The sequence below is a fragment of the Pyrus communis genome, chromosome 1, assembly GCF_963583255.1.
Source record: "Pyrus communis chromosome 1, drPyrComm1.1, whole genome shotgun sequence".
Classification (NCBI taxonomy): Eukaryota; Viridiplantae; Streptophyta; class Magnoliopsida; order Rosales; family Rosaceae; genus Pyrus; species Pyrus communis.
In genome coordinates, this window is record NC_084803.1 from 17,191,206 (window position 1) to 17,252,153 (window position 60,948).

General features: G+C 36.8%; 5 protein-coding genes across 9 annotated transcripts; all 5 read right to left on the reverse strand.

Annotated features, from left to right (window-relative positions):
• Positions 1 to 2,359: 2,359 nt before the first annotated feature.
• LOC137734180 (cholesterol 22-monohydroxylase CYP90B51-like) lies at positions 2,360 to 7,257 on the reverse strand. Of its 2 annotated transcripts, none has more exons than XM_068473497.1 (8): positions 6,802 to 7,257; positions 6,305 to 6,629; positions 5,915 to 6,067; positions 5,584 to 5,826; positions 5,404 to 5,496; positions 5,233 to 5,311; positions 4,522 to 4,628; positions 2,360 to 3,135 (listed from the first exon to the last, which is right to left on the reverse strand). In XM_068473497.1, exons 1-8 carry the CDS (start codon positions 7,011 to 7,013, stop codon positions 2,869 to 2,871), a joined length of 1,479 nt encoding a protein of 492 aa, XP_068329598.1. In that variant the 5' UTR covers positions 7,014 to 7,257; the 3' UTR covers positions 2,360 to 2,868. The 2 variants fall into 2 exon arrangements, with proteins under 2 accessions (XP_068329598.1, XP_068329593.1); XM_068473492.1 differs by having other exon boundaries at positions 2,360 to 3,138; positions 6,802 to 7,255.
• A 23,906-nt stretch (positions 7,258 to 31,163) lies between these two features.
• Positions 31,164 to 37,136, reverse strand: LOC137714431 (ATP-dependent DNA helicase DDM1-like). The gene is made up of 16 exons (XM_068453654.1): positions 37,011 to 37,136; positions 36,729 to 36,793; positions 36,035 to 36,247; positions 35,857 to 35,955; positions 35,141 to 35,487; positions 34,849 to 35,038; positions 34,576 to 34,751; positions 33,994 to 34,063; positions 33,717 to 33,906; positions 33,265 to 33,360; positions 33,089 to 33,183; positions 32,895 to 33,014; positions 32,356 to 32,475; positions 32,155 to 32,253; positions 31,956 to 32,063; positions 31,164 to 31,658 (listed from the first exon to the last, which is right to left on the reverse strand). Exons 2-16 carry the CDS (start codon positions 36,783 to 36,785, stop codon positions 31,416 to 31,418), a joined length of 2,223 nt encoding a protein of 740 aa, XP_068309755.1. The 5' UTR covers positions 36,786 to 36,793; positions 37,011 to 37,136; the 3' UTR covers positions 31,164 to 31,415.
• Positions 37,137 to 38,479: 1,343 nt separating this feature from the next.
• On the reverse strand, positions 38,480 to 41,883 carry LOC137714937 (sulfite exporter TauE/SafE family protein 3-like). 3 transcript variants are annotated; one of them, XM_068454118.1, is made up of 13 exons: positions 41,488 to 41,883; positions 41,191 to 41,350; positions 41,070 to 41,098; positions 40,898 to 40,991; positions 40,667 to 40,731; positions 40,376 to 40,415; positions 40,178 to 40,245; positions 39,974 to 40,060; positions 39,761 to 39,811; positions 39,406 to 39,627; positions 39,073 to 39,166; positions 38,818 to 38,958; positions 38,480 to 38,716 (listed from the first exon to the last, which is right to left on the reverse strand). In XM_068454118.1, exons 1-13 carry the CDS (start codon positions 41,734 to 41,736, stop codon positions 38,634 to 38,636), a joined length of 1,383 nt encoding a protein of 460 aa, XP_068310219.1. In that variant the 5' UTR covers positions 41,737 to 41,883; the 3' UTR covers positions 38,480 to 38,633. The 3 variants fall into 3 exon arrangements, with proteins under 3 accessions (XP_068310219.1, XP_068310212.1, XP_068310204.1); XM_068454111.1 differs by having other exon boundaries at positions 40,178 to 40,239; positions 40,898 to 41,098; XM_068454103.1 differs by having other exon boundaries at positions 40,898 to 41,098.
• Positions 41,884 to 43,399: 1,516 nt separating this feature from the next.
• LOC137737107 (U1 small nuclear ribonucleoprotein 70 kDa-like) lies at positions 43,400 to 49,647 on the reverse strand. Of its 2 annotated transcripts, none has more exons than XM_068476495.1 (10): positions 49,360 to 49,647; positions 48,197 to 48,311; positions 48,001 to 48,080; positions 47,829 to 47,904; positions 47,677 to 47,741; positions 47,520 to 47,582; positions 45,439 to 45,520; positions 45,197 to 45,359; positions 44,838 to 44,909; positions 43,400 to 44,494 (listed from the first exon to the last, which is right to left on the reverse strand). In XM_068476495.1, exons 1-10 carry the CDS (start codon positions 49,459 to 49,461, stop codon positions 43,759 to 43,761), a joined length of 1,554 nt encoding a protein of 517 aa, XP_068332596.1. In that variant the 5' UTR covers positions 49,462 to 49,647; the 3' UTR covers positions 43,400 to 43,758. The 2 variants fall into 2 exon arrangements, with proteins under 2 accessions (XP_068332596.1, XP_068332588.1); XM_068476487.1 differs by lacking the exon at positions 49,360 to 49,647 and adding an exon at positions 48,573 to 48,920.
• A 6,823-nt stretch (positions 49,648 to 56,470) lies between these two features.
• On the reverse strand, positions 56,471 to 60,227 carry LOC137717794 (proline-rich receptor-like protein kinase PERK4). The gene is made up of 8 exons (XM_068457284.1): positions 59,443 to 60,227; positions 58,475 to 59,014; positions 58,113 to 58,199; positions 57,927 to 57,997; positions 57,756 to 57,832; positions 57,316 to 57,460; positions 57,035 to 57,196; positions 56,471 to 56,900 (listed from the first exon to the last, which is right to left on the reverse strand). The coding sequence occupies exons 1-8, from the start codon at positions 60,116 to 60,118 to the stop codon at positions 56,667 to 56,669; spliced, it is 1,992 nt and encodes a 663-aa protein (XP_068313385.1). The 5' UTR covers positions 60,119 to 60,227; the 3' UTR covers positions 56,471 to 56,666.
• Between the last annotated feature and the right edge of the window lie 721 nt (positions 60,228 to 60,948).

A 60,948-nucleotide genomic window follows, 5' to 3' on the forward strand; every position in this document is an offset into this window, starting at 1 on the left:
ATTGTCCGGACTCCGGAATTAATTTGGGCCGGATACAAAGCTGTACTAGGTTGGGTCAAAGCCCAAATCTCAATTTTGCAATTGCCTTCATCTTTCCCCAACAACTATGAAAGCTTAACTATGTCCTTCACACATTGCCCCTACAACGATATATTTAATGGGGGTCACTGATTTAAAAGGATGTGAGATGTGGATCAAGTTATGGAATATATTGAACATCAAGTTCAAGGGCACAAATCTTACATTTAGAATTAAGTTTTACATAACTGGGCTCTAGTATTTGATTCGGACCTATGACCTGCTATTTTTAAGAGAATGAAAACATACATCAAGATTTACGTTATGCATGAAGTGGGCGTTTTGGGCCAAATTTCATTAATTACAGTGTTTAGGGTTTTAAGTTTTAAGGACGTTTTAGACGTTTTGTTATTCTATTCCTATTTGGCCTCTGGAGCCTTAAAAAGACATTATAAATAGAATGATTAGGCTTTAGGAAATTAATCAATAAATTTTGATTTGTTCTTATACCTTTACGGTGGATTTCAATTTTCTGATTCTTTCACGTTAGCATTGAATAATTGATTTTTTTGTACTATGTCAGTGTTTGGACATGTATGTGTTATATTTGTTAAAGAGTAGGATTCCACAATGGTCATATGACAAAATAATATCACCGAAGTTTTTTGTGATAAAACTTAACACCTATGAATATGTAACTTTTTTTTTTTTTTTTTGAACAAACGATATTATGTACACTAAGGGAAGGGTGTGAGCTTAGCCTTACAATAGGGCTATAAATAATGTGGTTCAAATTCGTCTTTGATAAGAATTGAACCTAATAGAGAAACACCATTAGACCGTAGTACTAAGTGGCCTATCGATATGTAATTAAGTTGGGAAGATAGTGTAGTGACAATTTGTAGTGGACTTGCAAAGCTTATCAATATTGGACCATATTCGAAAACTTAGGAATCAATTTGTACCTCAAGCTGAAAACCATACAGAGAAGAAGACGCTGGAAAATCATATAGTTGAAAATTTTGTGTGGCCAATTATATATGATGCCCTTTAAAACAAAAAGAGACTTATTGATCGACAATGATTTCCGTTAGTTTTCACTGTCGATCCCTAATCATTATACCCTTCCTAATTAAGGTCCACATTTCATTTCTTAGAACCATAACGTGCCAGCTTCCTAGACCTCAGGTCCGGAGTGAGGGAGATCAATCATCGACAATTCGACATTCGACAAGAACAAAAACCCATCAATCATTTCAGAAGCTACGGAAATAACAAGAACAAAACAATTTCACATTGGAAAGCGAAATAAAACCTAACAAGGACGATTACTGTTGCACTACAGGGGTAAAAAACCCATTCATATTTTGGGAGTTCCTCTCCAGCACGCTCAGACTTCTCCTCTCACCTCTCCCTTTCGGTGATCATTTTCTCTCTTTTTTTTGTCAAATTCTTCTTCTTTGGGCATGAAAATCAGTTGCTGAAGAGCTCAGATCTCCATGCCGTAATTTATCGATCTTTTGTTGGATCTCATTGGCCCGTCATTATAATTTATCGCAACGTCGTTATCTCTCATCGCCCTGCCATCTCATCGCACTACCGAAGAGGCCGAGTCGAGAGATTGAGGGCGAAGCATAAATACAATATGTAAAGTTTAACGGATTCATTATTTTCTCTGTTCACTCGTTAAATCTAGCGAGCACAATTCACCCAACTAAAATAGCGAGTCTTTTAGCGAGTCTATTGGGTTATATTTTTATGCGTTTTTCCGTTAATATAGCAAAACAACCTCATTTAGCTAGGCTATTGGAGATGCTCTTATAGCAATAAAGATTTAATAAAGGTAGTGATTTAGTTTCTACTCTATAATTTTATCATATTGATGCCGAAGAAGCGATGTAACAAGATGTACTAATTGTGATAATAAGGGTCTATCATTTAATTATAGGCTTGAATAAGCGACAACCTAACAACTATATAAAGATTATCTTTACTCTCACAATACAGGCCCTATTCCAATGCTAAACCCTATTCACTAGCAAGACCATTTAGATTGTAGAGAGTAGAATACAATTCTGAGATCAAATTCCAACCATGTCTTGGAATTCAAGAGATAAACCTGTTTCTTTTATGTCCATTTGGTTTATTCAATATGCCATCCTAATGTCTTATTATTGTACTTTTCAGAATATACCTTACAAGGTAACACTGGTGAGAAATACATAGAAAACAAAAGGTTACTGAACTGCGGACTTATTGCTGTTCAAATGTTAAGTTATTAGAACAGTTCAAATTACCAATTCGATAGGTGAGCATCAAACAGTAAATAGCAAAAACGATGGAAATGTAAATGATTAATATTTTACGGTAAAAAAAAGAAAAATAAATATTATTACATATAAATAAATAATTTACCCTCGAGTCTCTCCCAACATGCATGAAGGACTCAAGACAAAATCAAATTTACAATGAGACAGAAAACGAAGACGAGATATTTTGTTTATCCTCTAGGGTTTTGCATATATGCAGCTTGGTGAGAATGGTCCTAGCTGGTACGTATATATCATCTGAGTAGCTGTAGCAGTGCATTTGGCCTTTTTCTTCCTTTTTTGCATCTGAGTACGTCTAGTAGTACAAAGAAAGACTCATCTACTTATCTACACTTCCTACGCCACCATGACAACTGCGTTCTTACAAGACGTTGTATCATTAGTCCGGGATGTCACGGTTGCATACCGAAGTGTAGGAAAGTCTCTCATATCCCTGGTGCAGTAGAAACAATGGAGTTTGATTTGATTTGATTCCAATCCAATTTCATGGAGTTTAAAATTGTTGGGATTATATGTGAGATTAGTTTGGTACGTAGCGGTGGGCTGTGATTGGTAGGCCATTTTGGAAATCGACAAAAGGGAAAGCAAAAGGTTTGTCGAAAGGATCGGCTAACTCCCAGTGGAAGTTGAGGACAAGGTGGTGGATAAACACGGCCATTTCAAGTTTGGCCAATTCTGAACCAGCGCAAAGTCGTGGTCCTCCCCCAAATGGCATAAAGTTGTTACTTGTCATGCTCGTGTAGCATGATGATGATGACGAAGATCCACAGTGGTGGTGGTTGTTATTCTGCTGCATAATCATTAACAACACAAATAATTAATCACCATGTTAGACATCTAATCAAACCAAATGTTTATTTATTTTTTTTGTAAGCTCATTGGGACCTATACAGGACAGGGAGAAAGTCTAGAACGAGGCTGTTTGACATAACAATAACAACAACAAACTCGCATTGAGTAGGACTACTTGCATTTAAGCCCATCCGGTCCCACTTCTCGCGTGCGTCGTTGCATGAGGCAACCTCATCCAAAACTCTCCTTTTGTATGAGTTACTATTTGTATAGTCTAAGTGACGGATTCACTAAGGAGCAAAATGGGTCAATTTACCCTGCAGGCTCGGTTTCCTCCCATTAGATTCTTGAGAGTTACCTCCAACATATTTGACAAAATGCCTCAAAGAGCCAACTTTACTGTTCGGGAAAAATTCGAGGGCTTCATTTGTGCAGTACATGATATACATCTAGAACTATGTTAGTTTCTAGGTTAGCTTGCATTATCATGGTGAGTGTGACTATTGCACCATAATCATTGCAAATTTCACATAAGTTCCGTGGTGTACTCTCTTAAACCTTTTGTGACGGATGGACATTGTAAGTAAGTATTTCTATTCCCTTGTTTGTTTGGGATATTCTGGATCAGCTTTTTGGGCTTTTTTCTCCTTTTGTCAATAAAGAAGAAGAAATTGGTCAGGACCAGTTTGGCATTTGACCCACTAGAAAAGCAAAAGCACTTTTGTGCACGTGCATGGCACCATGATGATACCCCGCGTCCACATGGGAGCTCCAAAATTCTAATCATCTCCCAACCCTAAAGTCTCTCCCCACACGAACACTAGGGCAACAAAGAAAAGCAAAGGAAAGTTGGGACAATGTAATGTCCGTACACAGTATGCAGCTTCCAATCCTTTCAATTGGATGATCTAGACACTTCATCTGAATGGGAAATCTACGAGATCGCTCATCATATGCCTTTGCAACTATATCTTGTTATGCCTTATCTAATGGGATTCGAGAGGCGTCAACAACGAATCAAAGTACCGACTAGGTCAATCATAACCCAAAAGTACATTTTTTATTCGTAGTATGTCAAATGTGATATTTTATGTATCTGATAAAAGAGAGACGTATAACTGTATTGCTAATACTGGATAATAAATATCAGAATTAGAAAGGAGTTAAATTTTTTTGGATCTCTTTGTTAAAGAGTGGATCCATAACTAAACAACCAATTGCTGCTCTGTAGGAGCCACAAGAACAACCAAAAGGATGGTGTGCCAGGTACTCTTTTTACTTTTATTTTTAGCTTTGACACAAAGAATTATTTAAAGGAAAATAATAACGAAAAATAATAATTATGAGGCATGCTGTCCAAAGGCCAAAGGTATTGACTGACCTGCCATCTCCATGGATTGAAGTGTTGCGGGTGGTCAAAAAGTAAAGGATCCAAATGCACGGCTGCAATCACCGGAAGCACTTTCCACCCACATGGAATGTCATATCCTTTCCAAGTTTCAAACACCAAACCAAATAAAAATAAGAATTCATTCCAAGTTTTTTTGTCGAGAAAAATTTCAGTAGGACAACCTAATTAACTTAATAATAAACATTTACAAAAGATCAAGTTCTGTCATATTTGGTACCATCTGATCTCATACAGGTAAATGTTCCAATGAAACGACTCCATCCTTTGTAAGAGACTTGATCATTAAACTGATTATGCCAGGTTGCCCTACTAAATGTTTTCTTGCGATTCGTCATTTCTACTTGCCTATAAATTAGGGAGTTTTAACGAAAAACCCATGATACTGTTTATTTTAACGAAAAACCACATTTTTACACTAAAATGTCAATCATAGTACTATTCACTTTACCTTTTATTTTATCTTTATCATTAAAACTCAAAGTTTTCAAGCTCTTTTCATTAGTTTTCCTTATAAATTATAGTTTGACATGTAGGTGTAGAACAATATATTTGTTTTTGTACTTCTGTTGTATTATTCGTCTATGCTAAACTGAGATTTGTAGTAAAAAGAGAGTGGCATAAGCGGCCTCATCTTCCAGATGACTTTTTGGCTACAAACACTAAATTATCCTTGACACTCACCTTTGTACCGAACATCCTTCAGAGCCTTTCTGTGTAAAAATCTCACCACATTCCCAAGCCGAAGTGTCTCACAGATAACCTTCACAAAAAGACATCAAAACTTTCAAATCTTGAAATAATATTTTTTTACTGCATAAAGTTAAACCTTGAACCCATGATTAAAAGACTTACCCATTGGGTGAACTCCATTTTCTTGTAGTCCTCCCAATTCAACTCTGTCTCCCCTGCCAGTTTCTTGGCTTTGGCAATTTCACTGTGTTCTTCCTGCAGAACAAATCAAATCCATAAAAAAATTTAAAATATAATCAAAGCCAAAAAGTAGAAGGATTAAAATTAATATTTTTGACTTACCCTTAACTGCAGAATTGCATTAGGGCAGCTTGGTAAAAAGTAAATTGCTAAAGCTATAGACACTGATGAAGTTTCATGGCCAGCAAAGAGCAAGCTCAATATTAAGTCAAGAATTTGTTCTTTTGAAAGATTTGAATTCTTCAAAACCCATCCAAGCAGATCATCTTCCCCAATGTTTTCGGTTCCCTCCATCAATCTTTCTTTCATTTTGCACTCTATAAACTTCAGAATCGTTGATCTTGACTGTAAAAAATTCAATAGAAATGTTATGAAAACAGTAAAAAGTTCAACTCTGAATAACTCCCATGTTGAAAAATGTTGATTAATTTACCTGTAAGGCTCTTCTGTAAGCAGTTCCTGGTAAATTCAGAGGAGCAGAAACCACACCTTTCATGAAAGTAACATATAATTTCTTCAGCTGCTCAGTCTCTGGTTTTCCAGGATCCAAGCTCATGATATGTTTGGCCATCAAGTTGAACGTGAACTGCAATCACTTTTTCAAAAAGCCCAGTTAAGCTTCTTTCTTTTATTAATTCGCAAGCATTCATTTCACAAAATGTTAATATGCAATGATTTTCGCACTCTTGTTTTCTCCTTCTGCACTCCTCTTATTTCTATCTCGTGATTCTCTTTTGGTTTATTCAATTATTGGACGAGAAACAAAGAGAGGAGTGCAGAGAGACAAAAGCAGACTGCGAAAATGGCTTTCCGATTTAATTACCTTCTTAGCTTCATCCTGAGCTGAAAAAACAGAGTTTTCCCTCCAACTCCCCAAAACAAGAAGAGTGTGCTTTTCAACTTCTCTCATCAGATGGGTTCTGAGTCTGGCATGGCTCAAGAAGTTGAGAGATATCATCCTCATGTCTCTGTGCATGTCACCGACCAAAACCAGCATGGACCATTTCCCAAGAATCCCTCCTATGCTTCTTGGGTAGCTACATTCAAACAATCTCCCTTCATTCTGCAATATGAATCTGTTGAGCCCTGCATCTGCTGACACAATTGTTGGCTCCCCAAACAAATTCGACTTGTAAATTTTCCCATACCTGCAGAATTTTCAAGCGAAAGTTTAAGTTTTACATAAAAACGTAGCCAAGTTAGCCAGAGCAGCGTACTCGGCCCTCTGCACCAAGTTCGAACATCGCCCGAATCAAAAAAATAAAACATGGGTTTTGAAATTCAAGGATTTTGGATTTCTGGGTACTTGTGACTCTTTACCTTGAGATATGCTCCTCCATGAATTTGCCAATGGTGATTGCAGAGTAGGGCTTCAAGTAGCCAATGGTTTCACCAAGAAAAGGCCAACCCATGTTTCCTGGCGGGAGATTGAGTCTGGTTTTCTGGTTCTGCTTCCTTCTGAGCAGAATGAGGAAGAGGAAGAGAGCTACAATTGATGGAAGAAGACAGAGAATAATCTCTGAGTCAGACATGGAGGCTGCTGCCGCCTTCTAACTTTTGTTTTTCTCGCTGTTTTCTGTGGGAGTTTTTAATTTTAGCTGAAGCTGTTACAGTACAAAAACGAAATAAGATATCTGCTTCTTTGAAAGCTCGAGCTGTGGAAAAGCAGCTTCTGAGCTTATTCTGAAACAAAAGTAGGTTTTGTGAAACCAAAAACTAAATGAAAAGCTTCTGCTGCCAATGGGTCGCCTTTTATAAGCTTCTTCATTTTTGTCTTTTGAGCAAATACAGCGGATAACAGTAACTTGAGTTGTTTTTTTTTCCCTGCATTAATTTATATGCTACATGTATAAATAAATAATTGCACACAAGTATTCTTGTCAACATTGCCATCTCTTTCAAGGTTTTGTGGACAAAGAGACGGTGAAGTTGACAAGAATACTTTCTATTAAGTACGAAATTTAAATAAATAGAACGAAAAAGATGGTGATAACAATAAGAAAATTTTTAAACAAAAAAGATGACAATGTTGTTAATGGCGTCGCAAAATATGGACGGAGGAGGTACCGGAGAAATGGAGGTGCTCTCCATTTTCGTGAAGAAAATCGGTTCTTTTTCATCTTCTTCTATTCCGTTTAATCTCTTGGTACAACTCAAAGGTATTGAACAATATCTTATTTATTCTCTTAGAAGAATTCTTGTAATTGAAAATAGAATGAACAATTTGTTTGTGCAGTTGAAGCCAAGAAAACGCATTCAGAAATAATGGAGGGATTCTATCAAATTTTCATTTTTTTCTTAATGGTTAATTTAAATTTTCTTATTTATTTATAAGATGATTTTATTTTGTTAAGTAATTAATTATAAGGGTAAATTTTGTCTTTTAGAGACAGATATTAGACCAAATGGGTATTTGTGAAAATGAATTAAAACCTTAAGAGGTGTTTGTGTAATGTTTAAAACCCGATAGGGTTTTGTGAAAACTCAAAAAACTTCAAGGGATGTTAGTGTAATTAATCCTAATCACTTCAAGAAATTAACGTAAATGATATGGTGTAAGAACTCTCTTGACGTCATATGGTTCACGTACCAGCAATATTCACACTAAAATTAGGAAAGGGATCCTCTCCGGATTCCTTCCTCCTAGTTCACCAAATCAGGGAATATGTGCCATTGAAATTTGATCAAACGGCTACAAATAGCTTTAAAAGTTATAATAACTTTAGCCGTTTGATCAAATTTTAATAGTACGGATCCACTAATTTGATGGATTAGGAGGAAAGAATCCAGAGAGAATCTCTTTTCTTAAAATTAGAGTACAGGGTAAGATAGAATTTGTGTTGTTTTTCCACTATTTTGTTTCGGATAAACTAATAAGAGAGTTAATTAGTTACATCGATTAGCAGCCCTTATTGCAGAACTTTTGAGTTGTTGTGTTGGGTTAATCAAATGATCTGGTGAAGATTGAGCAGGTATGAATGTTGAATAAAAAAACCTCCGGTAGGACGGTGGTCAGAATTATCATAATAACATGTATAATTAGCCATTAACAATTCATAATGGGTGGCTCAGTAGTTGAGATAAATTTCAGGCTCGTATTCTATATGGTATATCTTGAATTTGATTACTGACGCCAGTAAATCGCACGATAGTGGTTAGGAAAGACTAAAATACTTTTGTGAGTTTTCTCGACTCTGAAATGATGAACTATCGTGACAAAACTACCAGTTGTTTCCCGTTTGAAAAAAAAAAGCCCATTAAGAATGGTATGTTTCAGAAAAAAAAAAAAACATACAGCTTTTCTCTCTTTTTGTTTTTGATTTTTAATACATTTTTTTTTATTTTTAATACACTGGTGAGTAAAATAATTAAATCTTCAGTATTAGTCCCCCAACATGTCACCATGTGTGATCATTTGTTTTGTTATTGTGAAAGAATGAAAGTTTGAACTTTAAGCATCTCAAATACTAGATTATATTTTTAGACCTGTATTCTTATATTTAAATTTTAAAAAGTAGTCGATTTGATGGTTTTTATTTTCTCTTCAGGTGCAAGGACTTATGTTATTAGACTCGTATTCTTATATAATGCTACCTCTAGTTTAAAAAGACAAAAGTTAAAGTTTATAAAACCATATTTGACTCTAAATGTGATACTACAAGTTATAAAATCTTAAATGCATACAAATTCAAATTTTAATTTTAATTTTAACTCGTATACCTTAGAAGGAATAAGTAAAATTTAAAGTTAAATATAACTTTTTGCATCTTCTAAAGGTTGGGCTCTCACTTTTTACTGTGGAGTTATATCTAAAGTGAAATATGACTTAATGTGTGGCACCAAAGTCATATTGATCCCAACTTTTTGGACATTGGAGATAAGTGGTGTCAAATATAACTTGTGACTCAAAAATTTTAGATGCATCACATCCCGGTCCGGGCCCCATCACATTTCGGGCTTGACTCTTCCATAGCATGATATTGTCCGTTTTGGTTCCCGACCACGCCCTCACGGTTTTGTTTTTGGGAACTCACACGAGAACTTCCCAGTGGGTCACCCATCTTGGGAATATTCTCGCCTGAACTCGCTTAACTTCGAAGTTCTAATGGAACTCGAAGCCAGTGAGCACCCAAAATGCCTCGTGCTAGGTAGAGATGAGAATATACATATAAGGCTTACATGATCCTCATCCCTGGATGATGTGGGATCTTACAAGATGTATTTGAGATAGTCTAAGATTTAAGTATTACTATCAGAGGAGAAAACACTGTCAAAACTCATAAATACAAAATTCAAGCATGTGATGTTGGAGGCAAACTCAAATCTTGTTTTTCTTGGTTGAATTTTCCTCATTTTGCATGGCCTCTACCTTGGACTCATATCTCGTCAACCCAAATTTAACTCACTTCGCCTTTGTCCGGAAATTGAATAATGTTATGCTTCCGATACGATGTTTTGCCTTATTTTTAGTGTGAAATCTCGTTCTGAAATTTATTATTTATTTATTTTACAGTTTTTGAAAGAAAAAAATAATTTCAGTCATCTTAAATTTACTTTGGCTTTGAGGTGGATTTATAATGGATGGATAGAGCTCGAACCCACAAGCATTGGAAGTGAGTGACATTTTTCTTGATTCAAGGCATCAGTAAAACAAAACATTGCCGTCTCTTTCAAAGTACTCCTTAGTATAACCGTTGAATATTATGAATTGGACCAGACATGATTTATTATATTATTTAATAAGAAATGGAGTCTCATTCAGTATTCAAAGGATCTTTCATCGATGTTGCAGAAAAAGGAGGATGCTCTAACTGAGAATTCAAAGAAGACTTGTTCTAACTAAGGAATCTTGTGGTTCTGGAGGATCTAGTTATAAGTGAACTGAGACTAGGCAATTGAGAAGGCCATAGCATAGAAAAGCCTCTCTCATCCACTTTGAGCTCAATAAATAGCAGCTGGGCTAGACGTTTAGGCTTTACAAATAGAATATATAGGGTTTTTCTCGTTTGTTTAGAAGATTTGGGTTCGACTTCCATAGCCCCGATGACGCGAAAAAGATTGATTCAAAGAGATACTCATGTGACATTACCTTATCTCACAAATTTTTTTTATTATCTTTACTATTATCTAGAGATCATCTGTAAAAAAATCTTTTAATTTGGAGACAAGTAATATCTTCCTAATTAATTGTCTACTTGTTTGGCTCATATACATGATTAACCGGTATCCAAATCAAACGAAAATTTAATAAAAATGATCATTAGTTGTAATAAAGAAGATGAACGGTTTAAACTATATATAAGTGAAAGGATGTCATGTCTCAAATAATGTCCAAGAATGAAATATCCAAAACTCTAACTTTTAACGTACTTACAAATGAACCTTTGATGTCATAGAAAACGTCTCTTAGTTAGAGGATGCTTTAATTTCGACTCACACGAATACGAAGATAATTATTTTTGTTATGTCGGATACTTAATGAATTTGCAGATGACATATTCAGAGAACTTTGTTTTGGATGAATTATCTCAATGTAAATTTAGTCTTGTAAGTATCCCATTGTTTGTCAATTAAAAGACCACTCTAAACATCTTTTTCTGATTAAGATTTTGTCTTTTGTTCGGACGATGGTTTACCTGCATTGTACGCAACCTGAGATGCTGTGGTTTCAGCATCAAAGATTACGTACGTACTTACGCATGGAGACATAGAAATGTTACACAAGTCTGTGTATTAATATTCCAGCTACCTAATTAATTAATTGATTGGTGATTAATAACTAATAGCAACTAATCATATACACATCTGAGCTGTTCAAGTCATCCACAAATCCAAGGACAGGATTGATGCATGGCCCCGCTTCCAAGAACTAAGAAGATTAATTAAAATTCTAATGAGCTATTTATAAACACACATTAAAAAATTAAACCACAGTTTCCATACTTCATTTCCGAAAACGTCTACTCCTTCCCCACGCCGCCCCCCGCCCCCCCCCCCCCCCCCCCCCAATATGAACAATAATACCAAAAAATGAGAACATGGATGGTTGGTACTAATTTAATTAGATGTTTTAGAGGCATATATCGTTTGAGGAAAATTCTCCGAACCAATAGTGCTAGAGTCTAATAACAATATTCTTCTTCAATTGTAATTGTAAGTAGAAGGTTTTAGCTTCGACTTTCTTGGATGATGAGTTTGAACCAACTTATTGATTGACCAAATTACGTGATTAGCTTAAATCTTGAAACCCTTAAATTCACGCAATTGTTGTATACACAAATTAATTAAAGGGGTTGTTTTATTGACACCTCATATTATATTTACACCTCACATACCAAAAACACCACATATCTACTTTTTAAATTAAAAATTATCTTAACACACCTATATACTTTCCCACACTATCCTACCCTCACGTTCCGCATCTTCAAATACACCCCACATCAAACTCCTTAATTCGTCTTCACAAACTTCTTGTCTTCACCACATGTAGAAGACCTATACGTAACAAAAGTGTCCTCCAGTTCTCTTTTCAATTTTTATATCAGTTGCAAAGTGACACAGAACAGACTCGTGGCAAAAACAGAACACGCAAAACACAGACCAAGCTACAATAAAAACTAAACCAACTAAAGCACCAGAACTGAAAACAAAGACCTACAAAAGAACTACCTGGAAGGCCAAGGCAGCCAGCTTCCATGCCAAAAGACGTGACAAAAAGAAGTCTGTTGTTTGTTATTCAATTTGGGGGTTTTAGGTCTTGTATTTTTATATATGTGTATATATATATTGAAGTGATGGAGTTTGAAATTGAGCTTTCAAACTTTCACAGAAAACCTTTTCATTCTTTTCTGGAAAAAAAATTATAAATACACCTTATGTGAAAAGCTGATTTCATGCAAATTTTTAGAGCCTAGAAGTGAATTTTAGGCATATGAGTCAGGAAAAAAAAATCTTAGTTCTTGTATTCAGAATTTTTTTTTAAAATTTTTACCTTTTAGAGTGTATATAGTCATTTCATAGAGCATATGAATCATTTAATAATTAATTTTTTAAATGAGCTGCAATCAACAAAATATGGGATCTCAATAAAAAAATTGTAGTTATAAATAGTTTCTGGCAAGCACCATGAATGCCTCAGTTTCTAGTTGTATGTGCGCCCATCCATGAAGAAATAATCATAGAGAGGACAAGTGTGGTGCTAGATGAAATTATAATAGTTGCTTCATGCATCCCATGTGTTCTACTATAATCTATATATTAGTAGCTTGGTGCAATACAAAAATATATATAGCGCAAGATATTGTTGGTAAACTAGATTGTGTCCAATCCAAATGTGATCTATCCTATAATTGAGCCACAAAAACCCCAGTCCTTTTCATTTTTGGTTCGATAACAATACTAATACTAAATTAATCAAATTAATATAAGCACTACCTAACCTTCGATTTTGAACATAATATTAATCACTAACTTAGCTTTCGAACATAAAATTAATTAATTGTTCTTTGTTCTTTATGCAGAGACAAATAATCCCAACATATGGGACCTTAATTCCTGATGTTGAAGATTCTTTGCAAAGATTTACATGTAGATATCTTTCTTAAAGAGAAATATTGAGTAACTAATTTTTTAAACACTCTTAACTTTTAAAGCGGCAAGGACCTTGCAATTCAGTATCTAATTGTTCACACATGCTAAGCATTCTAATCATAAAAAAACAATATTATACGAATTCGAAGATCCTATTTTTCCTCGATGATGAATAGATCGAGTCTTGTTTGATAATATGAAAACTGAGGTTTTCAATTATAATTCGTGTAGTTTTTATATTGTTGTTACAAAATGTGCTAATATATAATACATATACTTAGTCTCTAATGAGTTTTAATTAATATTAGGGACGTTTGTTGTCTTCTCCTTTGATCGTCTGCTACAGGCATCAAGCGATAGGCCTTTATACCTATACATATAGATGCAGACATGTAAACATTAATGTATTGGAATGTGAAGGTAAACGAGTCTCACATCAATGAAAGAAGAAATTTTGTAAGCGCTTATAAAAAGTTTGATTCCTTTCTATATTATCAATTAATTTTATGTGAAAGCTCAATTTTCTACGTATTGTTCTTAAGGTGGAAACTCATCTGCCAACTTATATCTTCCGAAGACCCTAGGCTTTACCAAAATCGATATGCATAAGAGTGAGGTTTTGTAGAGACAACATTTGTAGCCAAGAAATACCATACTCTCTCAATCCAAGCCTCAAGCAAAATGTTTTCTAGATCTTTATTTTTTTGTTCGAGGGTGGTATGCACTAGTAAACTAAATTGCGAGAAGGAGGTTCGAACATGAATGCTGAAAAAAAAAATATTGTTCTAACTAATTTGACTAAATTTAAATATATGTTTTTTAATTTTTAATTTTAGTATTGGAACATGCCGTTCAAGTTTAAATCATCTTTTAAACGAAGAATCTACCTACTCCATTTGTTCAACATTCTCATGAGTAAAAAAGAACCCTAATACATGATTAGAATCACTAAATTAATGGGTGTAAATTTGTAGAGTTACACTAAAAGAAGAGGGAAAGAGATCATTTCTGAATCCTTTCCACCTAATCCATCAAGTTCGGGAATCCGGACCATTAAAATTTAATTCAATGGCTACAAACATGGGTCTACTTTAAAAATTATAATAACTTTAGCCGTTGGATCAAATTTCAATGGCTCGTATCCCCGAATTTGGTGGATTAGGAGGAAGGAAGCCTGAGAGGATCCCTTTCCAAAGAAGAGAGATATTGACAGAATATAAATAAATATATATATTTTTAGTACATCGATATTTTTATACTAAAATTAGTAGATTAGAAGGAAGAGATCCAGAGATGATCCATTCCAAAGAAGAGAGATATTGACATAATATAAATAAATAAATTTTTTTTTAGTACATTGATATTTTTATACTAAAAAAATGGGAAGGGGAGTTAAGCTAAGTCTCACACAATGGACAGCTTAATTTGGTATTAAATTCGCCATCCACAAGAGTCGAATTAAAATATCTCATTTTTAAGTGAAGAGAAATATCACCAGATCGTAGTACTGAATGACAAAATATAAATAAATAAATAAATAATTAAATAATAAACATGAGTAAAGCTAGCATAAGCAACGCACGAATGTTGAAGATGTGGACGGAACCACTCATGCGCTTGGCCAATATGCCAATCATTGCAATCCATATGACTGTACTAGATATGGTCCAAGTGGCAGATCCTACACGTGTGGGTGGCTTAAACCGATGCAGTGTGGAGGTAGGGAGAATTTATTGCGCACCAACGAATTGAGTGACTGTAGGGTGTAGGCCTCAAACGTCCTTTTACAGCCAATTTGGATTGGGTTGACATCGTCTCCATATCTCACTTTCAGGAGCTTACGAATTGAGCGATTTTAACTGTTTAGGAAAAGATACTTGAATGTTGAAAAAAATTTAACTGAACAGTCAAAATTACTCAATTGGAAAGAAATCTCATTCAATTTAAATTAGAAATTAGATTGAGATTTGCTAGGAACACTCGCAAAATTAAAGTGGAGCACGAGATCTTTAATGAGACAGACGTTTTGGATTTTACCGCAGCAATCCAACTACTTTTGCAAGCATTATTTACTTGCTGCCTTTTGCATTCATTTTGAAAACCTCCGATGAGGGATGAGCGTTGCATGATACAAGTATCAGTCAATCAATACATTTGTACGTTGCTCGAGTGACAAATTAGTGCCGATTGACTATCATTTGCATCTCATATTGAAGTCAACTATGCGAGAATGCAGAATGCGAATATTACTCTATCAGCACTAATACGTTTGTACGTTTCTCTTCCTAATATATTATCTCTTTTGTACATTGAGACAATTGCAAATGCCAGATAGCTGAGAGATGTTATGATACTGATTATCACTAATGCTTAGGGCAGCGAGGGTTTAAACCCATCATCAAGATGTGCTTATGCGCGGTCGACTATCTCTAACATTTCTCCTTAACATTGCTCTTAGTTATCACAATAATAACCAAAATTAAAAGATGCATAAATCTCCAGTCAAACTTGATACAAAACCAATCACGTATTACACAAGATATTGTGTTAGGCAAGGAATGAGATCCTATGGATTCTCAAATCGTGTCTGTTCATCGTATATCGTGCGATCAGTTTATGTCAAGTATTATTCATATTTAATTTTAAATAAGTATTTAATAAAATTATAATTGCACGATGTACGATAAACATACATAATTTGAGGATCCTTATAATCCTCGCAGCAAAGAGGATTCAGAAGAGAGGATCCTCATTCTTAGGCAAGTGGGATTATTTACTGACAGTGACAGTCGACCCAACTGGAGTTGTTGTTTTGCTTAATTTCATTCCTTTTGTAGTTTTGGACAGACGAGCATGCCACGACCGACACTACGTACGGTAAGAGATGCTATGCTACTTTCGCGTAACAACTACCAAGAACAAAGTACAAGTCCATTAAATTTCGGGTTGACATCGACCTTTTTTTTCTTCCGCAAGCTGCACTGCACTGCATGCATGCATATACTTTTACCATCTCCACAAGAAATAAAATTCAAAAACATGCGTTCCTCGCATAAAGTTTAGTGATTTACAATTTATATATATAGTCGCACCCTTTTCTTTTATATGGTTAAAGCACGAGACATGTATGCATACACACAAAAACATATACATCAAGATGTTTGTCATTTGTTTTTCACTATGTACTTTGTATGCTATAAATTGAAACTTGAATAGTAGAGTGTCCAAGGAAAACACATTTACAAACCCTTGGCGGTAATTCATTGTTTGGATTGTATTAGATTTAGTGGCGCTTCCTAATGAGTAAAAACATTTCAATTTAAAAAATGGTCATTTGACAAATATTTTAATGGTGCTTTTAGTCACATGATGTAACAAAAGTGCAGCAAACATAGTTTTATGCAACGAGTGTAAGATAGTAAGAGACAAAAACATTGCACTTAGATGAGAAAGTTAACATGTATTGAGCTACAACTGAGTATGGGCTCATTTGAATGAGCTTTTGAAATAGCCAAAAACGCTTCCTAATGAGTAAAAATATTTCAATTTTAAAAATGGTTGTTTGACAAATATTTTAATGATGCTTTTAGTTGAAAGTAGAAGCACTGGGAATTATTTTCCAAGGAGCACCTAGGAGGTCTTGGTGCTTCTTCTTATAAGTGTTGCGCATAGAAACAAAGGGAAGCCCTTTGCTCCCTTTGATGAAACTTTTTCAATTCCAAAACTATACCTATTTTTTAATTTGCAAAGTCTGAAGTGCAGTTACACTTCAAAACACATCAAAAATGCCATTACCACTTTTTTCTAGGGTTCTAACTCTATGTTGTCATATGAGAAAATCCAAAGGGTTTTTTTCTTTTCAGATTATTTTGGAGATCGGAGCAGTCCTCTTAGCCTCCATCTCTCCATCTTCCCCGAATCTCTTTGCATCTTCATCGCTTGAATTTTTGTGTAGGTTTGTCGCCTACTTATCTTAATTTTGTATGTCGTGTGTGAATTTGTTTGGAGGTCTCATACTGCTTCGTTTTTTTGCTGCTTTTTGTTTGAAAGTTTTTAGCTTTAATTTGTGTCTTGCGCTTTTTGATTAGTGATTAGGGAATTTGAATTATTTTTGTTTGAAATTGTTGTGAGATAAGTTTGTTGATCTGGGTATTCCAAGACTCCAAGTCAGTCAAATTCATAATAATATATTTATGTCATTATGTGCAATTCTTGTTTTCAACGGTTTATCTGATCTACCACAGTAGGTGGTCTAAGAGACAAAGCTAGGGTTTATATACTATGCATACACCTCAAACATGAAACCCACACGCGCGCGCGCACACACACAAAGGAAAAAAAGGAATTTACTGTTTTATAAGAAATTGATTGTAATTGGATAATTTGTTTTTCTGATCTACTTGAGTACAGAGAAAATGTGGGAAAGTGAAAGGAAGTGCAGAATTATTGATGATCATAGAAAAGGATCAAATCATTTTAAGATGCTTGTAATCAAATTAGTGCATATTGATATTCATTACGTTCTTCTCCCAAAGAACAAACTATTTTCTTCGTAAAAGTGCTACTAAAATGTGCTACGAACAAAAAACACTAATGAGTAAAAACGCTTAATAAAGTAGCACATCAAAATAAGCCTTACATCACGATAACATATGAAAACATAAAATTACAGATAACATTGCACTACTATTCCCTCGTAACACCACTCAGTATGGTTAGCAATTGCATGCGATATCAACGAGTGCATCAACAAGATTGAGTAAAAGCCAAATGGAGGAAAGAGACTGAAAGAAGAAATACGTCCTTGTTGAAAGCTTAATTTGGCAGTATATTGTTGACTAAAAACAAGGATAAACTTCCAAAGATTTTTTATTAAAGATAAGATTTTTATTTTATTTTTTATGCAGGTCCGAAACATCACCCATCTCTCTTTACCAAACTTTCCAACTTCTTAATAATACTTTTCAAACAACGACAAAGAGTTTCGTTCTATGAAATGAAGTTTTGTATTTTTGTTTTGCAGATCAGAAGGCGTAGAAAAAGCTGGTCAGTGTCAAATTCAAAGTTTTATGTACAGAAATCAATATTAGTATATATCACAAATTTCAATCGGAGAAGTACTATCAAGCTCCGGTATGTGTTATTCATAAGAAAATTCAGGGTCAAAATCTTCTTTTTTTTTTTTTTTTTTTTTGGTTTAGTTAAAATGTCTAAAGAAACCAACCGTTTAAGATGCGATACATGACATGTTTCAATGCATAGTAGACTTATTTAGAATTATTTATATATCGGTAATAAACAATCATAATGATGTTTCATATTAAAAAAACAAAAATACATGAGAATCTATTATAAAATTAAATAAAAATACAGAAAAAAAAATGTTCAATTACTAATAAATCCTGCAAATTCTATCTTCCCTTTTATATAATCGACACAAAATGTTACTGTGTCGGTGTGCCGTATCGTTGCTGTTTGAAAATTGATGTATGTGAGGGAGGTGGATTGTCTGTCCTTTCATTTCCATACTCTTTCAATACTTTTCTGTTTGTGTGGTCACGGTTAAAATACGTCAATATTTTATATTCATATTACTTTTTGTTTTATTATTTTTATAAAAAAATAATATAAAATATTAACGTGATTTAACCGTGATCACATAAACAAAAATATATGGAAAAGTATGGAAATGCGAGGATAAACAATCCACCTCTCTATGTGAGTGATTATGGGCAGAAGAGGTGCAGAGAGTGAGAGAGGGAGGCCCACAGGTGAGTGGTGACTGCTGACTGAGATGACTGGGGTGAGCCCATGAAAGATGACGATGATGATGATTGAGCAAACCAAGGATACATACTAGTTCATCAATCATTGCTCACGAGCGGGTTCGCCTTAAAAACGTGGCCGCACGATGCTCCAAGAACTTGCACCAGCTGAGGACCCTCCCTGCTAGCCAAATGATGGCACTTTCGTATGCTTTCAACCAACTTTGACTAAAATGAATAGTTTATTTTCTTCACCAAATTGCACTTTTGGTTTAGGTTGTTTGTTCGAGTAATTTTTTTCACCTTGGTTCTTGCAGTTGGATTTTGGCAGTTTTGGTTATGTAATTTGCTTATGTTTACAATTTTGGCCCAATTATTAAAACCCTTTTTACAATGGAAGAGGATCCTCTCTTGATTCATTTTGTGGGAATTTTAGGAATTTTCACATTCTAACCGTTCATCATATATCATGCGGTCAGTTCTTGTCATGTACTATTTTTGTTTAATTTTAAATAAAAAAAATCAAATAATTTATGATTGCATGATACACGATAAATGTCAAAGATGTTAATGAGATTCCTAAGATCTCTACAATTTCGATCCGAATGGGATCCAAATCCTTTTACAATTAAACCCAAGGCTTCAAGTCATCCAAATGCATCATCACTCCTTGGGTTGGAACGAACTCGAGTCAATATTTTGTTGATCCAATTTTATGCATTCTCCTACAAGACTCCAATTTCCAAAATTAAAACTACGAGACAATGAAAAATTGCTCAAGTTACAAGGACCAACAGTGTAAATCACCTATTAATATTAGGAAAGTGATCATCTCCGAATTCCTTCTTCCTAATGCACGAAATCAGGAGATCCGTGTTGTTGAAATTTGATCCAACGACTGAAGTTATCATAACTTTTAAGGTGGATCATTGTTTGTAGTCGTTGAATCAAATTTTAACGATACAGATTCTCTAATTTGGTGAATTAGAAGAAAGGGATCCGGAGAGGATCTCTTCCTTAATATTTTCAGTCATAGCTTAGCTAATTTGCTGCTGCTATTAAATTGTGGGTTGGAGATTTTGAAGTCCAAAGAAACAAAATGATGATGTTTGCTTTCCCTCCCATTTACTAGTTTGTTTCCATTGCTTAATCAATCAGATCAACAGGGCTCTCTGCGGTGCAGGTCCACATTTGAGATAACAATGAATTTGCATGGCTGACAAAACGCTCTTGCTTCATGATACATAGAGCGAAGCATATATTTATTTTTTATGAGGTCTTTGATTCAACATCGTGTCTTCGTTTTGGCATGCAGGATCACTAGAAAATATCAGCATCATCCATTCCACTTGTATTAAATGATCCACCAAATACGCTTGTTGGAGCATCATTACGACTAGAAAAACTTGGATTGATGAGGGTTTCCGAGTACGTTATATAGGTAGATATCTCGCTGAAGCTTCTTAAAATTTGGTTTACTTGATCTCACACTAGTCATTCGGTGTGAAATTGTTTTAACTAGAAAATTTTATCGAAGCTTCTCTTATATAATGACAAACCGGATTTCTTTGCCGCATCATCATTTATCATCCGAATGAGGTTAACAACGTGGCTAAGTTGCCCAAGGGTTTTTAAAGGTAAAGTTGCCTTGTGGAAAAAGAAGGCAAATTGTAACCACCACCAATTTTATTATGTTTTCTAACTACAACATAAAAAGAATAAATAAAAAAAATTGGAAAGAAACATTTTCCTACACTTGTTACCATGGGATAATCTAGATATCGACTTTATCGGTTCCAAAGAATTGCTAGAAAACGTTTCCCAAAAAAAAAAAAAAAGCTAAAAAACAAATGTGTAACATTTATAAACAACGTATTTAGAATTTCTACAATATTGAATATGATCCTAACGAACATGGGAAAATCTTGACCGAGGTTTTTGTATTATGTAAAGAACTGTAAGAAAGGAACATTTTCCTACATCATACAAATCGTTAACATTTTATCATTTACAAATAATGGTAAGAAATCAAACTATATGCACCGTTCATATCGTAATTTTATCTCTGAAAGTTCATCTTATAAGCATGGAAAAATCTTGAGTTGGAATTTTATCATTTACAATGAATTGTATAGAAAGATATTATGTTTATCTCTTCTTAAAGTTCGAAGAGATTCTAAGTTTAAATCCACCTGCTTTATTGACGAAAAACAGAAAAGAAACAATGTTATATAATTGATACATAATACTAAGAGCCTTTGAGCCTACTTTTATTGGGGTCTAACTATAATACTACTGTTTGGGTTAATATTTCTTGCCTTGTAAACAACGACATCTCACTCAATGATACGATTTATATACAAGATCTAACTGTTGCAAGATCCATTAAATTTTTATATGCAAAATTTATACTATTGATTTTTCGAGCCACTCAATAATATATACCACAGAAGAAAAATTGCTTCCATTGAGTCAATGTCACAGTCACCAAACCAAACAATGCGAAAAAGAGAAAAATAAAGATTTAAGGATCCAAAGTGTTCCAATGATTTCAATTTTTAAGCACTGACAGAACAGAAGTAGCAGAAATAGGATTCTGGAAATGTATTGGAGGGAAAGGGATCATGTCCGGATCTTTCCCTCCAAAGCTTAGGGATCAAGTGATTCAGATCTTTAAAATTTGATTCAACGGCTAAAAATTATTATAGCTTTTAAAAGGTTTTACTAACTTCTCTGTTTTTAGCCGTTGGATCAAATTTTAAAGGTCCGGATCACTTGATCGTTGGGTTTTGGAGGGAAAGATCTGGAGATGATCTCTTTTCGTATTGGAGAAGAAGCAAAGTTTACATAAATGTGCCACACATGGGGAGGTTTTAAGAGCAATTCCAGTGTGTAAGGGCTCCCAATGGCAATTGGCAATTGAATCCCCTCCATTGAATAGTAATTGCCTTTAATGAACAATAATTGTCTTTTGCATCTCCACCTATAAATTGAATAGCCATGGCAATATGCAATAAAATATTAGTATTTTTTATTTTATAAAATAATAAAAAATAATTTTATTTGTAATTTCATATAGGATTTAGAGGTGAGCAAACGGGCCTTAGGCTCGCGGGGCAGGCTGGTTCCATGCGGTTTGGGATGGGTCTAAAATTCGTAAAGACAAAACAGGGCGGGTTCACAAAATTATCGAGACGGGGCAGGTGCAAATGCCTTAGGAAACGGGGTCTCGGTTGGACTCGTTTCTCCCAATTCTCACAAAATTATCGGATATTTGGTGTGGTAACGTTAGCTTTTCTCCTAATTCTCAGCCTTCGATCTCTGACACACCCACCTCAAAAGCTCATTTTTTGTCTCCTGTCTTTGTCTCCTTTATCTGTCTCCACAAACCTCAAAATGAGCTCATTTTCCTTCTTTATTGGCTCTCTATTCCCTTCTTTTTCCTTGCACTTTCCTCGTCACTTTTCCATTTTGCTTGCTTTTTCTCCCTCCATAGAAAGGTGCAGCTCCAGCCACTGAAAGGTCCGATGAAGAGGATGAGGACGCGATTGACTTCGATTCTAATGATTTTGAAGGTGATTATATTTCCTTATAGTCCATGTAGTCTTACGTTGATGAGACCAAAATAAGTCAAATCACTGAATTTTGTTATGAAGGAAATGCTTTGTGTTCACAATCTGATGAAGAAACCATCTTGTCTTATGGTTAATGGCAGATGATGAAGACGATATGCTGGAACACTATTTGGCTGAGAAGTCCAACTTATCAACCCATTCTTTGAAGAGAGTCACCAGCTAGATCTAAAAATAGCAAGATAACGAAGACGTTGGGGAGAGGAACGAACAAGATGACGAAGACCAAACTTAGTCGTGAGTGAAGATTTGGATCCGTGGGTACCCATAGGAACCGACCTGTTGCAATGGGTTGGGTTAAGTCTAGATCCCATTTTGAAAAATCCAAAACTCGCCCTGCCCCGTCCCGTTTTATTTACAAACGAGTCCAATCTGGTTCCTTCAATTATCGGCCCGACCCGGCTTGTGCCCACCCCTAATAAGATTTTTAACCGGTCTCGTTACGCTACATGTCATTATCCGAAAGTACAATTTTTTGTGACAGATTTTGATAAGATTTTTATCCAATTCCGTTGCGACACGTGTTGTTACCTTTTTAGAATCATTGAGGATAGATTTTCGATAAGGCTTTTAACCAATCCCGTCGCGCTACGTGTCACAGTCTGTTTAGAATCTTTGAGGATAGATTTTGATATGATTTTTAACGAATCACGGCATGCCACGTGGTATTATCTACAACCTAATCCTTTCTTTTTTCTCCATATAACCCACCATCCATCCTAAGAAATCACACACCAAAATCAAAATCTCTCACAATCTCTATCCTTATTCATAGTTTCTCTTTTCCTTTTTACAATGTCTTCTTCAAGGATGTTGTGGGAAATCGATAAGTAAGAGAAAGAATTGTTTAAGCAAGGGGAAGAAATGTTTAATCTCCAGAAGGGAGAAAATGAGATGGATGAGGAGCGTAGAATGAGTGTAGAATGAGAGATGACAAAGTAAGAAGCCAAAGAGCCTCACATTCTCGTCGAGTCATCCAAGTTGTGGCTGAGACTCCAGGCCCAGGCATTCCGCAAACATTGATAGAAGCAGGCAACGACGAGGTAAGGATCTATTGGACAATTATTTTGACCGTATACAGTGCATTCCCTGATGCGTACTTTAGATGTCGTTTTATAATGCAACGACATTTGTTCAACAAAATCATGATTGCTGTTTGCAACCATGATTCTTAATTTATACAAAAGAATGATGCTTTTGGTGTCATGGGTCTCCTTTCTGAGCAAAAAATTACTGCTGCATTGCGGATGCTTGCATATGAAGTATCTGCAAACCAAGTGGATGAGATAGCGAGGATGGAGAAATCAACCATTCTTGAGTCCCTGATGAGGTTTTGCTCTGCAATCGAATCTATCTACACCAAAGAGTACCTCCGGAGACCTACGACAATGGACTTGCAAAGCTTCGGAAGAAGGGTGAGATACAAGGTTTTCCTGGCATGATTAGAAGTATCGATTGTATGCACTAGACCTGGAAAAACTGTCTAAGTGCATGGCAATGAGCTTATGGAGACAGAAAATGAGCAAAAAGTATCATTTTGGAGGCGGTGGCATCATTTGATACATGGATTTGACATGCTTTTTTTAGTGTTTCAAGAGCTCAAAATGACCTTAATGTCCCTGCCTAATCTCCAGTGTTTAACGAGGTGCTACAAGGAAAAGCACCGAAAGTCATGTATTGGGTCAATGGACATAAGTACGACGGAGCATACTACCTAGCAGACGATATTTACCCAATGTGGACATCGTTTGTCAAAACAGTGCCACGTCCGCGAAGTGAAAAGGAAAAACACTTCGCAAGATGTCAATAGGGTGTAGGAAGGATGTGGAGCGTTATTTTGGTATCCTCCAAGCTCGTTGAGTGATTGTTAGGGGTGTTGCCAGATTGTTTGATATAGAGTTGCTTCGATCCATCATGATGACGTGTACCATTCTTCACAACATGATTGTGGAAGATGAGTATGATTATGATGTCATTGATGAATATGAGCCAGACACGATGAATAATTCCAAAACACAAATAATTCCAATCCTCATACTATCACAAAGCCTGGCAAAATGACTTGATAGAGCACTTGTGGGGATTGAAACAAGCTCAAGAAACTTAAAAACAAGATTGTGGTGGAAGAAGAATGCTCTTAGTTTGTTTGGTGTGTTTTTTAAGTTCATTTAGTGTGGTTTTTTTTATTTGGTGTGTATATGTAATTTTATTTGGTGTGTTTATGTTCTTTGGATAAAGATTCTCTTAGTTTAAATAAAGTACCAAATTAAATAAAGATACTCAGTTTAAATAAAGTACTAAATTAAATAAATATAAATACGAAATTACATAAAGTATCAAATTAAATAAATACGAAATTACAATTGGAAAATTATGGGCTCCGATTATACAACAAGTTCCCTAGTCCCTCGTGAATGAAAAATCATCACCTAACCAATTTGTCCCTCAAATTATGGGCTCCGATTATACAACAAATCATCTAGTCAGATTTATTTATTTTTAAAAATTTTTAAAGCCGAAAAACGTAGACCGTTGATCTGGAATCGAACGGCTCAAATTGTGCCATGTCATCTAGCCGCTCGGGGAGTTTTGAAATTTTTTTACCATTGGAAATTGAATGGTCCAGAAAAAAAGAGCTGTTAAAATCCAACGGTTAAGAAGATGCTGCGTTGGACCCAACAAAGGCTACAGACAGCCTGTCCAGCGTCGGCCCCATCACCTGCCAACCCTGTCGGTGATGCATCCCCACAAGCGCTTGTTAGCCACGCGCCTGACGCAAATTTTTTTATAACGTGGCTGACGTCAGCCTTGCATCACTCTCCCCTCAAGTACTCGAGCCTTGGGTTTGTGCTTGAGCTATTCATCAGGCTCCCCCTCAGTCCAATAACCCGAATGAACTGGAATCACTTTGGCAAACGATTGGGTTGCTGGAGCAGCCTGTCCATAGGGCTAATGCCCACGCTAGAGGTGCTTTAAGCAACACATAATCAAGGCAACATAGGCCTACCTCTGCAAAGCAAAACAGAAAGCCAAAAAAGCCAAAAAAGTCAAAAAAGTTAAAAAGGAGATTATATGGAATTGTGGGGGATTCGTGTTAGATCTAATTATAAATTAAAAACTTGTGGGGCTTTCTGTTAGCTCTTTTATTTTTACTAGTTATCGAATAGATCCAACAAAAACAAAAAGCAAAATCAAATATAAGTGTCGATAAGGAAAAAAATGATGTGTGGTTTTCATTTCTGTAAATTAAATGTTTGTAAAACCATCAATTAAAGTAACTCACAACCCCAACATTCCAGCGGAAAAGAAAAAAAAAGGGGTAAGAAGTTTGCCTTTCCGCTATGCAGCAACCAACACATGGTCCCCTCTGTAGTTAATACTTTGATGGTCAGGGTTTATGCACAAAGTGAATGAATGCATCAACACATTGACACCATAATTTTTTAATTTATCATGCATAATCATTGTTTAATGCAACAATTAATCAAAGGGTTTTCTATGATGGCATTTTTCGGCCAGTAAAAGCTAAAGATACAAAAAAGATGTAGATTAGTTTAGACTTAGTGGAAGAGAATCATTAACTTGCACTTTCTTATCAGCTAAATACGTGGTTAGGCTAATCATCTTATGACAACTAGACCGAATAATCTAGTTCCTGGATGAATGATTATAATCCATAACCTGAATGTTACATTGTTTCCTCTGAAACATACAAAATCCACATCATTCGTTATCGCCCTTAACATATAGCAGATGACTCATGTTTTTGTTCTAAGTTGAGCTAAACCCCTGCAACTTAAAACTCCAGGTGCCAAGAAAGACTCTCAGAACTGAGTTGGACACTACTGTAACAGACGGATCATCAGAAATGACTCAAAGAAACTTTTATCAGTGACATGTTTCTCGGCTTATCGATATTTGGATACAACTAAAATGTTCCAATCGATTAGAATGATGCATACGAAGAACATCTGCTGTATTCTTTAGTGGAAAAACAGTGTTTGATATGAATAACATGTTCCATAAAGTTTCTTGCCACTACTTCTCCTTTTTTATGTTCAGTGGGCAACCTTATCATCATCCTTAGCTTTGGGTTTTAGGGTTTAGGGTAATTGCAGACTCCAACTGGTACCAACTGCTAAAAGCAAACGGGCTATATGATGAAATTGAGGTTCACCATAAAACCAATTGACAATATGGGGAGTAGCCCAAGACCATATAAGCACATAGCAAACCTTGTCCTTCACGATGTGGGACAACTCTCAACACACCCTCGCATGTGTGGCGAATTTTCAAACCTACACGTGGACAACAACTGGATGACGTGGAGCGTGTGTGGCCGTTTGGCTTCACACGAGGATAACCCACTCTGATACCATGAAAGAAACTAAAGTAGGGTATGAAAATCTGAATTGCATAAGCTCAACTCAGTTAATCATGAGTGAGTCATTGACTTCATATATATAGAGATTACATGAATATATTTGTCACAGATTACAAGTATTCAAATTTATAAAACAACTAAACAGATTACAAAGAGATATAGATAAGCTAGGATTGTTCAGATATCCTTTGACTGATATTTGAACTGTGGCAATCTGTTTGAATAGCGGGAGCTGGGATTTCAAACATAGATGACCCGGATTGCTAACTTGGCACACTTTGCGACTTGTACTGCTAACATGGTTTATCACTCCCCCGCAAGCTTAACGGGCGCTAATAAACACGAAGCTTGGAGAGAAGATATGAGAAATGAGACGTTGAAAGGCCTTTGGTTAACAAGTCAGCAAGTTGATCTGTAGTAGCCACATATCCTACTTCAACTTCCTTTCGAACGACCTTTTCACGAACATAATGATAATCGACTTCAATATGTCTCATGCGTGCTTGATATACTGGATTGGAAGCAACTGCTAGCCCAAGAACTTGTCCCTCACCGATGTGGGACAACTCTCAACACTATATACGCATAATCTCTTTCCAGAGTTAGAATGATAGAATCGAATACAGCTTCACGGAAAAATCTCTTATATCGAATACAGCTTCACGGAACAATCTCTTATATCCAAGGCAACACTAAAGCAATATATGATATGAATTTCAACTGTAACAACAAAGAAACAAAACCAGTATTCGACAACAATTATTTGTTGCACTGTTGTTACTCATCGTCTTCTGATAAAAAAATGTAAATCCTGCATAAATTTGACATGCTTGTAGCCATGTACTCATTACTTTAGAGCAATCATGTCATCTGTACGCCACCAACGGCACTTGGCTTTTTCATTCTATTTCTTGCTTTTCTTCTTCCCTAGTTCATCATACTAGACCTTGAGCCGTGTTTGAAGGAAAAAAGGAACAGTGCAGTCCTGTACGTGGGGGACCAAGAAAACACAGGTGCATGCAAAATGATATAACAAGCGGAAAATGCATTCGCTCTGGAGCTACTAAATTTGCTGAGTGTTTGATTCCCAGCCCCCTTTTGTTATATTAAAAGAAAAACACAGATTAGAAATCAACAGAGCAAAATTTAGAAGCTGAGTTAACTGGAGGAATTACGGAGATAATATCACTGACATGATCCTATCCCATGATCTGCAGATCTCGGTACAACAGTGGAACCTGTGTCTTTTCTGGGATTAGTGAATTCAAATATGTGATTTGAGCAGGGAGAAAATAATGTTGCACAACAATTCAAAACGATAAACAATCTTAGGATTTTGACGTATTTGAAGAAAAATAATTTCACAACTTATGTTTTGTTGATGTTTTTTTTCTCTTTTTCTTTCTAGTACTTGCCTTCACAAAGGCAAAGAAAAACAGCTTTAAGTTATTGCTGGAACTGCAACTGTTATGATAATTGTATATTACTCCCCGAGAAATAAATTTATAATGAAAGGCTAGACATGGATTTGATATCATAGCACGAATGCAGACAACGTTTCAAGTTGTTTCTGATTTTACCTTCTGAAAAAAAACCTCTTTCTAAAAGTAGTTAATTTTATGTTATGATAAAAGCATATGTATACAATTTTGTTATTTTATTTCTTTATATTTACTTAGTTAACTTCCATTAGTAATAGTGTATATTATTTTGTTTTATTGTAGGTCTGATTTGACATTGACAATTGGAGGTTAAAAAGAGTAACATGGAGCAAAGTTTGGTTGGCAGGCGTTGGCAAGAAGGAGGTAGGCGTTTTGGAGCTTAATATAGTGTAGATTTGTGCATAAAGTCTGGAAGATTTGAAGATGAGGCTTGGAAGACAAGGAATATCGTAAGGAAGGAGTCCTAGTTAACGTTGCAGATTGAATACTATAAAAAGGATAAGGCAGTTGTTGTGCATATTATCTTATCTTATCTCCATCTGAAAAGAAGAGTCCTAATCAACTTTAAACACTCTCTAACTGATTCCCTAAAGTCCTATCTCAACCCAAACACTCATTCATACTTTTTACCTATATCTGAAATTAGTACCAGGCGGAATATTCTACGATTATGAGTTAAAATCTACTAGATCGACTAGTGTAACAAACTAATCAACTAAATACAAATTCGTTAGATATAAAAACACAAATCCAAGTAATAAACTTAGTATACTACAAGTTAACCTAGTCAACAGCAACATGGTTCTTAATTCATAATTAAGCAGTATAAACTTGAGCACAAACACATATCAATAACAAACCACGCAATGCGTGTAACATAAGTTAATAATCTAGATATGTGGATAAGTTTAAGCAAGAAAGAACACAAGAAGCTTTGACCAGAAAAATCTCTAACTGAGTTAAAAACCAGGGAATCCACTAGTGAAAATAAGATTAATACAAAGTACCACCACAAGCTCAAATCCTATATCTATTTTAAGGAGCAGTTTTATACCTTTGTGTGCAACCTTACTTTGCACGTAGCCGGAGAAGTCTTCAATCTTCACAAGAGGGCAACTCCAACCTTGAGGTCATCTCCTTGTGGAAACAAGGCCAAACACGATTTATGTAATATGATATGATGATGAAGATCATATGTAATATGGATTCAAAGCATGACAAGTCAGTTCCTCCTATCGAACAGTTGAAGAAGAAAACTAAGTGAATCCAACCTTAAGTCTATATGAAGATTTGAAACTTAAAAACTAGCCCATGGACAATGCAAACCTATTTATCAATGATAAGAGGAGTTAATAAGAATTTTTTGTTTGGAAAAAGGTTTGGCAGCTAGGGTTTCATAAATGAGGAAGACAGGAAGCTTAAGGCTTAATTGCACTCTCTCACTTTCTGTGAAAACTAAAACCAGACCAATAAACCTAGGATCCTTTTAACATTAAGGCTTGTTTATTTTTAGCCAATAAGGACAAAATGACACTTGTCAAAGGAAAAAGTAATCTGAACAGATCAAGGGTGAAAAGCCTATTTCAGTAAAAAAGATGTCGGTCAGCTCATGTGAGATGTCTTAAATTGCGTACCCAATTCACAAGTACACAGCAAACAATTCTGACAAGACAACCACACAAGACAAAATGTAACAAGAATTTAACCGTGAAATGCATATGCATGAACCAACCTTTGAAGTAATGAGTCAACCCCTTGAACATTGATTTCCAACATCATGATGCCTCAGTGATAGTATGTTCTAAAGACTAAATAGAACATGCCATATATGGAATATTGACAAGAAAATCCAAAATACTGAAGTCTAGACTTCACAATATCCAAATCAAATTATAACACATGATAAACCATAATTTACTCTACAAATGCACCCTCTATCATAACCTAACCTCTTTGCCGCGTTCTATACACAATTCCCTGCAGTTCCCATCATATTTTTCCAGCAACTTTCATCAACCCAATCGTGCCCTACGCATTTAACCATTCAGACATTCATTCGTCCATTCAAGTGAAGTTGCGGGAGTTTTCTAGATTCTTTCTTTCGAACCCTTGTTTATCTATTTTCTTTTCAATGTTTATTATGATTTTCTTTTCAATTATGATGAACATGTGTAACTGATTTCATTTTTAACTAAAGCTGAATTCGAATTCATGAACATATGTTAATATAAGTTGATTCCATCCAATTATTTCTTCATAAAACATGAATGTGTTTTACTGCTCAAATTGATAAAATGTTTTACATGAACAATGACTTGAGACATTTAATGCACCAAAGGCAGTGTGGAAGATAGAAAAATCTGAAAAATCCAAGATAAAACAACAAGAGGTTCTCAGATATGCAATATCAAAAGATCCAACATTGTGAAAACAGTCTAAATGAGACACCCAATGCAGTGTAACTCAAAATCCCATGATCCCACCAGGTCTTATCTCGAAAGACATCGATCATTTCGAAGGTCATCGTGAACTCTCTATCTCCCTTTTTAAACAGCAACAAATACTCATGGTTATCGATCCCCTTTAGTGTTGGGCAAAAGAAACACCCAAGATTTATCTCCAGCAAATGAATCTGGTAAGACTTGCAGTTGCAGTAAGCACACGGTGTTTCCTCACCGGTTAGGATATCTGGCTTTCACCCAGAAAACCCAGTTCAATTCCCGGCAGTGGAATCTTTTTGCCATTTTTTTTTTTTTTTCTAATTATAAAGACCAGTTAATATTTGAAATATTGAATTTCTATCAGTGCATTTTCATCTATTAACAAAACAGAAACAAAGAAAAAACATTCATTCGTTAAACACCTAATAACTTGAAATAGCGGTACCTTTTGCATTAAAATTACACTTCAACAAGTGTCTTGGATTCGAACTTGGATATTCAAATGCAAAAATAGAGCTCGATTCGAACATACACAAAATAATCGAGCCCCTCCATTTTAGCCTCATCGGGGGTTAGTTTTTACATACTCATTAGCCCCAACTCAAAAACATCCAAAATCATTGGACTTTAACAAACCGACTACCCCTACCAAGTTCAACATCCGAATACTGTTAAATTTAGCTATTGAGGGTGGAGAGCATGCCTCCACCTGCAGTGGGAAGCACCACCTCCCAGCCAGGGCCTTTGAGGGGAAGAACATCAGCAACACCATTGGCCTTCTCTTCATCATGATCAGCAGGACTGCAGACTAGATCACTGCGATCTAACACCCTCTCCAAATCTTTGTCACTGATAACTGTCTGTATCATCTTGTCTTCAGCAGAATCTTCCTCTCTTAGCAAAGCTATAAGATCCTCTTCCTAAGAAAGATTTAACAGAACGCACAAACCAGCGTCAGCATGATAAACCCAACTGATATAACAAGTCAAGGCTTAATGCACTAGTCATGAAATGAGTCACATCCACTGCCAGACAATTCAAGACTCGGAAAATTGATTTTTGAGAGTAAGAGTAATATAGTGAATATTGTGTCCCATAGAATTATGAACAAGATAAAAAGAAAAGAGCTACAACGATTTCTGCATAAACACATCGGACTCTATCAAGCATGATTTTCTAATTCAGTTCAACATAACCAACAAAGAACAGCAACCAACCTCCAAGACATCAGTGCTACTCTTCGCTTTATCTTGATGAAACTGCCCCTTCCCAATCACCACATGTTCAAGCTTCAACTTGCTAAAAGCTCTTTTCAGAATCCGACCCTGTTAATTAATATTTTCTCAGAAATTTTAACAATATAAAAATAAAATATACCCAGTTACATATAAAAAGCTGCAATCATCACCCACTTGCCTCTACAGATTGTGCCGTCGCCAACCTGTAAACATGAACAGGCTTTGTTTGACCAATCCTGTGGCATCTATCCATGGCTTGCAGATCCATTTGAGGGTTCTGGTATGCACATGCAATATATCAAATGAAATCAATCATTCATGAATCTTTAATTTCAGAAGAAGACTAGAAGAAAGAATTAAACAGAGAGGAATTATATACCCAATCACTGTCGTACAGTATACAAGTGTCAGCTGCAGTAAGGTTAATACCCAGTCCACCAGCTCTGGTGCTTAGAAGAAAAATTCTATAATTGCTGTCCACTTCGTTGAACGCTGCAATCTGCTTTCAGAAATAGAATAGCTATAATTAAACAATAGTTGTTCAAAAGTAAGCACTGAACCCAAAAGGATGGTAAATCCAAATTTGAGTAAGAAAACAAGTCATGCTATGAGAAAATAAACTCCCAAATCTGCATATTGTCAGAACACTAATCTATGGCACAAACTGAAGGTTTTAAATGCCAGAGGTTTTCACTGCCAAGAAATATTTCAGATGGTATTATCATGTTTATTTCGGCAGTTATGCTTTGATTGAATGATTAGGTTACATTGCAGAAGCCCGAGAAAACAAGGATTGCTACATTGCGTAAAAATAATTCAAGTTTTAATGTGGCCAAAGAAAGAGATCGCATGCATCTACTAAACTTTGAAAATTTCAAACGAAAAATTAAAGACTTCTGATTCAAACCAACCACAGACCTGACTTCTCCGTTCTTCAAGTTTCACACTGCCATCAATTCTACAAACTTCAAATCCTTTCTCACTAAAATAGTACTCCATAATATCCAAAATCTTAGTCCACTGAGAGAAGATAAGAACCTGAATACAAACTCAAGATATTAGCAACCCAGTAACAAACAAAAAAACAATCCGAAAATAATTAGTAGACATACTTTGTGTTTGCGGGCAAACAGGTGCTTTAACAGTCGGTCCAGCAAACTAAATTTTCCACACTGTTCAACAATCTGTTCAACAGGTGGGTAGTAATCTGTCGAGAAAAAAGAACTGCATAAGCATTGGTATAGCACCGATTTATATGACAACACTGAATCAGTTTAAGGCAAAGTACATGAGCCATCAAATGCCGACTCCAAAAGGTCAGGATGATTGCAGTTCTTCCGAAGTTGGACCATCAGATTGTTAAGCTTTACTTTCATACCGCGAACTGCAAGTTTAAGAATTGTTGAATAACACAGATCACAGCACAATAGGATACAGCAAAAGACAACTAACCAAGCCAACCATCACATTTCAATACCATGCCAAAGTTTACATAGTAATACCTTCGTCCAATATCCTGCTTAAGGTTAAGACCCATAAAACAGGGACACAATAAAATGTGATACCACAGTGAAAAAACAGATTCAAATAGCCATTCTATCATAAATCCTAAAACCATGGAAAAATACAGGCCCCACCAATGATCCACCTCCTTAAGTGTCTTTAGTTAAAGTAAGACCAAAGATTTCTTACAACAAGGAATTTAGAGTCCAAAGTTTTCACCGTAAAGACATATCATACCATGATCTCCCCTCTCAAGTAAATAATTCTCCAATGTCTTATTGATCAGAAGATCTTGAAAATGTTTTTGATGATCTGTCATGGATGCATATAATATGATTTCCTTTTTCCTAGGAAGCATGTGCTCAACATCAGACTTCATTCTTCGAAGAAGAAAAGGACGCAAGATGGCATGGAGTTTTGCAACCATCTGCAGACAATTGGAACACCATATTGAACATTACACAATTCAAATTTGTGTAAAATTCTAAGCCACAATATTTGCAAGAACACATACTTGAGCCCTTCTCTTCTCTTCCAATTCTTCCTTCATTGCCTCATTACTGCACTTTCCTGCTAAATCAAACCTGACAACATGATTGTAATAAGCTAATTAATCTGGTCAAACAATACTGGAACCATTATCTGCTGTAATGTTTTCCTCCAACAGACTAACACAATCTAGCCACACAGAAACTTAAAAGTTTTCCGCAAAAGTTACTCACTTAACATGTCATGGACTTTTTTTTTATACAACGATGTATTTACACTAGATTCAAACCTAAGACCTCTCACTTACAAGTGAAGAGGAATACCACTAGACCATAATACTAAGTGGTAAAACGTATCGACATAAAGCATGGTTCTTAAACAGCTAACCTTCATCACAGGATTTTCAAAATCTAATACATTACCAGGCTAGAAGCTCAGCTCCTCTAGTTATAGATATGCAATAGTACTTAAGTTGCATAATGCAGATTCTGGTGCAGGAAGTTCTCAACCAGACTACTAGTGGGGATGTTCACCTCACTAGAACGAGTTTGCAAGCTAACAAGCATCAAACTGAAGAAACAATAATTATTCAGAAAACCATACTTACCATGACTCAAATTCTTCATGGGATGAGAATATATCAGGCAAAATGAAATTCAATAATGACCAAAGCTCTGCCAGATTATTCTGTAGAGGTGTCCCAGTCAACAGAATCTTATTGTCTACATGTAATAATTTCAATTCCCGCAGTAGTTTGCACTTTGAGTTCTTCAATCTGTGTCCCTTTAATAAAAACATGCATAAAAGTTCAACATTCATGCTATATAGTAATAAGGTTTGAAAGGGAAACTGTATCTGTAGGACTAGTTAGATTACTCACTTCATCAACCACAAGATATTTCCAATTGTAATGTCTCAAACATTTTCTTGCATCAGCCATTGCAACTTCATATGAAGTAACAATTATAGGGAACTTAGGGCCAATTTGTCGAGGCATGTGCTTCCTTCGTATCTCATCCCTTTGTTTCTTGTCACCATGGTAGACAATAGCATTTATTGAAGGCGTGAACCTATTTCAGGTAGAAAGAAGTTAAACAAGGAATTAAAGTTGGAAGATCATAGGATGAAACAAAATTCAGATCAGTTAACCAAAAAGTATATAAACAATTTACCTTGAAATTTCATTTACCCAATTCGCAAGAGTAGAAAGAGGAGCAATCACTAAGTAGGGCCCATCCATTCCATTCCCTTTTAGATGAGCAAGAAAACCAATGGTCTGGATGGTTTTTCCAAGTCCCATTTGATCTGCAAGGATCCCATTCAGCCCATTTTGCCATAATGAGATCAACCACTTTACACCTTTGATTTGATAAGACTTCAATTTTCCACCAGTCAACAGAGGTACAAGTTCCCTTTGCTCTTTCTCAATTCTTTCTTCTTCAGTGAGGTTCTCATCTTCAGTTTTCACACCCTCTTTAGATCTTGTAAGCATAGCTTCAACTGCCTTCTTGGCCTTCCTCTACGGAAATGATAATTATAAAAGTCAAGATGTCAGGATACAAGAATTCAACAAAGATAAGGAACTTGATGAGCATATAAAAATATCAAATAAAGACACAAACTTCTACTAAAGGGATGGAAAAGTTAAAAGCCATAAGACTTCCCCAAAATATTGCAAGAATACTTACATCACAAATATCAAATTATCCACTTGGTACAGGAGATAAGAGCAGTCAGACCACTAAAAAACCTCAATATTAATTTGAAAAAATCAGATTAATCTGATTTTAAACCCCTAAACAGGAATATCCATGTATAACTATGATCTACCAACCAAACACACAAATATCTCATTTAAGAAAAGTAAGGGAATCATAGACTTTCTTACATTATCAAAATTTGCAGCTGCTTTTCTTTTCCTACCACGACCTTTCTTCTCCTCAACATTCTTTTCCTCAACAGTTTCACTCGGTTGATTGGCTCCAATCTAGCAAAACATTTCATTTTATAACTTAATCAGTAAAAAGAAGAAATTAACCATTCAAGAGAAGTGTAAGGGACGGTACAAGTGTGATGTTATCCATTTTCTCCAGCAAAAACTGTGAGTAAAGCTGAGTTTGTGTTAGGAGCTCATCCAACTTGTTATACTGAGTGTCATTCAGGTCGGGTAACTGCTCTGGTTCCCTTCCCATTTCTGACTCCTCTTCCTTAACCCGTTCTTTAAGCAATTTCTCCTCCACCTCAGTCAACTTGACATCAATCTCTGCCTCACATGCATCCTTAAACATGATTCAAATGCAACAAAATTATTCAACCAACAAACAATAATTTGGGGTTAATTAGAAATGTAATATTACTCGTAGACTAAAACAAATTGAGACCGACTTGTGAAATTCCACATAAACCACACAATAAAGCTATCTACTTAGGCACATAGAAACCCACCGAGACCATGAAACACCACGTTTCACAGAAACAATGGATTAAGCATGCCTGCAAAAACATCGATTTCGCAAGCAAACGAACACTGAAAATTTCCTCTACTATTAACTTGTATTTAATTCGAAGGATATGTGAAAGACAGAGACACACACAAACAGAAACATGCATAATTTTTTCCACAAAATCCGTTATTTTGGAGCATTTCATGTCTTTCTACTCATTCCTTCAAACATTTTCCTTCAAAATCCACCAAATTACAAATCCCCAAACAGAAAAACTGTGGGAACAAACGCCATTCTAAAAGAAATGAAAGCAAACCTCGTCCTCGAGTACCGAAGTTGGAGAATCTGCCGAGGGATCGTTCTTCGTCACCATTTCAAAATCTGCAAGCGAAGAACAAACTTTAAGCACATAAAAACAGAATAGAAAACCCTAATAGCAAATAAATTTGTAAGCTTTCAGGAAAACACAAACCCTAGGGTTCAAATTCCAGAAATAGCGTGGAAATGAAATTTTCACCCAAATCAAAATAGCAAAATAGAAAAAATAACAAAAAAAAAATGAAATTAATTGCATGAAATGTAGGAATTCGAAACGTACGGGATAGGGTTTCTTCTCAGAGAGAACCGCAGAGAGACAGAGGGCTCCAGGGTCCGGCGGCGGAGAGAGAAAATGGAGGGAAGACGAAGAAGCGCTTGAGATAATTACTGAGAGCGAGGGGGTAGTGGAGGAGCAGCGATGTATTAAAGTAGACCTCCACATCTATTTATTAATTTTTCCAAGTGATGGGTGTGACTGGGCGGGAAAATGGGGTTGTGAATTTGCCCTGCGATTAGTAGTTAATTACTCTGATGCCCTTCGTGTTAATATTAGAAGATTTGCCTTTATCGGTATTTTATTAACGTTGGCGAACAGGGTTATATTAGTCTTTTTAGTGGTAATAAGTGGGTTTGCAGGTTCCCAAATTGGAGGGAACAGGCACGTTTTGTCTGCCCTACTTCTAGATTTTGGCGTTATTGAGGTCACCATATGAAAATTATGAGAACTTTTTTAATTTAGTTTTTTTCTAAATAACTTTTGAATTCATGTCGTATTACAGTTTAGTGTTAATCTTCACTTGTAAGTGAAAGATTTTAAGTTTGATTCTCGCCAAAAGTAAGTTTGAATCACATTATTACTAGCCCATTATGAAACTAAACTCACTGCCTCCCCAAATTTTTTATATTTAGAAAGAAAAATACACTTGTGAGAAGTATATAATGAGATTTTTGAAATACCAATAACACTTCTCAATAAGAAAAACAAAGGCTGATATTAAACATATAAAATTTAGCCCTACTGAAAATCAATTCAAATGGCCCAGCACCCTGCCACGTAGCATTAAGATGGTCGTTTGATTTGATTTTAATACAATTAAATTATACTAGTTGATATAGTCTTACACTATATGTTACTTTTAAACTGCTAAATTTTATTTAAAAAAAAAAAATTTGTTCGATGTTTGATATAGCCATTTCAAGTTAGAGCATATCTAATAGAATAGGCAAATTAAGTAAGTAAAATTGTACTTTGTGATAGGTTTACGTAACCAAAATGGTATGGACAAGTTAGAGCATGTTGCTTAAGCATTTGCCTTACAAAAAGGTTGGAACTTATGACCTTCATGTTAACATTTTTTTTTTTTTTTCATATTGAAGTTATAAATTGGTGTTTGTAAATTTAGAAAATCTGAGTTTTGTCCAAATACATTAGAACTGCATTTGGGACGTAGAAAAGAATTTATGGGAAATCATTTTCCATGACTTTTTCATTGTCAAATCATTTGTAACCTATATAATCTGGTATCATAATAATCCCAACTCCCAAGTCAATCACTCCGTGTTGCAGTTGCTTTTTTTTTTCTTTTGTAGTAGTTGCCTTGACAATTTTTTCCTTGGGTTGGGCCGGGGACGTTTATGGTTGTTCGATTTTACTAAAATCTCTAAGATTCAGTCATGAGTCACGACTTTGTAATTCTTGGACATTCTCATCATAAAAAAGGCAAAGTTGTAAAATATGGGAACAAATAATTGTCTAAAAATCCAGTACATAAATAGCAAGCAATGTTTGCCAGAAAATTAATGGAAAATACACAACATAAATGAAAAGTAGATTGAATTGTGGATATAGTTATTTTGGGTTGAGAAATTCCACAGTAATAATCATATTACACAACATGTATACTTAAGACGGGTTACAGAAATTTTCAAATCCCATGTACTCTTGATTCTCCATCTTTTCAACCATGTTTGCTATGCCCACCCCACCTGAAAAATACATCAAAACAAAATTACACTGAGTTGAGAGTATGTACTTTTCGGCAGTATTAATAAATATACGTGTTATAATTCAGGTGATTAGCCGTTACCTAAGCTGATTGCGCTGACAAAGATTGTCAAGGCTAGAATGAAGATGACAATGGATGCTCTCCCAAGGACTGCAATTATCTTTCTCACTACATGCTGACCAGTAAATGCAGCAATTGTTGCAACTAACACAAAATAAGCAGCTGCAGCACAGAGTAAACTTTAAACATTTAGTTTTATTTTCCTCGTATTTATACAAACTATAAGCTTAATTACATGTACAATATAGTTCTAAAGTTAGATTATTGCTTGCTTACCATAGGGGACCGGGAAACGGTTGAGAAGGTAATACTGTACAACTGACATGGAGGATGAGAATAGCATTGCAAAGGTGGATGTAGCACTTGCTACCTGCAAAAGGAAAAGATATGAAAATTCATCATCTGGTTTCATTTTTCTGCTTATTTCAGTTGCAGCGGAGAGGTTCTGTTCGTGACATTTTCCGTTATGATACCCAGTTATGTAGGTTATAGATGATACGTGGTTAGTGTACAAGCCGTAGATGTGAATGACCAAAATCCCATATCGAAGAAGTACAACATAATCTACAAGTTAAAAGTACGCGGTTCACTACTTGCATTGAACTATACCTGAGGAGGAATACCCAATTCAAGAAAAAGGGGTCCCAAGATGAAACCACCTCCCAGCCCAAGTAGTCCACCGACCATACCAGCTACAATTCCACAGCTGCAGTAGAGAAAAATCTGATGCAACTTCCAGTTTGTGATTTCCTTTCCTTTTGATGCAATCACTCTGGTGCCTTTGCATAAGCATATGGCTTCGAAGAGTGTTACGGAAATTGCAATTGGTACCTGTGTATGCAATGATAAAACTATAATGTTGAGCTGGATCATCACTGGGAAACATGAGTGTTAAATCGATGTTGCATGTTTTTCGGGTTCTAAGGAAAATTCTCAAACTTACTACTTGGGTTTTTATCGTTACCTGCAATGAATTCATGATCCAGAACATGGTGGAGCAAGTTTTGGTGTATGTCTGCATAAGGATTCAGACAGTTTCATTCAGTAATGGAAGTGAAAAGTTATTGTGCGTTCGGAACAAAGGCAGAGGAATTAGAAAGATGAATTTTGTAGTTTAAGAAAGCCAAGGTCTACTAGCTCTTGACTACAGTGCTAGTAGTGATCAGATTTAACTTACCTTCACAATCTGGACAATAAGAAAAGCCACCCAGACATACATGAGCAACGATAACTCTTTCCAGTAAATGTTGCGCATAATTGGTACCTGGATAGATTGTTCATATATTCAACACAACAACAAAAAAAACTAGAAAAAATGCAGATTGAAGTTTTCTCAGAGTACTCTGCGTGTGGAGGTGCTAATGATATGATTGGGACTCACCTGTTCATCTTGCAATGAATCTGGACCGCTAGGTAGCGGTTTGTAGTCTTCTCCAGAGCCCTCTGCAACTAAGGAGGTTAGTTAGCACCATTGTTCTCAAAGATATGCTGACATATAGATATTGTATAACTGTTTATTATTATCAGTTTTCTTTTGAGTCCTCTTTTAGTTGTTTGGATGAGACGAATGAGCACTCACCGCCTGGTTTGGACTCCGATTCCAACAGTTTTTCTGCTTCCTGAAAGTCATGTAAAACATCAGATTCCTCGTTAGTAGGTTGGTAAGAACATGCTCATTAATAGTTCTAAATAGTTAAGTAGAAATGGAAGTGATTTTCATAGGCCCTTTTTCTCCTTCTCCATCTCTCTTTATTTTTGTCCCTTGATTCACCTTTGATTTATTCAATCGAAAGGCCAGGAAAAAGGGAAGGTGCTAAAAGGGAGAAACGAGTTAAGTGCGGAAATCATTTCACATGAATAAATATCTTACCTCCTTCATCATTGTTTCCTTCTTCCATGTTTCCATGCCTTTCATCAAAGCTTTTGCTGCCGTACCTGCCACAACTCAAAAGAATACCTAATAAGACTATTGGGAATGCATAGATATATCGAAAACCTGGATGTTCTTTTGTCGTATCAGAGTCCATATTCCATTTGATCAGTTCATTATTCAAAGGAACTATAACTGTTAGGAATTGATGCTCGAAATGTTACTGCATACCTAAGAAGAGAATGATAAGAAGAACTGTGACCATCCAATCGGCAAACATGACATTGAAGGCGACTCCGATGCTGATCCCTAGCATGAGCATTGGCTGAAAAAGCAATGCCAGATCATAATCTATTAGGGGCATGTCCAGTGTTGGGTGCCTCAGTCTCAAATTGAAGTATACCGTTGATCCTGCAGCTCCCATTATCATACCTGCATCACCAAAACAATGCCAAACATTTGATTAATTCTGTCTAAATTTAATCCAAAACAGTTAAAGGAAAGATTGAGAGGTGATTACTCACACTTGGAAATCGCGGTGGAAGACTTGGGATCGAAGCCAACGATCAAGGCTAGCATTGGAACAAAAATTCCTCCACCACCAACACCACCAACACTACCCAATGCAGCACCAAAGAATCCAACTATTGAACCTAATACAATTTTCCAATCAAACTTCATCTCCTGCTCAACCAAAATACATACACATACATGTCAAAATTCAAAATACCACAATAGCAAAAATCAAATATATAATTATGAAAGACATCCGTCTTTCTGTCTCTCGATTTTTTCGTTGTGTAAAGAGAGATTGAACTCACAGGCCAAACAGGCTGATAAGAAGAGCCTCCAGCCAGCCATAGAAAATTAACCACCCTCACAAAAAATGATTCATGTGTATCTTTTTGGACAAATTTTTCCGGCTTGATGATCTCGTCTCTTAAAGGCCTATCTGCACTGGCAACTTCTGTTATGATAAGAAGATTAATGAATACTGCCCATGCAATTGCCATTGCTGCTGCTCCTGCTGATACTTTTACTGCCCTCTGAGCGGCCTTGTTTTGAGCCATTCGGGTAAAAAGATTGAAGAAAGTTTGGTAACAAGCAAGGAAGTTATGAATCTCAGAAGCTATTTTCTGTATGTATATTTCTCGAGTTGAATTTATTTTTTCAACTCTTATATTCTTGTGTTTTTCAAGTGCAGTATAGGGTTGGAGGAAAACATGAAGAATGGGGAATATGCAGTCTTTTAGTACCTGCCTGCTCTTTATAATCCTTCTCTATTCTCCCCTATCTTTTTATTTGCATGTGTGTATTGATTTGGACTCGTTGTAAGTAAAACTAATTTACAACTGGATCCTCAAATCTTTTTTACGCTCCCATTCGGGACCCACAAACCATATATACCAAGAAATTTTGAGTGTGGCGATTACACCGTTACGTAATGTTTCTAATTCATGTGTTATAATATAAATGAACTACAAAGTTGATATATCTTATTGTTGGATTATAGTATTAGTAAATATATTCACGTGTTGTAACATGAGTTGATTGATAATTACATGTAGCATTGTTTTGGAACTCTCACTCATTCCAACTTCAAATTCGTAAAAGTGAAATCAGAGTGGGGAAAACACCAAATGCCATTTCTAAACTCGGTAAGAAAAAAAGTTTCACATCTTCTGTCTTGAATTGTTTTCTCAAGGATAGGGTAAAAACTGATTTTGCTTTGGCAAGTCAAAATTGCTAGGTAACTTTTTCGTGAATCGGACCAGAATATAGATCCCATGATGTTTTCTTGTACGCAATAAATCATCTTTCTGGCCATGAAGCTTCGTAGAGGTTGAGGTACGAGAATCTGGTAATGAAATGTGATTGTTACATTTTCACGAGTAATTGAGTATGTTTGTTAGCACTAACTATTATCTCAACTTTTAATGCTCACTAATGTGGCACGTAACATATAAGAGTTTTTACTGATTGTAAGTAAACGAAACTCAAGGTGGGGTTTTGTCTTTGTCACAAATAGATCACAATGTAAAATTTGTTTCTTTGTTGTCACGTTTGCTTGTTCTCTAAACAACCTGCTGCCGCGCACAAAACCTTCCGTTGCCGTTTTTTATTTTCGTACCATAAAAACAAGAGTATTGGCTTCCAAGAAATTTCCGAAAAGCAGTTTGAATTCTCGAAACAAGGCAAGGCCAAAGGCAGTACCAGCACGAAGCTCATGCAGTGGCAATTCTGTGATTCTTGGAGCAGCTGTGGCTGCATGAACAAGTATTAGGCGGTGCGACTTTCCATGTGAAACTTCATCGCTGCTTCATAGTTGTTGGCCTTTTCTTTGCTTTGTATTGTAAGCACTCACTGCCACTTCCAGACAACCCAAATCACATTTTACAAGTGTTTTCATGCGCCTTAATTCCCAAACTAATAATTGAGTAAAAAAAGTTAAAATGCAGAGCAATGTGTGATTGATTTTGATTACTATCAGTCCGCGTCTCAGTAAAAGTCAAGTTTGTCCCATCACAATCACAACGCGCTGCCATTTTTTTTCTCAATTTAAAAACATATTACAGAAGAGGGGTCAGACTCGAGTGCAAGGGACTAAAACACTGACCCCGTGCCTTCGAGTTCTAACCAACTAACCTAACTCAAATATAACAGCGGCAAGGCACAGGCCTTTGGGCCTCGTCATGCCAGCCCAATACACAAGATTTTTCAAGAGAAACAAGATGCAGTAAAGGACATCATGGATTAAACCGTCACACAAAACCACCAAAAAGGTCCATAAATTCTCACAAATTTCATAAAAAGGTTTACAAAAGAGAGGTGAAAAATCTCTACCAATTTCCAGCAGCACAAACGTTCAGACGTTAAAACAAACCAACACACAATATCTTCAGCTTCCAGACATCTTTCCAAAAACATTTGACCACGTAGGATTTAGTGAAAACGAAAAGAAAAAAAACCAAGAAGATCCACAACATAGATAGCAGCTGCTGTGTAAGACGCAATCCCAAGCACTGATCAAACCAAGCAGAATGAAAATCTAACCAGTAAAGCACGGCAGCTTGAGAGGTTTTAAACTTCAGTCAATACTCATTGTAATCCCGAGAGAGTGATCTAGATGACCTCCGATAATCACGCTCCACATCTCCACCCCTCTCCCTTTCACGGGACTCAGCTGGTGCTTGTTCATAACGGTAATCATCCTCTTCCATTTGATCATAGCGGTCATGAGCATGGTCAGGATATTGTTTGTAGCGGTCATCATCATGCTGGACATCCAATTCATCATACTGGCTACGACGACGCTCGTAGGGCTTAGCATCATCATCATCAGGCTCTGAGCGCCTATGGCCATGTCCAGGTTGTTCAAACCAACCCTGGTCGTCTTCTTGGGCAGTGTGGTCATAACCCCGTTCCCTCTCCCCATGTCGGACCCTCTCATGTTTTGATTCAATACGTTCATGGGAATGGCCACGATCATGCTCAGGGTCCACAACTTCATCATCCCTCTCCCTGTCTCTAGAGCGGTGATCACGATCACGCTCCCGATCACGGTCTCTGTCTCGATCACGACCATGTTCATAGTCGCGACCACGATCCCGTCCTCGTTCACGAGTACGGTCCCGATCACGACCACGATCTCTTTCCCTATCCCTGTCCCTGTCCCTGTTTCTATCACGGTCTCTGTGGTGTCTGTCTTCCCTATGATCACGGTCCCTAGACTTGTCATGGGAGCGTTCATGAGAGCGCTCGCGGGACTTCTCCCGTTCTCTTTCCTTTTCTTTCTCTTTTCCCCTTTCACGGGATTTTTCTCTATCCCTGAAAATCATTTCACTCAATATCAATCACACAGAAAACAAATACTGACATTGCAACAATCTAAGAAAAATTTGGTAACACCTACAAAGCATAACAAAGGATAGAACAAAAACTTCAAGCTATTGTTGCAACTTTTAGGACTCGGTATTAACTATCAGTAAAACAATTATGCAGCATGCAATTTCTTCTTTTCGTTTTTTATGCTTAGAACCAAGTTATAATTATTTATTTATTTTGTGTTAGTTTCACCACATCCAAAACCTTTAGACAGTGTGCACACAATTTGCAAAACACTACACCCAAAACCTTTAGACAGTGTGCACAACAATATGCAAAATCTTACAAGTCTACATGTCGCTCCTCGCGTACCCTTGGCTCCTCAGACTGGGATTGTCCTCCGGATTGTACTTGCTCCCTAAGCAAATAATGATGAATGTTATAGTTAGCAAAGATGCTTAGAACACATAGAACTTGGAAGTCAACAAAGAAACTGTAAAACAGTTCAATTTCACGTTGAATTACATATTAGGAAGACCAAAAAACTGCTTCTGAGATACACTTAAATGCAAAACCACCAGCAGGAAAGATAATTTCTTCCAAGAAAATAGACCACATTTGAAATTGAATAAAACAAAATAAGTGTAGAAGCACGTTAGTTTTCTAATGACTCAAGTGTGGAAATGTTGGAATCAAACTAAGTACCGTCCAGAATATTTCTGATTGACATCTTCACCTCCAACTCTGGTGGTTCCAAGCCCACCACCCAGTCGGCGGGGTCGCCAGTTTGGAACTGTTCTTCCACGTTCAACATCAACAAGTACCCTTCTTCCCTCAATCTTCCTCCCATCAGCTTGTTTGTATGCAGCTGTAACGTATATAGCTAGCATTAGAAACAAAGGATCAATCACATGGTAATTTTTAGTGCAAACAGTATTAAGACAAACCTTTCATGTCCCTTGTATGCATGTACTCAATGAATCCAAAGCCTCTAGGTTTATTTGTTTCTTTGTCAGCGACCAATCGGACCTGAAATTTCAAAGGAGAATTTAATTAATAAACCACATACATAGAGGATTCAGATCTTAAGCAAAGACTGCTTAAGACAGAAATTATGCATAGAATTTTTTAGCATTTACAAGGCAGCATACTAAAAAATCTCAAATATTGAATCCTAAATGGCACGGCAGACAGGCACTGTGCCTCTTTAGCCGTGCTCACCTTCAAATCATACAGCTTCCATCGCAAGATGCATCACCACCGGCTAGATTTGCAGAAAAAGGGACATTTGTGGCCAATTTACCAGTTGGATAGACTACTATCCCCTTACCAGGGAGACTTTTTTAATAATAAAAAAGTTGTAACTACTACTAAAAATACCATGAAATCCTGCTGCTGATGCATCCTTTCTGAGAGCCTTTAAAGCCAGAAGTAAAAGTTTCAGCAGGAAATGCACGTACTAAAAAGTTCAAAGAAGAAAGAAATGGTAATATTCCCGACATGATTTACCCAGTGCAGGGAAAAGAACAGAAGTTGGGGTCTCCTTTTGTTGCTTGAAATAAAGGCCAAAAGGCACACAGTGCATCACTGCTCTGCTCAACTTATAGTAATCAGCTTTGCTATGCAGGATGAAGCATCTTTGGAGTTGGATAGGAGAAATTATGGAACCAAAGATACCATATGCGAACAAATTACCACCTTACCAGGATAGTCTTGAATGTTACGACTTAGAAAGAATATATCCTAAGAAAACCCATTTCCACGATCTCTTAAATAAAACTATTAACTACATCAAAAACGGAACTATGAATGGAGCAAACCAATCTGAAATTACCATAATGCTTGTGGTGAAACCTGTGTTAAATTGTTAATATAAAGGCTTATAAACTCAGCTTTTCTGTGCACAAGCACCATGCTTATAATCAAGTTGGTAGAAATCAAAGATATTGATCAATACTCACCGCTTACCAGGATACTTCTTGAATGTTAAAACTTAATGCTAATATATACCCTTGTATCAAATAAAAAAGAGCGAAGTGCCGATTTAGTCCATGAACTATCACCTCAATGAAAATTAGATTCCTGAATTATTTTTTCAGAAAAGTAAGTCTCTAAATTCATTAAAAAATGCTAATTTCATCCCTACTATTATATTCAAAGCTATTTTATCCAATTTTTCAACAACTTAAGTCACGTGACACTTTAAGAGTGTAAGACCGTCTTTTTCTTGCCTATAAGCCCTTTACATTTCATATAGGTTGTGAATCTAACGTCCAATTTACCCTCCAAAGTTAACGCCATACATTATTTCTTTATGAAAATTTACCAATCTACCCTCCAATGTGTATCACATGCAAGTAACGTGACTTAAATTAACGTAAAATTGAATATAGTAGCTTCAAATTTAACATTAGGGATGTAATTGGCAGATTTTTATAATTCAAGGACTGATTTTTCTGAAAAAAAAAAAATTTAGGGAACTAATTTTCACTTAGGTGGTAATTCAAGGACTAAATTGGTAGTTCACCCACTAAAAAAATGCTAATGTATACCCTAGAAACACCCAATTCTAAGATCTCTATAAAAACTACTTCAAAAGAGAGCTATGGAAGGATATAAACAACCCCGTAAGACATTACTGGTAAATTTGCTGAGACACCTGTAATAGTAATACAAATTTGCATAGACTCCACTAACAATAAAACTAAATCAGAGAGAACAAACTTGAAAGGCGTCATAATGCATTTCCAGTTATCGTTATGACAAAAAAACAATGCATTATGTCGAACAAGTTTGCTGAAAGGTGAATTTTCAAAATCAGTTTATCATGCATAAACTTTGTAAATATGTAACCCAGACATTTTTTTGAAGAAAACGAAAAAGGATAACAATACTGACAACGCTGAGACTGTAGCCTTTTTTTTCAAATTCAATATTAGAAAATCCGCAATTTGTATAGGGAAATAAAAGAATAAAGCTACAAAAACCTCTTACCAAACCCCCTTGGGGTTTCTCAAAAAATACCTACCCGCTTGATTGGACCATAAACATCAAACTCCCTTTTGATTCTGCTCTCAGTTGTCTCGTAATTCTGCAAGCATGCATGGAAAATGACAAGTCAACCTTAACGATTACGAAGAATAGGAGGAGGAAATCCAATACAATATGAAAAAAATGTTACTTACGAGTCTAGCAACAAACAAAGTCTTGTATGGATCTCCAGAAATACTCGGATCATTATTTGGATCATCTGCACCGAAACATATTTTAGGAAGACAAGAAAACAGAAATTACAAGACTCCAAACCCTACAATCAAGTAAAGAATGAAGTCATTACATTTCTCTAGCTCTTCCGCAGCCTTTGCTGCACCCTTCTCAAGTCTTAACTGGTGTATTCGAGCCCTTCTTTGTGTCTGAATCCAACAAAGAAAAACAGATATATGTTGCAGTACAAACAATGATTTCATAATGCTGAGTCCTCATCCAAGCAATTCAAGTAAGAATCTTACAGGAGTTTCACCCTTTTGGATAGGCGGATTATACTCGGGATCTCCGGGCTCCGCAAACTTACTCACAAATTGCGCTACCCCTTCATAAAGCACAACAACAAAATTAATAACTACTAGTACAAAAATTAACAGCAACAACATAGAAACTAACAGCAAATTGAAACCAATCAATCCCCATATAAGATTGTTAACAGACCTGTCAAAGGTGGGCACTTTTTCTTCTCCGGAGGCGGTTTGAAATCCAACGGCGGTCTAGGCTCAAACAGCTTCAAAAGGTTTGTTGTTAGACCAGTGGGGTGGCTCTGCCCAATCTGCAAACACAAAATCTCCAAATCAACATCCCTTACAAAATACATCCAGAACTTCACAATATTTACAAAATAACCGCACACATTGTCCAGATACATCGAAATTTGTTAAATCAAGATAAATTTACAGAGAGAAATTCAAAACTTAACTAGGGTTTTTTCTAAAAACAAAGAAAACCGCATAATTAACCAAGAAATTCAAGAATTAAACAGTCAAGCTTTAACAAAAGTTATCATGAAGAGCATAAAAACCCTAGGACGAACCATCTTGAGCTGAAGAACATTTTGGCGGTTCTGGGCCTTGGTTCGGCCCTGAACGTCGGCGTTTTGGCCGCGCATGAAAGCATCGTTGTTGAAGTCTCCCATGGAGAAGCGATGATCGGAGCTGGGTGACGGTATCTGGAGCAGTCCGAGTACTCGTACTCAGATGGTGAAGAATGCATAAATATATGGGCGATTCGAATCCGGTTGTGACAGTCGGGCCGGAGTCGGAGTCGGCCTGGCGAAGCCAGATGGCGGCAGGGAAAATTTATAGACCCCAAAATTGTGTGAGATTTTGTCCTTCCGGGTAATTACAATATTCGGGGTGGAAAGGAAATGACGTTTGTTAATTATTGTTGATAATATTTTTTTTAACAAATGATATTATTGACAATAATAAGCTGGTTTGTCAGCAATTTATTAAATGAAATATCATTAAACTGTAGCATAAAGTGACTTGTTGTCGGTAATGTTTTTTATTTGAACAATTGATATTTTCACACTAAGATGAGAGATATGAGTTTAGCTTCATAATGAATTAGCAATAACGCAGTTTAAATTTACTTTTAACAAAAATCGAACTCAAAATATCTCGTTTACCATAATCCTAATACCAAGGGGCATATTTCAGCAATGTTAATTGTATTGTTGACCGAGATAAGTGAAGGGTATTTTCGTCAAATTAATTTTAAAAAAATAGAACAAAGAAAAACTCAGGCTTAAAAAAATACAAAAAAAGGACCCTTAAACCTGCACGAATAAGTAGAAGAAACCCTAATTAAGGACTAACCATTTTGAGCTGAACAACATTTGGGCGGTTGTGGGCCTTGGGTCGGCTCTGAACGGCGGCGTTTTGGCCGCGCATGAAGGCATCGTTGATGAAGTCTCCCATGGCGAATTGATAGGAGCTGGATTAGGAGTATATGAGACAGTCAGAGTAATCGTACCCAGATGGTGAAGATTGCATAACTATATGAATCCCGTTGAGGCAATCGGGTCGGATTCGGACTAGTGAAGGCCCGATAGCGGCAGCGAAGGGTCCCGATAGCGGCAGCGAAGGGTTTTTTTTCCTCTTTTCTGGGTAGAAGGTTTTCGCGAGGGTATTTATAGAAGAATCCGGATCCTTTTTGTGAAGATTCTGGAATCCGTCAATTCTGTCTGTTTATTGTACATCGTACGGTTATAAATTATTTTAAATTAAACATAAACAGTATTATAAAAACTCACCGCAAAATATACGATAAACGGATATGAGATACTGTTGATTTATAGAAGCCAAAGTCGGCCAAAAGGAAAGGGTAATTTTCCCAGTAGTTTTTTCTCCGTCCTTGTTTTTGGGGTTACGGAAGTGACAAAGCCCAAAAAATTCAAAACTGCATGACAGACCCAAATGAACCAAATTATCAGCAACTCAAATGAACCAAATTATCAGCAACCCAAATGAACCAAATTATCAGCAACCAAATTCTTTTTACAACAAATATGTCAAATTTCACAATACCAACTTTGGTGCTTAAGAGCACAACATTTCAATACTGAACTTTCCATAGGGTGATTATCCATTTTTGCATTTAAAATCAATTGTAGTGCAAATGCAGAATCTCATCGATCATAATCTTCTTAATTTCATTATTCCACGCAACTTACAGCCCGATAAAAAGACCCTAAACTTCATCCCATAGAATCTCACCTCGACAGCACCAACGCCAATGAAATTAGCCATTTCCTTGGGACACTCATCAAGATTAAGCTTTACCCAACCCTCAGGCTTCCAATAAAAAAAAAAAGGTATGTGTTTGAAGGGGCTTTGTGGAGGAAGCAATATTCGTCTGAAGCCAAATTATCACTCGTAATAGTTCCCCTTCATATAAGCTCTTTTATTGATTCACCATTGTCAAATGAAAACCAGTTTGATTATTAAGATGCTCTATCAGATGTTAGATCAAAGTAAATGGACAAAAAATTAAGAAATAATACGAGGGCAGAATGGGTAAAATAATAAAATTCATAATTCCTTGTTCTTTATAAATCAAAATACCAACTCCCTCAAATAGTCTAATTCCTCCAAAATCATAAGTTTAATTCCTTATTTTGTATCGAAAACATTTATATTTGGATTCTTCTATAGTTAATAAACACATGAATGATTCATAATTGGAAGCATGTTATTAATTTAATCAGCTAACGGATGAGCCATAACATTTTTCTCAAAATTAACGTGAGCATTAGAACAGTACAACTTGTGATTGACTTTAGTTTTCCGAAAAATGCATAAATCCCAGAATTTTTGTAAAAGAGGGACTTGAGTGACTCGCCCTAATCAAAAAACGGGAGAGGGGCGAAGAAACTCGATCGGTTACTGGAAATGAGTAAGGGCCAGGGACGCACTCGACGTTAGAACTGTGCCAACTTCCATTCATGAAGGAGTTGCACTCATGAGTAAAATCTACCTAAACCAATGAAATGAACCTCCTAACCATAAGATAACCAAACAATTAATATTTGACAATATTAAGACCATGAAAAATCCCAAAGCTCAGCATGAAAAATGCCAAGAAATTACAAGAAGAACGCACGACATCAACTTCCATTAAACAATCCAATTTGTTAGGCAAACGAGGCTTTTTTAGGCAAAACATTAATTCAGATAGCAAATCATGGGTGACAAGATCTTTAGCTGCAATTGCTCCGGTCACAAAATTCGCTTCTTGAAGAATACGCCCAAGCATGAATATCATCAAACGAGCCAGCAAGAGAGTAGATTTGTTTAACTTGTTTAAAATTAAGATGAAAACATTAGCATTAGATCCTCTATTTTGAGAATGAAAATTTCCTTAATATATATAGTGCAAATGATTTTGATCAGGATAAACATAATTTGCCTAGAGTGAACTAGTCAAATTTAAAACACAGAGATCAAAAGTATATTAATTAAACCCTTTCTGATCCTAATTTTTGATTTGCAAGGAGGTGTGCACTACTCTTCTGAATGATAACATGAAAAGATTTATAATGCGTGATACAACTAATTTTATTGAAAATAAAAAATCCAACATTCAATGCAATTTATAACAATACAGACAATATATCTTCCAAGTGGAACGTATTTGTACGGGTATAGTACAAATCCATTTATCAGAGAAAGATCAAAGTTAATTAAGCTAATTAACATCTGGGTCATCTCAATTACCCCACAAAGTACACAATTAACCAAAGCAAATCGCCCCGCGGCCGATCAATGTGTTAGAAGTAGTGGTTTTATCCACTACGTAAGTTTAGGGTTAAGTATGTAAGCAGTTTCAACTGCATGGCGAAATAAGCCCTAGAATCTAGGGATCAGTTTCTTCTTCAGACTTAGTCTTCTACCACGTTTAGGTTTATGTTCAACGTGGGCTGCATGTTTCTTATTCAGTTATTGTGTAAGGCTTATTAAAAGCCTGTTTGTTATTCATTCAATTATAACGTAATTTTCTCATAGCTTGCAAAAGATCTCGGCTAACAAAACTCGGTTTCAACATTTGGTATCAGAGCCCCAACCTGGGGTTTCTGATTAAACTTGAGAGAGTAACTTTTGAGTGAAGATATACGAGAATATGGCAGGAGAAGGAAGTGGTTTCGTGCAAGCATCCATTCCGAAACTGGATGGGCATTATGACCATTGGGCGATGCTTATGGAAAATTTTCTACGTTCAAAGGAGTATTGGAGCATTGTAGAGCATGGAATCACTGCAGCAGCAGAAGGAGCCTCACTCGTGGAAGGGCAAAAGAAGGTGCTTGAGGATCAAAAGTTGAAAGATCTAAAGGCTAAGAATTATCTGTTTCAAGCAATTGATCGAGCTGTTTTGGAAACAATCTTGAACAAGGATACGGCTAAGGAGATCTGGGATTCGTTGAAGCAAAAGTATCAAGGAACTGCTCGTGTCAAGCGAGCACAGTTGCAGGCACTTCGAAAGGAGTTTGAGATGCTTCACATGAGGACAGGAGAGACTGTGAATGAGTTCTTTGGTCGAACTCTGACCATAGCCAACAAGAGAAGAATCAATGGTGACAAATTGACAGATGTAGAAGTTATTGAGAAGATTCTGAGATCGATGACTCCTAAGTATGATTATGTGGTTTGTTCAATTGAGGAATCTAAAGATTTAGATCTTCTCTCAATTGATGAACTGCAAAGCAGTTTGTTGGTACATGAACAGCGGATGATCGGACATGTTGTGGAGGAGCAAGCATTGAAGGTGGTCTATGAAGAGAACTCTGGAGGAAGAGGACGTGGTCGAGGAACCTTTCGTGGAAGAGGCAGAGGGAGAGGTCGACAAACCTTCAACAAGTCAACAATTGAGTGCTATAGTTGTCATGAATTAGGGCACTTTCAGTATGAGTGTCCTATGAAAGACAAGGAGGCAAAGGTCAATTATGCTGAGGCTAGTGAAGAAATGTTGCTAATGGCGTATGTAGATGCTCCAGATGTCAAGGAAGATATTTGGTTTCTCGACTCGGGGTGCAGCAATCATATGTGTGGTAAGAGGGAGCTCTTTTTCGACTTTGATGAAAATTTTAGAGAAAGTGTGAAACTAGGGAACAATACTAGTATGACAGTTTTGGGGAAAGGAAACATTAGACTACAAGTGAGTGGGATAACTCAGGTGATCACAGGGGTTTTCTATGTGCCTGCTTTGAAGAACAATCTGTTAAGCATTGGTCAGCTTCAGGAGAAAGGTCTTGCTATTCTCATTAAACATGGAAGATGCAAGATTTTTCACCCTGAGAGAGGATTGATCATGGAGACTGTTATGGCTGCAAATCGTATGTTTATTATTGTTGCTCAACATCAACTCAGTGTTCAAGCATGCTTCAATGCTCTCACAGATGACCTAGTGCAGCTGTGGCATTGTCGTTATGGACACCTAAGTCTTGGTGGATTAAAGACTCTTCAACAGAAGCAGATGGTGAGTGGATTGCCTCAGATAAAGGACTTCTCAAGAGTGTGTGAGAATTGCATGGTAGGCAAGCAGCCGAGAGATCCCTTTCCAAAAAAGAGTACCTGGAGGGCTTCTCAAAGTCTACAACTTATTCATGCAGACATATGTGGACCAATAACGCCTGCATCCAACAGTAAGAAGAGGTATCTACTGACCTTTATTGATGATTTTACTCGCAAAACTTGGGTCTATTTCCTGGTAGAGAAGTCAGAAGCTTTTCGATTCTTTAAAGCCTTCAAAAGTCTTGTTGAGAATGAGACTGATGCAAGCATTAAAAGTCTGCGCACAGATCGGGGAGGGGAGTTTACATCTCATGAGTTTGTTGAGTTTTGTGTTGAGAAGGGGATTCAACGACAGTTAACTGCAGCTTACACTCCGCAGCAAAACGGAGTAGCTGAACGTAAGAATCGAACCATCATGAACATGGTTCGAAGCCTACTCACCAAGAAGAAGATGCCAAAGACATTTTGGCCTGAAGCAACAAACTGGACAGTTCATGTGCTCAATAGAAGTCCCACACTTGCAGTGAAAAACAAAACACCAGAGGAGGCATGGAGTGGTACGATACCATCTGTAAGTTATTTCAGGGTTTTTGGGTGCATTTCATATGTGCACATTCCAGACAACAAGAGAACCAAGCTGGATGATAAGAGTATGAAGTGTGTGCTACTTGGGGTTAGCGAAGGGTCCAAAGCCTATCGGCTATTTGAACCAGTCTCACAGAAGATCATAATTAGTCGTGATGTTAGATTTGACGAGAACAGTAGCTGGGTTTGGGATGAGCATCATCATGAAGCTGTCATAGCAGATTTGGAATGGGATGATGATGAAGACACAACAAGTGAAGCTAATGATGTTGACAGTGAGGGAGGAGCTGAAGATGGATTCGATGGAAATGACAATGATACAAGCAACAATAGTGGATCAGATGAAGTTCCAGAAGCAAGTTCATCTAGTTCAGAAGAAAGGAGACCAAGAAATCCGCCTGTATGGATGCGAGATTATGTGACAGGAGAGGGTTTATCTGAAGAAGAGGAAGCCACAGTGCATTTGGCTCTTCTTGCAAGTAGTGATCCAGTGCATTACAATGAAGCTGTGAGAAATGCCAAATGGAGGAAAGCTATGGATGTTGAGGTAGCAGCCATTGAAAAGAACAACACTTGGGAATTGACAGATCTACCTCAAGGGGGGAAGATAATTGGAGTTAAATGGGTTTACAAAACTAAACTAAATGAGAATGGAGAGGTGGACAAGTACAAAGCTCGGTTGGTGGCAAAGGGGTATGCTCAAGAATATGGGATTGATTATGCTGAAGTCTTTGCTCCTGTGGCCAGATTAGATACCATTCGAATTGTGATTGCACTTGCTGCTCAAAGGGAATGGACAATTCATCAAATGGACGTAAAAAGTGCTTTCTTACATGGGGAAATCAACGAAGAAGTATTTGTGGAACAACCACCTGGATATGTGCAGAAAGGTAAGGAGCATAAAGTTTACAAATTAAGGAAAGCTTTATATGGACTTAAACAAGCCCCTCGTGCTTGGTATAGTCGTATAGAAGCTTATTTCTTGAAGGAAGGGTTTGTGAAGTGTCCTCATGAACACACTTTGTTCATCAAAGCAGGAGAAGGAGGTAACATTCTCATTGTTTGTCTTTATGTTGATGATCTCATTTATACTGGCAATGATGAAAGCATGTTCAGTAAGTTTAAGCAGTCGATGATGAATGAGTTTGAAATGACTGATCTTGGTAAGATGAGATACTTTCTTGGAATTGAAGTATTGCAAAAACCAGATGGAATATTCATCTGTCAAAAGAAGTATGCTCAGGAAGTGTTGGAGAGGTTTAATATGGGGAATTGCAATCCAGTGCATAATCCTATTGTTCCAGGAACCAAGCTAACGAAGGACCTGACAGGTGAGAGGGTCGACAGCACTTACTACAAACAAATCGTAGGGAGTCTCATGTATCTCACAGCTACTCGGCCTGATACTATGTTTGTGGTAAGTTTAATTAGTAGGTTTATGGAAGGTCCAACAGAAATGCACTTGGCAGCAGCAAAAAGGGTTTTGAGATATGTAAAAGGCACGATCGGCCTTGGAGTTCTTTACAGAAAGGGAGAACACGCTGAGCTCAGAGGCTATACAGACAGTGATTATGCAGGTGACTTGGACGATAGAAAGAGTACATCAGGATACTTGTTCATGTTAGGTTCAGGAGCTGTGTGTTGGTCTTCCAAGAAGCAACCGGTGGTTACACTATCAACAACTGAAGCTGAATTCATTGCAGCAGCTTCATCTGCTTGTCAGGCAACCTGGTTAAGAAGGATAATGAAGGACTTAGGTCAAGATCAGCAAGACTCTACAACGATTTTCTGTGATAATAGTTCAGCAATAAAGCTCTCCAAGAATCCTGTGCTGCATGGTCGAAGCAAGCACATAGATGTACGGTTCCATTTCCTTCGTGAGCTGACTAAGGATGAAATTGTGCAACTGGTTTATTGCAACACTCAGGAGCAAATAGCAGACATACTAACCAAGCCATTGAAGACTGAAGCCTTCCTGAAGCTGCGAGAGTCTATGGGGGTGTGTTTGGAATCAAATGTAAACTGATTGCTTAGCAGTCAGTTTAAGGGAGGATGTTAGAAGTAGTGGTTTTATCCACTACGTAAGTTTAGGGTTAAGTATGTAAGCAGTTTCAACTGCATGGCGAAATAAGCCCTAGAATCTAGGGATCAGTTTCTTCTTCAGACTTAGTCTTCTACCACGTTTAGGTTTATGTTCAACGTGGGCTGCATGTTTCTTATTCAGTTATTGTGTAAGGCTTATTAAAAGCCTGTTTGTTATTCATTCAATTATAACGTAATTTTCTCATAGCTTGCAAAAGATCTCGGCTAACAAAACTCGGTTTCAACACAATGGCACTCCAAATCTTCAATTAATCTCACATTTTTCAGTTTTATCACAAAGTTCAATGACAAATTAGAAACAGTAATCACGTTGCATGCGTGCATATATGATCATCATCAATTGCTTTCTTTTTTACAGTTTTCCTGTACTGTGAATTTTGTGTCCTCTTAATTCAGTATTGTTGTAGAGGATGAGGGCTCAAAGTTACTCATTTCTTGGGTGTGCTCATTTCTCTGGAGTCATTACTTGAAGTCCCGTAGTCACTGCTCCCTAATTCCTGACTTGAAAGGGCTAACTTTCTGAACTTCTTCATGTCAGCATTGTACGCTTGCGTATCATAGTCCGAGCTTCCTCCACCGGCGTTGAACATAGAGCTCTGCCCGGGTTTTGTCCCCTCATTTAGGTTGTCCAGCGACACTTCTCCTTCTAGTGCCCGTACTATCTGTTTTGTTCACAACACAAAGTGTTATGTTATCAAACTGTAGGTCTCAAACAACGGTTAGGATGAAATTTTCTTCAAACATCGAGCCCACATCAATATCTATGACAACATAACATTTTATTAGATATGTATACCTGACTCATCTTTGGGCGCTTTTTAGCAGAGTGACGGATACTTGCAGCCGCACAGGCGACCATGCGTGCCATCTCCTGAGGGTTGTAATTATTGTCCAAACCGATGTCTACTAGCTCCGTGTAATTACCATCCTCTAATGAACGAGTGAGAAGTGGTCGAGCCTGTACATTTATGTCACATTTGGCACAAATCAGTAAAACCTTTGTGATATATAATACTCTAAATATCCTTAATTTACAATAAATGATCCAAATTTGGAAAGAATAGAGCAATTACTAACCCAGTCAACCAAGCTGTCGTCCATTGCATTTGAAGGATCCACTGGTTTCCTTCCAGTTATGAGTTCCAGGAGCATGACCCCAAATGAGAAAACATCAGACTTTTCTGTCAATTTTCCACTTGATGCATATTCTGGAGCTAAATATCTGCATTATTCATATGCAAAACCAAAATTAGAGTTATTAATGGGACCAGCCCACTAGTAATTAGGAAGAGATTGAGTTAGAATTTCACAGATCATATTATTGCTTGCATTGCAAGCTATCTATAAAATTGCTTCATCCAGTTTTAATTTAATTGCAGTATATATTTTTCTCAAAAAAAAAAAGAAAATTTGCAGTATATATTATCTTCATTTTCTTATCTGTCGTAATGAATATTCGAACTTAGGTCTCGAGTGTAGGAGTAAAACTTATGTAATACAGAAGCTATATGAACTACCCGAAAGTTCCCATGACTCGTGTTGAGACGTGGGTATAATTGTCAGAAGACAGCTTAGCCAACCCAAAATCAGCAACCTAAAAGAAAAGAAAAAAATGAACAGATTAAAAGGATGTTTAAAATGTTTGAATGATTTTGGTATGCAAATTATAAACATCTCAGGGACTATACCATGGCTTCGAAGTTGTTATCAATGAGAATGTTAGCTGATTTGATATCACGATGGATGATTTTTGGGTGGCCTGGTTTCAATTTATTTCCAATGAATTAGTAATAATAAGATTTTTAAGTGTGAAAAAGAGAGAAAAATAAGTAAATAGGGGAAATAAATAGATATAGCGGCTGCGACTTTCTTACAATCTTCGTGAAGGTATGCAAGCCCTTTAGCAGACCCAACTGCAATCCGAAGCCTAGTTGGCCAATCCATAGGTGGAAGACCCTTACCTGCAACCCAAAATTTAAACAATAGCTCAAAAAATCAAGCAATACACAACTATTGAGACAAAACTTGACGGTTACTTTGTTGACTGCCTCTCTCTTTTTACCTTTTATTAAGAGAGAGACGATCAACAAGAGTGTTTGAGATAGTATCGGTCTATATTTTTATTGTTAATGATGTGTTGTCATTTGTTGACATTTTGTGATATCAATAGAATATCGACAATGTATCAAATACTCGTGTGACAGAGGAGAATATGTTAAATGCATACAAAACTCACCGTGCAAGTGATATTCCATTGTTTTGTTGGGAACAAATTCATAGACAAGCATTCTCTGCTCACCAGCAATACAATATCCAACCAGTGACACAAGATGCCGATGATGGACTCGACTAATGATCTCCACCTCTGCCGCGAATTCTCGTTCTCCTTGCCCACTGCCCGACTTAAGACTTTTCACTGCAACTACTTTTCCATTGGGCAAAACACCTTTGTGCACATACCCGAAACCGCCCTGACCCAACAAATTGGCCTCATTAAACCCATTAGTGGCGGCCGCTAGCTCATCATAAGTGAAGGTGCTCTTGTTGAACCCAAGTGACATTGTTGGTGAGAGGGCTGGTAATGGGGGTCCCTGAGCTGCTGAATAATTGGTGGTCACTTCACCGGTCAGCGGCATTTGAGGCGGTGGTGAAGGCCAAGGACCACCACCACCACCACTACCAGGCGATTGGTTGTTTAGCCTCATCACATGGTCTCCTTGTGGATTATTTATATCGTGCCAATTTTGTTGTTGCGTGTTGTAATAGCCACCACCAGCTACACACATATAAAGTTGTTTTCATTTTTTATGTATGAACAAGTCAATAAGTCTATTGCCTGCTCTACGATATGTAGTTCAACTAATCCAATTGTTTTCCATATATGTCCAAACTCTTTGATTAGGAAAAGACATGAACATGGTTCAATTTTATAGAATAATGAGGTTAAAACACATCAAACAATTTTAAAACAATCCTAAAAGAATCAGATTTTTAGATCACGATCATATCATGTGTTCAACTAATGTGTTATGAAAATGAGTTACTTCTAGCAGTAGCGAGAGAATGAATGCTGCTAGCGCAAAAAAGGAGAAAAAAAAAACAAATTAATGAATGTCGTGCATGGATATTTAATGCATATGGGTGATGAATAAGGTCCTCGTAGTCTTTTATGGAAAGTAATTATTTAGCGTTAGGGTTTGGTACCTTTAGCAGGATCTCCATAGTACTGCATATCACGACGCTTTCTCTTCTTCTTCCTGATGCAAACCACACAAACAACGAGCAAGACAATTATAATTACCGCCGCCCCAATCGCAACTCCCACTATCCTACCTCTATATGATGATGATGTGCTGTCATCATCAGAACTATCTTTTGATGAGGAACTACTACCACGTGATGGCGTGAGTGCACCAGAGGGAGAAGTCCGAGAACGCCCTGGAGGAGGAGGCGCTCTGAAAGTCTCACCTCCAGTATCTGCCTCTGGTGTCTTCTGTGCTGGCTGTGCCTTTCCCGGTGGTTCCCTAGCATGAGGTGGAGATGGGGTCGCCTGCTGTGGTGTAGGTGGAGACTGAGACTCCTTCTTGGGTGGAGGTGGCGATGATGATGAAGATGAGTCCTTGGGAGGTGGCGATGATGGTGAAGATGAGTCCTTTGGAGGCGGTGGTGAAGATGGTGGCGGCGAGGACGGTGGTGGTGAAGATGGCGGCGGCGAGGATGGTGGTGGTGATGATGGTGGTGGCGAGGAGGGTGGTGGCTCTGAAGATGACTCCTTTGGGGATTCCTTTGGAGATGGACCAGATGGTGATGATTTGGACGAGTCCGGTGCAGGTGGTGAAGCGGATGAGGAGTCTGGGGACGGAGCATTGTCAGAAGACATTATTTGTCTCTTGATCAACCTCCGGCCAAGGACTACTTTCCCAAAGATATGTATGTTGTGGTGGCCGGAAACTTCACCTCTCCCGCAACTGCTCGTCGTAATGGTTGAAGACCCCTAAACCATTATCAAATTAAACAATTTTTTAACGAAACAACATTAGGGTTTTGTAAGATCAACGTATATACCTCACGACGCATGCAACCATGTAAACGCATGTAATAGAAGAAGAGAGAAATTGCAAATGTGTAACGTTAAACAAATGTACATGTACACGTGCTACCAAGTAATAACAACATTAGTATTGATCTCCCTCCAGGATTTAGATCCTATGATCTAATATGTACGTACTTTTGACGTTTAATTAGATTGAAAAAGAATTTTTCGAAATTTCAAAATCGGATATTATTGGAGAAAAGATGCATAAGATCAGTCTGGAAATTAGGGGGTGGAAAAACAAAATAAGGTGGTACCTGGTGATCAATGAAAGAAGGTAGGAGAGAGTTCTCAAAGGAAAGAGAAACAAGGTATGATTGCCATGGCATTATGGCCTCCTACAAAGGAGGGACCAACCCCTTAGCTCTTTCTCTAAACCTATCTTTCTGTGTTGGCCAGCCCTAACTTAGCATTTTTTTTGTTATTTCTTTTACCAGTTCTTCTCTCCTACTTTGGCACCTTGCTGTAATCCCCCACATTTTTATTTTCTTTAAATTCTTGCCTCACAGCCAACAAATATTTCCTTCAAATTTAGACATCTCCTCCACCTAGGACGCTTCTCTTCACACTTGTTATAACTCACATCAACCAACTTAATAACATAAAATGGTACCAAG

What these genes read in the sequence shown, in the direction of transcription:
- LOC137714937 (XM_068454103.1), bottom strand. Translation starts at nt 41,736, where the DNA reads ATGGCTCAAAACAAGGCCGCTCAGAGGGCAGTAAAAGTATCAGCAGGA. An exon ending in TTCCACCGCGATTTCCAAGT is followed by an intron (nt 41,099 to 41,190) that starts GTGAGTAATCAC and finishes TTGGTGATGCAG; the next exon opens with GTATGATAATGGGAGCTGCA. An exon ending in TCTTATCATTCTCTTCTTAG is followed by an intron (nt 40,732 to 40,897) that starts GTATGCAGTAAC and finishes GAGTTGTGGCAG; the next exon opens with GTACGGCAGCAAAAGCTTTG.
- LOC137737107 (XM_068476495.1), bottom strand. Translation starts at nt 49,461, where the DNA reads ATGGGAGACTTCATCAACGATGCCTTCATGCGCGGCCAAAACGCCGCC. An exon ending in ATGTTGTTCAGCTCAAAATG is followed by an intron (nt 48,312 to 49,359) that starts GTTAGTCCTTAA and finishes TTGTGTTTGCAG; the next exon opens with ATTGGGCAGAGCCACCCCAC. An exon ending in TCCAAAAGGGTGAAACTCCT is followed by an intron (nt 47,905 to 48,000) that starts GTAAGATTCTTA and finishes TGTTGGATTCAG; the next exon opens with ACACAAAGAAGGGCTCGAAT.
- LOC137714431 (XM_068453654.1), bottom strand. Translation starts at nt 36,785, where the DNA reads ATGGTGACGAAGAACGATCCCTCGGCAGATTCTCCAACTTCGGTACTC. An exon ending in CTTCGGTACTCGAGGACGAG is followed by an intron (nt 36,248 to 36,728) that starts GTTTGCTTTCAT and finishes ATCATGTTTAAG; the next exon opens with GATGCATGTGAGGCAGAGAT. An exon ending in AAATGGATAACATCACACTT is followed by an intron (nt 35,956 to 36,034) that starts GTACCGTCCCTT and finishes ATGTTTTGCTAG; the next exon opens with ATTGGAGCCAATCAACCGAG.
- LOC137717794 (XM_068457284.1), bottom strand. Translation starts at nt 60,118, where the DNA reads ATGTCTTCTGACAATGCTCCGTCCCCAGACTCCTCATCCGCTTCACCA. An exon ending in ATAACAACTTCGAAGCCATG is followed by an intron (nt 57,833 to 57,926) that starts GTATAGTCCCTG and finishes CTTTTCTTTTAG; the next exon opens with GTTGCTGATTTTGGGTTGGC. An exon ending in AGCGCCCAAAGATGAGTCAG is followed by an intron (nt 56,901 to 57,034) that starts GTATACATATCT and finishes TGAACAAAACAG; the next exon opens with ATAGTACGGGCACTAGAAGG.
- LOC137734180 (XM_068473492.1), bottom strand. Translation starts at nt 7,013, where the DNA reads ATGTCTGACTCAGAGATTATTCTCTGTCTTCTTCCATCAATTGTAGCT. An exon ending in ATGCAATTCTGCAGTTAAGG is followed by an intron (nt 5,497 to 5,583) that starts GTAAGTCAAAAA and finishes TTTGTTCTGCAG; the next exon opens with GAAGAACACAGTGAAATTGC. An exon ending in AAATGGAGTTCACCCAATGG is followed by an intron (nt 5,312 to 5,403) that starts GTAAGTCTTTTA and finishes CTTTTTGTGAAG; the next exon opens with GTTATCTGTGAGACACTTCG.